Here is a 72,089-nt window from a genome sequence, read left to right as displayed (position 1 = left end):
GCCGCGATACTAACTGAAAAACCTAAGTGAAATAAATTGTTGCGGCAGTTCGTTACAATATAACTTGCCCATCTAGAGTATGCAATCAGCAGCCTCAATCAAAGCTACTCACACCGGAAGGCAAACTTGAACTTAGCCTTACCAAAAAAAAACAGAAAACATGCATTTTGAAACCTAGCGCTCATCACGTGACGCGTTCAATAAAACTTGCACTGAAAACACAAATGGACACTGGCAAAAAACAGCACATTTTGCTAGGCTACACACTGCATGTTCGTAGCTGTCTGCATACATTAATAGCCGTGCTAGATGCCAAGGCTGGCCGGTTTGAGAAATTAAACGAGCAAGAAATGGTAAACACAATGAGTACTTACGACCATGGTGTTGAGCGCATAGTACCCTTTCCGGGTCATGAAGCTCTGGGTCTCCCCTGGGTTGAGCCCTCTCGGTTGTTGGATGGCGATCAGCGTACCATCCACGCAGGCGACAACACCCGGAATTCGCCCTCTGCTAGCGAACGTCGCCTTGGCGCTGGCTTTGGCAGCCGAGGTCGTAGGAAAGCTGACCCATCCTTTCTGCTGGCCAACGACAGTGATAGCACGAGCAACTTCGTGAATCGTGTCGCTTACAGAGGACTGGGCCATCCCGATGAACACTTCGGCACCCACACACTTCTGGAAGCTGCCGGTGGCAAGAAAACGGAGCGCACAGAGGACTTTCCTCTCTGTGGAGAAGCCGCTAGATCGGTGGCACCCTACAGTCTCCTCCAGTTCGTCGCACAGCCATCGGACGGTCCGCTTCGAAAGACGATAGTGACGCCGAAACTACTCCTCTGTGAGCTCTGAAAACGCGTCTCGCACCTCCAGTCGTTGGCGGGACCGGGAGAGCAACCCGAGGCAAAGGACGAGAGGCGCCGCCATGTTTGACATACGTTAGAGATCAACGCGCGCGCGCGCACCGCCCGCGCGTCCCCGAGGAGGCATGGCCGGCGCGCGCGGCCAGAGTCGCAAGCTAACAGCCAAGCCACACAAAGCGGACCCCAAAGCGGACTACCTCTTCGCCGGTTCCTACGACCGGTTCGCTTTGAAAATGATTGACAGATGCGTGACGTAGCCATAAATTGCAGTACCGCCCCGCTGCCTCTGACGACCTGTGACGTAATCAAAATTTTGGCCAATCAGGTGAGGCCAAAAAAACGGTTCCCCAAGCGAACCGTTATAAGATTCGGCCCCTGGCTCCGTTGGCGTTCGTCATTCTAGCGTTGAATTTCGTTTCTGTTTTGTCGTCGTAATGGAGAGGCCGCGTTAACTTTTTTTTATTTACGGTAGTATAAACCATTGCTTAAGGAGGTATGAGCGATTCATTGTCTTACGCGACGGACGCATCTAATAACAGAGTTTATACGAGACTGTGTGCATACCCATCGTCACGATGACCACGGATAAGGACATTAATTCGTACCTTTGTTCAATATTCTGGGTCACCTCTGTGTCCTGTGCTAAACAGCTTCGCTGGTCATCCACCTTCACAGAGTGGAATGGCTCACAATTTTTGTCTTCGCGATACCAAATATCATTAGCGAAAAATTTACAGAATCCGCCTACGCGCGTAACGCATGCATCTTAACCACCGCAGTAGTAGAGGAACTTGCTGGCTACTCCTCCTCAAAGGTTCTAGCTTCAAGCTTGTACGGGCATTCTGACGTCAGCCTGTCGCTACGTGACGGCTTGGACGCCACTATAGACTGCCACTATAGACGCGCTCAAAAGCGGAATTTCCTCAAGGCCGGCGGACGGACTAGTCAGCAACGTTCGCACATTCGAAACTCTACTCATAAAGAGGGGCCACTGTTGCGATCACTAGCGCTTGTTGCGACACATGCCTTTTGAGCGCGTCTCTTGTGGCAAATTAACGAAGCAGTCACGCTTCGTGCATCCGTTACGCCGACACAGATAACGCAAGGTGCACGTGCTAGCTGACGTGCCTTAGAAAAAGACAGACTGCCGGCAGAAAAAGAAAGCGCTTTCCCTGTGTTATGTACTTTGTAGAATATGTAACAGAAGACTACAACAAATAAACATACCATAGTTACACGCTAGAGTCTATATAGTCACATGCAGAAATATCTTCTTGGATCGGTTGCTATAAATGATTCTTCGCTAATAGATGCCTATTATGACTCATGAGGTGCTTATTCCGTCAGCATCCCTTCGCGTTTGAAGTCGGCCTTCAATACCCAATCAAGCGCATATGAGGCTCCTGACAAGAAGTCAGACCAAATGCCTCGGGCGTTTCATAGCCCGGGCGTTGCTCAGCAGAAGAATTCTGTGAAATGTGCAAAACCTCAAATTAAGGCTATGCGAATAATGCAGATTCCCAGCCGAATTAAATATTTCACCATTTCTAAGGAAACTGAAATGGGCAGTTTGCGTCATTGTCTTAAGCCAATGCAAGCATGCATGTTGTGGCTGGTCGAATAAGAAATCGTGACAACATCGCATATATGCTGCCTAAAAGCGAGTGATTGTTATTAACTAAAATTATCGAGCGCAAGTTGTCTGACCCATGAAATCGTCCTGCAACTGACGCTTTTAAAGCGCAGATCATGGTCACCCGTTCCTGGGTTCAGCGTGGGCGTCCCTCGGCGTGACCACGTGAACGTGCTCGAGCTCGCGGTGTTGGTCGTCGTTTCCTTCCACAGCTGGCTTCGATGCCGCTCATCGTGGCAGTGTTGCCATACTTCCCCTCCCTCTGCGAAGACGCTGACGGCACTGGCCCACTGCTAGTCGGTGCCATGATTTAGGCCTCAAGTTCATTGCATAAATATACGGCGAAATGAAAACACGTATCGAGCTGCGCTCAAATTTTCCATCAGGGAGTGTTAGAATCTCATAATCATTTTTTTCTATTTCTTCTTGTTATTATTGAGATGTAGAAGCATGAGGAAGTGGTGTATACTCGAATCAAGCGCAACTATGGTGCCACTGACCCATTCGCAACAGCAATCCCATCGTTGTCGTTCTTCTCGAAACTCCAACGAGCGTTAGTTAAACATTATATTCAAATAACAATTACGGTCGAGCCGCTCTACAACGAATGCATCTACCCCGAAATGACCTGTATAACGAATGAGTAATTCGGTCCCGCCTGTATCGTGAGCCTTTACAACGAAGAGTCCTGCATACTGAATGATTTCGGAAGCCTCAAGTACTTCGTTAGAAACGCGTTCAACCGTATTTGATAAATAGAATAGTGTACTCTCAATTGAAATAGCACAAACAATTTGATTTGTACTAACAATCTCGAAAATTCATACAACACTACCCAAAATGGTACACTAAGTGTAGCGCAAGACCATTCAGGAATACCGTCAGAAGCTCCAAAGGCCAAACAAACGCCTTCGCCCACTTCCATGTACTATCTGTACTATTAGTTGTTTCCTAAACATCCGTGCTGTTGTTGTTGTTGTTGCCTTCTGGCCTCAAGTCTCCCAAACCCTATAGGACCTCGCTCTCTGCACTGAAGATGAGACAGAAGGGTAGTATAGCCCTCGCCTCAGCTCGCGCTTAGAGGGCCCCTCACCAGGCCACTAGCAAATCTTGGTGATACGCTGGAGGTTGTTACGTGCCCTATAGCAAGCGTTCTACCAAAATAACTTTTCAAATTGGTCGATTATTAGAGGAAATAGACATCGTTTAGTACCGCGAACCCATGATTTCAGGAGGCGAGCGTCACCGCCAAAATAGACGCTCTCTGCACTTGCTCCCCGTCTAGCCTCCGCCAGCGAAAATCCTTCCCGCCGTTCTCCCATACAGGAGCTGGGTGATCACGTGACGCATACTTCACGGACCCCGCCTCCTTTCTATTTTTCTCTGGCTCTTTTGCTGCGTGCGGCACTTCCGCTGACAGTCTCGCGCGCGAGCTGTTGCGTTTGTCTCGTTTCGGGCAGCGCACGATTTCGCGCAGTGTGCACGAGAACACCTGACTAGCGGTACAAATTAGTGCTACACTAACACTGAGGCAGACACAAGCAGATCACAGAGCACGATTGCGCGCTGGAACACGTTAGAAAAAAATGACATAGTTTCGTTCTCTTCGCTCGATACTACACGATATGGGAACAAGCAGGCGAAAAGGAAGTACCTCCCTCTTTCTTCGGTACGAAGTAAAACAAAGACCCGCGGACATTTGGTCTTTAGGTTTTATTAAAGCGAAGCTTGCTTGCCTCTTCCTTCGACTTCCTTACTACTGCAGCTGGTGCCGCGGCTGCTGCTGTCCGGCACGCTGCTAACGCCGGCCACGTCAGGACGTAGTTAAGAGGCGCGCCACCAACTCCGGCCGCGTGGGGACGTGGTCGAGACGCGGCCATGTCACAAGAACATAAAAGGCACGCGCCACCGGTGTTTTGTTTCATGACGTGTGTTCATTAGCTGACATTCTCAAAATTCCGAGGAATAACTTTGTAAAGAATGTAAGACAAGGTATGCGCCACGTGGAGTGCCTGCGCGGTTGTGGTTCAGAATGCTTACGACACCGCGGCGTCGATGCAGCATTTTCGGCAACACGGCGCCTTTAACGTTATTTCTTTAGTGCATGACAGGATGTGGCACAAAGGAAACACGACGACAGATGTTCGCATCAAGATTTACGCCGCGTCGCATTTGCACAATGCCCACTGGGCGCCTAACTAAACGCGAACCTCAGAAGTGCTGTGCAGGAGCTGCCGTACTTGTCTCCGTGCTCGCCCGCAACAGCAACGACAGTACAGGGAGGAGGTGGGGTGAATGTTAGCGAGGTAATAGAGTGACAGAGGAGGCAGTTTTGTGAGCTTAACGCTACAACCCAGAATGGCGCGATTTCACATCCCGTCACGACTGTCATAAACCGTCAATACATCACCGCCAAATAACGTCAATGAACCCAGAGGCAGACAAAGCTTCGCTTACAGCGATTCTGACAGGGCGTGGGATGTGCATATTTTATTCCACTAAACTTTAATTGGTCTATTCAAGCAATAAATTACAACAAATAATTGATGTTGCCTTCAATAATTCTTGAAGTCACGTGTCGCTGTCAGCGACGTCACGTCACTGCCATGTACGTAGGCGCACTTGCGCGATGTACGTCGACTCTTCGGCTGGGAGCGCGGCACCCGCGAGGAGGAGGGCCAACCGCGTTTGGTTTCAAATTTATTCTATTTATGCGGCGCGTAGCGGTGCAATAATTTGCAGGCGTTATCGTTAGCGCGCATTCCATGCAGTGTGCTTGTCAGTTCGTAATGGCGAGGGGCGTTTGAAGCGAAATACCTCTTGACTCAACGAGTGAATGCGCCTTACAAACCCGCCTCCTCTCCCCTCCCATGTCTGACGCTGGAGCCTGCTTATCCTACAGTAGCATTATCCTGACGCTGGCCAATCGGCGAGTGCAGTGACGACCAACCAGTGGGTGACCTTTCCACCGACCTCAGGTGGTCACGCGTCCCCCTTTCCCTCTTACAAGCTACCTCGACGCCGGAGCCCAACCTAGCTAAACGGTAGCGAAAGGGAGCTATTCGTTTTGAAACACGCAGTAGCAAATAATGGCTACGAGACGGGAACCTGTGTAGGATTTAGGGAATATCCCTAGACGGCTTGGTAAATTTTAATGGTATGTGAAAATAATCAGCCAGCAAGAAGTATACAGAACGTCCACCTTCGCCAAGAGCGGGGATTCAAAGCCGATGGGAGCGTTAGCTGGTTAGCGGTGCATGAAGATGCGCAGATAGAGAGAAAAAAGAAGAAGAGAAAGCCGGGATGTTAACTAGAAGAGCATACGGTTAGCCGCCCTTTCGCAGTAGAAGGGAACAGGCGAATAGAAAGGAAAAAGCGAGGAAGACGCTTGCTTAGTGTGGCCACGTCAGCGGACAGCACACCGCAATCAAAGGCGCTCGCACAAGCAGCACAAGAAACTGTTAGAGCAATGCCGAAAAAAAAAACTCAGAGAAGAGCTGGGGACTGAATCGTCACAGGTGTTGGTATGCATTGGCTAACTTAGAATGATAGATTAGGACATGGTAACACACAAGGAGATCGAACCGCCTATAGGTGACTACAACTATGAATATACGTTTGCCTTCGCTTTTGTAGCAGGCACATATTTTTCGTGACGTGCAAAGAAAGTTGATGAATTACCATCATTCTTGTAGGTGTTTATGCATGGAAAGTTGCAGCAATTCGAGGAGGTTAAAAGAAAGACCTACTGGTATTTTGAGCGAAACTAAAGGTTTTTAGCTGTGCAAAGGGACAATGCTGCTATAAATGTGCCTAATACCACTCACGAGCGACTGAACAGATTCTTTTACCTTGTTTGAATTGTGTGGTTAGGGTCCTTTAGCGTTACATGTGTAATTTTTCATGCAGTCACTTTTTGTATACGTTGCACTCATTTCACATCACCCTTTGTTCCTCTCAGCCATTGTCGATTTCTTCCCTGCTTCATTTCGTGCGACATCTGCCTACAATTCGTCGGAGCACCTAAGTCGCGGACGCAACGAGTGTAGAGTGACATGCGCTTACGCGCCCCGGGCCCTACTCAGAATGATCTAAAAGTCAGGATCGCAAGTGCTACACGAGCGCGAGGACGGCACGTGCTTGTACTTAATGAGGAGCGACAACTAGCGTGGGAATACGCACAGGCGCACGAACCACACTGTCGCAACCACTCGTGCGCACGGCATGTGTGTAGAAACGGCCCGTGTACCGACGGCGCAGCGCGCGACCTTGCGCGAAAAAGCCTCGATCGTCCGTCCTCGGGTGCTGTTCGGTGGACAGTCGGATCGGGCACGTTCGCTGAGTGTTCGGCCAACGGGCCGGCGCCGTCAGTGTAGCCGCCGGGCGAGTGGCCCCGATTCGGCTTTGAGCGACGCGCCGGGCCCGGCCGCCTTCGTCGAAACAAAAGCGAGCACGGCGACGTCGTCCCACGTCCACGGTCGCTGGCCGTGGGCGAGAAAGAGCGCCGGCCTTGAGACGCCGATGTCGCCTGCGGAGTGCCGTTCGCTCGGCCACGCGCTCGCAGGGCTCGATCGGCTGTGGCACGAGTTTTTTCGCCAACGTTTTCCCGCTGGCTCTACCAGCACCCACGGGGCCCATTCTGGACTACCTCTCGCCGAATCTGGGCCTCGCCGCTGTGTTCGGTTTGTCTTCCCTCGTGCTCGCTGCGAGAGAACAAGGTTTTGGTGCCGTGACAAACGAAACGTTAACCATCCGGTTCCTATCATGCCAATAGCATAAACGTCACAGCGTTACTTATATTGAATCATCTGGCTGTTGAATTAACCCCGTTAGCAGTTAGGCGGGGAACCTCATGACTCAGTCTGATTGACAAGTTTCGACTTTTATCATCTGCATATCATACAGCCATTCGGGATGTCTCGAGCTACTCGTCGCCTGTCTAGCTCGAGCAGCATTTAGCGTCTTCATGGCACAACGCTTGCCTTCACTAATCATTCCTCCCTACAGCCACTGAAAAAATAGAAGCGCTCCCGAAAGTGCTGTTCATGAGATGCACCCAGAAAATTTTAAGGGCTTCGTTACTAGGCACTTTTCGTTCCATCCTGTAGACAAACTATTTATTGTCCTGACCTTGCACGTTCTCTGTTCAATTTTTGCTGCAACTGTTGCAGAAGTAGGCATTTGCCGGTGAAAATGACTACTAAAATTTTGTTCCTTAGGTTTTGCATTTCATTGCGTGGCTTACCGTTAATCTGCCAATTGCATTTCGTCCTCTAATATGAAATGTTTGGTCCTTGCACTTCCCACTACTGCTAATATTATGCACAAATTTGGTCACGTGCATGAACGATATAAATATTGTTCTTTTGTTCTACTCGCTTTGCACTTAATTAATTAGTGAATGCATTTTACCATATGTCTTTCTTGTTGACGGGCAGCTATTTCCAGGCATTGTGGACGAATTCATCGGCTGTTTACGCAAGAGAAAAAAAAACGCTAATGCTTTGGTGTTAGTAACTGTAGTATTAGTCGCAATATTATTATTAATTCTTTCATTTCCTTCAAACAGAAAATGTTGCTTACCATACACACAAACTGGCAGCAGACTGCAGTCTGCCATTGAAAGCACACATGTTGAGTGATTATTGACTTACTGACCGGGGGAACGAAATTGACCTTCCGACGTGCTGGCAGGCCTAAAGTAAGCCCCCTGCTTCCCGAACGCATAACGGGGTGGAATTCCTCTGGCATTCCGTTGTTTACCCACACCCATCGTCAGTAATCAGCGGCAACGTCACTTTGACCCCGTACGTGAGCGAGTGTCACCTGATGGGAAGGACTCGTACCTTGCCTGGTGCAGCTTAGCCCTTTCGAAATCTATTCGCAACAGGAACGCCGCTGGCGCCTGTTGGTTTTTCTCAGCAGAGTATTCGGCGATGCGGCAGCTATGATTAAAGCAGACTGTGGATTGACGTTGTGATGTGCACTATTGATTGTCGTGAGCTGCGTGATATGTAGCTATGCTCTATGTGGATAGCCTATGTACGTTGACGCTTTTATATATTGATGTGTAGTTGCTTACGTATAGGTAGTGTGTATGTACGGGATGTTTTTTTTTCACCATACAGAATCTATAAAAATCCTCTGCGGCAGATAGAGTAATTGCAGTCTTTTAAGTGGAATACTCGAAGCAGTGGGATTTACTGGCACGATAAATAAAAATGCGTAATCGACTAATTAACAAAATTTTACTTGGGAACTTTCAGTTAACTATTTTACGGCCCGTAATCAAATTTGCAATTTGAAGCCGGTGCGCTTGCAGCGCATATTCACTTGGAACAGATGCTAATGATCGCACGGCTTTCAAGATACGCACCGTTAAAATTAGGATAAAAATGCAAAATTCCTCAGCTAACTTTTTTTTATCAAACCACTGTTGTATGTATTCGAGCACAAAAGTAACTGGAACGCCCATGTCGCGCGTTATGGGAATAAATATCTCGAATATGGTGTCACCCTGAAAATTTATTTGCAATTGCATACACATTGGGAACTCATCGGTTGCACTTCCAAAATTTCAATATGTACCGTAAAGTTAATGCTTAAAAAGTTAATTAGTGACTTGTTTGTGAATTACCCGAATAAGCATTTTGATTACTTGCGCAAGTAATGTGAGCGTCTTTGGTTGGTTCTAAATTATTCTATCTGCAGGAGGCGATCTGAGAAAAACGAAAGTTATGTGTGGTCTAAAGAAAAACAAAACCGGCATAACGCATGGTGTGTGCCTTCTCGCACACTTGTCAGAAACACTGACCAAGTTAGACTGATAGGAGTGTAGGTGCTAATATCATAGTATTTTTCCATCATCTCTCCTCATTCACTTCTTCTTTCCTGCGTTCTGCCCTTCTTTTTTACCCCAGTCAGGAGTAGTAGTACAGAGACAAGCTGCTGTAGCCAATCTCTTCACTTTTCCTCTCATTCATGAAACTCTCTCTCTTTCTCTGATCGAATAGAAAAAAAATGCAATTTTCATCGTTCCGGTGCAGCGTTACACACAAGTAGACGACGGACATCCTGTTGGGCGGGTCAGACCGCAGCCGGCCTCTCTGGTCAACGGCTTTCCGTTACGCCTTGTCCAACATTCTACGACCAAGCTCTCCACAGTGCCAACAAGGACGTCGCCACTCTACCATATCGAATGTTTAATGGAACCCGTCAAAAATGCGACACGGCAGTAATAGGATTTGAAGACCATCGAATACATAGTGCTTCGCACGGCCGCACTTCTGCGAATAAATGAGCGTGCATCCGGAACGAGCAGCAATGTCACGCGGCGCTACGTAAATTCGTGGTTGTGTTAGCTAGACAAATTTTATCCAAGTGTGGAAAGCAAATGAAGTACACTGGTAGCCGTAAGCTGAGAAGGCTTGAAGGAAATGCTATAGGGAAAGTATATGAATCAGTTTGTGCTCGTAATGTTGTTATTCTTGTTGTTTTTGTTGTTCCTCTGCACAAGTGGCATATAACGACCATGGGGGATAGGCCAAGAATTGAGCGAGTTGCAGAAAATGAATGAAAGATGCTTAGAAAAAATATACTAGGGAAAAACGTTTTCTGCTCAGTGTTCAAAGTGGAAAAGTCATCGTGCTAAAGCGAATAGAAAAATAGGAAAGCATTTATCATAATTTACTATTTGAGGTCGGCTACCAATTGATATCAACAACAATATCTTTCATCGCTGTGCAAGCATTCTGGTTCCTGTACTCTACGTGCAAGCTCCAAACAAAAGCAGGACGGGGACGTTCGCGCTGAGGTCATGTTTGTTTACGAGGACTTCAAGCAACCTTCTTGATGAGGAAAATCGTCAGCACTTCAGTAGAAAGTGGTCGATTTTCGTCCAGTTTCCTGCACTTTATACACAAAGGAGATGCCATCAAACCAGCCCTACGTATACAGAAATTTAGTGTCGGGATGTGGCATCGTTAGTATAAGCTATAATTGGCGCGAGGCAGAATTTACCGTGGCAGGGGTATAGCAGGTGCTGGTAGTCAGAATGCGACGCCAGACAGCTCGTTCATCACTGTTAATCTCGGAAACCTAGCAGCAGGGATATAGTCTAATGAGCTAATAGTCTATAGTGATAATAGTCTGTAGTCTAATACGCTAATGAGACGGAGCCAATATTATAGCCCTTGCAAAATTTCTGAGTCGCTACTCGTTGTAAGCGATAAACATAGAGCGTGAATCGGTCGTTATAGCTATAGTGATGAAAGGGGTTCAATCTGCGCAGTGTTAAAATTACGACTACGAACTTTGCCAGGCAGATCGGAGTAAAATCAGGAAATCTGATCGAATATGAGCGATCTAGTGAATCAGAAAAAATTCCTACGCCGGTCTTTTCGTTGTTGTGTTGTGATTTGCCATTATAGCGTTGGTCTCAATATACCTCAAGTGATCATCCTGCAAGTAATTGAGAATACGTGAAGATAAAAATGTTGCATTATTTAGGTAAATGTCATCGAAAATAATTTCTAAAATGCCGGTAGTAGAATTTGCTGGCGCTATCTCGTAGAGTTTGACGTTCAAGGGCTCGAGTAGTGCCTGCGCAAGAACCAGATGTGGCATGTGAAAATGGGGCAAATATTCATTAAACAAAATGAAGCTGGTTGACTAATAAACAGTCTCTTGTTTTCTCAGACGCAACTTGTGAAGTCGCGGAAAGGCTTGGCCTGTGAGTAGTCGAAACCTAGCTACTTACGAAGACACTTGGGCTTCCAGGTACATTAGAGCGATCGCTTCGAATGTTGGGGAGCCAAGGCCAAGGAGGCGCGCATTCCGTTCTATTATAAAATGGGGACGACTTTTGTAAGCGGTACCTCCAGAGAACAGAACACACCCCAAATCTAATATTGGACTGACATACATGCTGTATGTCATTAACAGTATGTCTCTTCGGATTCGCGACCAATTGCTGCCAAGCCATCGTAATATTCCGAGGGCACGGTCCCCTTTTGTAGCAACATACTCAGTATATGATAGTCAATTGAGGTTATTGTCATAAATCACCGCAAGATACTTGGTTTGTTCAACTTGGGCGATGAAATCGTTTTGATAACAGAGAGACTTATACACTTGACTTAGTGGAAAGATCATCTCAGCACTCTGTTTAGGTTTTAGAGATATGTGAATTCCTTCCAGCAATTGTTCACATGTGGGGAGATAAGCTTGCAATGTTCTGTTAAAAGACTGAATGTCGGCTGCAGAAGCAAAAAATGCATTATCATCTGCGTAAACGTATGTGTTTACCTCTGCGTGACAATGGATGCCACTAAGTAATATATTGAAAAACAGTGGAGAGAAAGCGCTCCCTTGAGGTACACCTCGGTTTTGTCTAAACCTTCAAGAAACGATACCATTCCTAACACAGAAGAATTCTCTCCCCTTCAAGGACTCGGCTGTCCGTATTATAAAGTACTCTGAAAGATCTAGTGCATTCATTCTGTACAACAGTGTTGAATGCTCCACACTGTCATAAGCTTTCGTGACATCTAGCGTCACCAGCGCAGCACATTGCCTGTGGCACTTTGCAAGGTGAATCCGACTCTCCATATCTGCGGGTGCATACCAGGTGGACAAGCCCGGTACAAAACCAATTTGAATAAATTTTGACAGTTCTCTGATGTTCAGGAACATCATTATTTGGACAGTTAATATTCTGTCTATTAGCTTAACAAGGTTTGACGTTAACGAAATAGGCCGTATGTTCTCCAGTGTATATCCGCTACCTTGATCTTTGAGTAATAATACTTCCTCAGCGAGTTTCCACTGAAGAAGTATCCAAACATTCTATAAGAATGATTAACAAGAGCTTCTAAGTCATCAGGATACTACTTACACAATTTTTTTATCATTGAGGTTCTAACACTCGGGCCAACAGCAGGCCTACTCACGACCACTAGGGACAACTCCACTAGTGTCACTTCCTCGAAATCGCCCACAGCCTTAAAGGCGCACAAGGAAGAAAAAATGAAAAGCGGTTCTCTAGCCTTTTGTGAATTTGAGCTAGAAATTAAGCAAATTTCTTCGGCTGGGAACAAGTGAGTGAGCATTTATTAATGGTTGAATCATCTTCCGTGATCTCAGCAAGCGGAACTATGCCCCTGTGTTGCGTGTTTGAAATTGGAAATGAAAAATGTAACGCTATACGCGTCCTTCACTTTAGAAGGCGTACGTTTAAAGGTGACCGCTATTTATTTGTAATTGTTCCAATTTGTCTTACAATGGCTGTGTAGAAGTTTTTTCCGCGCAACTTTCCTCCTCCTATATTCCCTGACAGAGTCACCGTTCCACCGTTTGCTAGGGGCTATTGCTTTTACTCGAACGCACCACACATTCAGATCTTTTTCGAGAATCCACAAATACCGAGCATAAACTACCAGCCTTTTGATTGAGACTCATATGTCTTATTGAACGAAACGCTGCTCCCATCATCATCATCCTATTTTGTCAAACATCATTCAACTTCCGCCTCCAAATTTCCCAATTGCATAACCCACCTAGATTTTTTCTGTCGTGTACTGCACTTCCCTTCTCTTGGCAACCATTCTGCCACTCTAATGGTCCACCAGTTATCCACCCTACGCATTATATGGCCTGCCCAGCTCCATTTTCTTCTCCTAATGTCAACTGGAACATCGGCAATCCCAGTTTGCTCTCTGATCCACACGACTCTCTTCCTACCTCTTAACGCTCCACCTAACATTTTTCGTTGCATCCTTCTTTGCGTGGCCCTCGACTTGTTCCCGAGCTTCATTTTTAACCTCCAAGTTTCTGCCATATGTTAGCAGCGGTAGAATGCTATTATTCTTTCAAACGGCAGGGGTAAGCTCCCAGTCAAGATTTGGTAGTGTCTGCATTATGCACTCCAACCCATTTTTATTCTTCTGTAAATTTCCTTCTCATGAACAGGGTCCCCTGCGAGTAATTGACCTAGTTAAACCTACTACTGCACGGAATCTACAGGCTCATTGGCGATCCTCAATTCTTCTTCTGTTGCCAAGCAACTAAACATTATCTGATACTCTCAAATACAGAGCCTCGGAAACAGCACTTAAAACGAGCACAACTATTAAACTTCTCTCGTGAAGCTCCAGAGACGTTAGCGGGCCTACCACTTCGAAAATAAAGAGGAGTGGCCGTTGATCGTGGCGCAATCCATCGTTGACCAGATAACACGGCAAAATTTGTTCCAGAGAACCTGAGCTATAAAACAGAGCGAGACTGTCCTCGGAGAAACGTCACTGCTCCAGTACACATGCAAGAGAGCCCATTATTTGCGGTCCATGCCCACAGTCGCTTACCACACTATAATGTTCTCTTTAAACGAAGTAAAAGCTTATTATTATTTTTCATTGCCGAAGTCTTAGCACTGGCATCACGTTGATCTCACAGATATCCAAGTTTCTTTTGCCTCTGAGCAAGTTTCTATAAACTTCTGTGTCAGAACAGTCTAAGTTGAATGGCTTGTTTGTTTATGTTAGGGCAGTCTTTTTTTTATTCTAACCTAAAGAAAGTGAGAGAAACCCTCTACAAGCACCATCACAACGCACGTCATCATTATCCAAATTATTCGAGTCAACCCTGCACTGAATAACTTCATCTTCTATTTCAAATGCTACTCAGCAGCATAGCTTCACATCGGGACGCTCCACAACTACCAACCTCGTTAGCTTCATGAAGCATGCCCGTCAAGCAGTGTATAAGAAAGGAAAACTGGGTGTCATCTATTTTGACCTCAGTAAGGCGTTTGATGTTGTGTGCCACAAGATACGCCTTCCAAAGTTCAATGACCTCGATCTGCGCCACTCTATCACAGTGCTAATGAGAAGCTACCTGCGCGACCGGTACTGTTGCGTTAGCGTAAGTGAGCCGTCGTCAGAACTTTATGCGGTTACAAGAGGAGTTCCTCAAAGGTATGTGCTGAGCCCTCTTCTCGCTGTTTCTTTCGGCAGTAATTCAAAACTGTTCAGTTATGTTATGTGCTGATGACGCGAAACTTCCCAAAGTGTTGAAAAATGTTAATGTTTGCGCCGTTCTTCAGAAGGACATTGGGAATTTTGCGTCATGGTGCGCTCGAAACAAGTCAACGCATCAAAAACGAAAATTGTTAGCTTCAAACGGAAGGCTAACATAACCTTGTTTCACTGCAGCGTTAAATACGTTATCCTGCCAAAAGCTCAGGGAACGAAGGACCTCGTTGTGTATTTCGATAGCTCTCTGAGTTACCCCACGCTCAACAGACGAAGCAGCGTGTATTTCGAACGCTCGGTCTAGTATGTCGGGTGACGAGATACTTCGAACAACCTGGGCCATTTGTAACTTTATATAACAGCGTAAGTCTTCAAGTTTGAGTACGCTTCCGTCGTTTGGGGAGGCACTTGTAGGCGAAATTGGGAACTTCTCGAAAGTGTTCAAAAAGAAGTTCACATAAATATTTAAACGTCGATCCTTTCAAAAGCCTTCCATATCCATGGAGCTAACAAAGACTCTCACATACGTACCCTCACCTGTACAAGCAATAAATTGGGTGTCTTTTTCTACACAAATTATTACATGGAAAAATCAGCTGCTCGCACTTGCTTTCTAATGTACGCTTCTAATGTACAGGTCCCGAGCCATCACCAAGCCGCTTTTATTGCGATAGCAATTATATGGACACTCCAGGCGTATTTCTGCTGTCGCTGTTGCCGTGAGGTTCCGTATGAGTGACAGAGTGTAAGGGTGAGCCGGCGAACGCAGTTCAATCTCGCGTGCGCGAGCGAAGAACGCGGCCCGGATGCGTGCCCTCTCCTGTCGCGCGCGAGGCAGGGGGTCAGGCGAAGGAGGAGGGGCGTTCTCCTCCAGCGGCTGCTACGGGGCTTCGTTGTCCTCCTCGCCCGCCACTCCGTACGTGGTGGAGCCAACCACGGCGACTACTACGGCGTTGGCCACGCGAATCGCGGACGCCGTAGTAGAGGCTTTGGCGGACGCCGTAGGGACGCGTTGCCGGCGCTCGTGTGTGTTGAAAGCGGTCTGCGACATGGCCGCAGTCCGTGCCCGCGCGGGCCTCATCTTCAAAGCGATCTGCGATGTTTGCAAAGTGCGCGTAGTGCCAGTAGCTTCGTATGCACTGTGGTTTCGACGTTTCGTTCGCGCTGAAGCGAGACATGCATGAAGGTCAATACGCTTGCTGCTACCGTGATTCCTCACTCCAGCATTTTGACAGCGATTTTCCGTGCTCATAGTGCGAGATGTGTTCATCTTTACCTGTGCGCACGCGACACCTTCCTGGTTAACGAATTTAAAACACGTTGACAGGCTAGTTGGCTTGAATCCATGATAGAATGCGTAAGCGCGACTGAGCAAGGACGTAAAAAGCAACAGACACACAAAGAAAGTGCTGTCTCGATGTGTCATGCTTACATATTCTATCATTGTTAATTCAATTAGTAAGCGAATGTTTACAAGTTTATAGGGCCGATAAAGTTACAATCCTTACTTCGTACAGCTAACTACTAATTTGCTATTGCAATCGGTGCTTCGCCTTTCGGGTGGAACTGTAAATTCTTTCTTTCACGTTTTCTTTTTCTATGTTCCGAGGTTTCAATCCTTGCCAAGCGCCCTCTTATCTATTACGAAAGGTAATACATGAACAAAGCTTTGTGTTGATTAATATATGAGTGTATGAATATAAACTTAACTTAAGTTAGAGGATAATGATTGTTGCACAGATGTTATGTTATTTTTTCTACAATGCACGAATTCAATTGTTTTTCTTTGTGTGCGATATCCATTCATTTATTCGGTCTTTTTGACTGGTATTCTGACTAAATTTATTCGAATTAGAATTCGAAGGAAAGAATTCAGCACAGTCTATGCGCACTTGCCTTTATCTCTGACACTAAGGGTAATGATGAGGTCGAATTCCTAGCTACAGAGAAATCAGTCCTTTGAAATAATACCTTAATTCCCCCTCCCTTTTCCCCTACAGTAATATTAACTGCGTAATAATAACGAAAACGACCTTTAAAAAATAGAAAGTTTCACGCAAAAGACATCAGAAACTGGGAGGACGCTTAAGCTTCGCCTTTAAAAGCGCAACGCAATAACATTCCAAGATCCCTTACTGCTTCTCGCGGTTCCTGGGAAATGCAGATTTAATACAGGGAAACGCTGGCAGGGAACGAAGACGAGCTCTCTGGTAGAATGGCAAAAATGTGGCTTCTTGAGTAGGCCCTCTCGGAGGTATACCGCAGAGCCGCGCCAAAAGAAAATATATAATTTTCAGGTTTCTGTTGTTGCTTCACTCTTTTAATATTAAGTCCGAGATGGTTTAACATAAAAGTTATGCGCTGTTAGCGTTTCGTTTCATGCCGCCGTCCTCTCCGGAGACGTACCCTTGGTATCACGCGTTAGGCGATGCCGAAAGTCTGGTAATTCCATAGGGGACAGAAAAATTACCCCAGGTTTGTCCACACGCACTTCAACAAAAACTTGCAAATAGTCGAGATTTTTTGTTGTTTTCGAGCTTTTGCATTGTTTAGTAAGGAGAAGAAGCCATTAATTCCGTTTGGCGATTAAGTCCTCTCGGTATTTTCATTCTTTATAACCGTGGAATCTCCTAGATGTTGGGGTAAGAAGCCCACCCATTTCCGAAATGTGAATATGAAGGTGAAGAAGAAGAAGAAGTGACGCGTTCCTGCTCGCCTCACGCGAGGAGGCGTGAAGCTCAAGGTGTGTTGCGACGAATGCAGCGGAGAATGGCAAGCGTATCGGAGGCGCCTTCAACGAGTGGATCAGAAAGGCGGGTGAGTTTGTGCGTGCTGCGGCCAGTTGAGGCCAGCGTAAGCTAGCCACTTGCAACATGGATGTTCGACACCGAGGACGCGGAGGTGGCTAATTCAAGTTTGCTTGGAAGAGACCAGCTTACTATTCGGCGTTTTTAAAACAGCGATTCCTGAACGTGGCAGTCATGCATCTTACGGGTGAACGCCACGAATTGGTACCGCGCGTTCACTGACATTGGGCACGCGGTGGTAATACAGATCACGAATGAGCAGAGCTTATACGAATACGGAACAGTAAGGATCCGGCACAGAATGGAACATACCTCCGTTCTCATGTGTAATTCTGGAATCTCCAGCGTGATGATTATTGGGTGTGCGAATACTGCCTCGTGTTACTGGTTCCAACGTAGGTCACGACGTCGCTACGGAAGGTTAATCGTACGTTTTCATGAGCTGGAAATGCTACTCACAAAATGGGCTCGCGTGTCGCTCCCGCTGTTCTTTTAAGCATAGCTCAGGCGAAGGCTGAGCAGGCTTGCCGAACTAGCGGGAACAAAAAAAAAAAAAAAACAATTACCCGTCGATTCTCGTGCCACTTCCTGACCTCCACCTGCGACCCAATATGTACGACCGAACCTTAAATAAACGAGCATGCCGGTCAACTTTGGTACGGAATCGCGCCATGTGATCACAGGGGAGCAAGCCTGAAATCAGTAAGATTGTTTAATGTTCGTGGATATGAGATTTATAAAATACAGAAATTCAGATTGGATCATGTACAGAATCCACACCGTCCGATGATGTTATTGCGCGGTAGGGTTCCAACTGCATTCCTTCATATTGGGCGGTGACCTCTCAAGAACGACGAATTCTAGGGTATTGTGCACGTGGTTTTCGGTCTACCAACGCTTCATTGGTGCCATCTACCAGTGAAAACATTCCATTGCCTCCTATCTGTGTTGTATGCGTGCCGTTTCGGCAACTGTGGCAAGTATAAGGTGGCGTCACTAGCCTGTCGCACAATGTGGGGTACTGTATTCCATACCGCAGCAGCCGCAGCCGACAGGCTTGGGACCCGTGGTGGCCTCGTGCTTGGGCGTGCTGATGACCCTGGGCGCCATCACCATCGCCCTGTCGGTGCTCAGCTACCGCAACGGCGGAGGCTTCTTCGGCATGGCGCGCAACACGTGGAACACCTGCCACTCCAAGATCTGCCTCATGCACTTCCGCAGGCTCGAAGGTACGGTGCCGGCATCTGATCTTGCACTTAAGCTCAGCGCAGGTGCGCGTCACAGTATACTAATGAAGGCCAATGACGCATGACGTAGATTACGTCATGCTCTCCCTGATCACTGAGTGTTTGTTACCTGTTGGAAAGACCTCGATGTATTTTATTCCTTTGTAACATTCGCAGCACATTAGCGGTTTCCCTTATACGCTATAGAAAAGAATCTTTAAGTCCCTCCCACAAGCGGCATCTCAATAAACGCGTCAATGCAGAGAAATGAAAATAGGTTTGCGAGAATAAAATTTCCGTTACTCTACACCTACTAGTTCTAAGCCACATAACTTACTTCAACACGGCAATGGATAATTCATTCCACACGTCTTTTTACCTCTATTATTAGTAACATCAATACTTACGTGAGGGCTGCCTCACTGTGCGAGTGCCAGTACCATTCCTAGCGGAGAATTGAGAAATACCCAGAGTGCATGGTTGCTACTGCCTTGATCGCGCATAGTTCACTCGTAAGGGGTGGGGGGCGCGTAGGAATTTTAACACTATCCGCAACTGAAGATGCAGCCTGATGACACATCTGACCAAACCAGTGATTTCGCGCAAGCTCTTGGGCCAGTTGGTGCATGATGAACTTGAAAAAAGGGGGTACCAGCGAAACACAAAGGACGCGCACACAAGGAAAAGGCGTTAGACACGGAGGGACGCTGGAACGGACGCTGGTCACCGCGTCCGTCCGTGTCTAACGCCTGTTCCTTGTGTGCGCGTCCTTTGTGTTTTCGCTGGTACTCCCTTTTTTCAAGTTCAAAATTAGTGATGTTGCATCCACAACGTCCGGAGTAACTACATGTGACTGTAAATCATGAAGATGATTAACAAAGATGGTGTAGACGAAAGAGAAGACGCAGATGGCTCTGGTGTCAATCACACCAGAACACGGAGTCATGCAACAACTTTAATTTTCCCGTATAAGCGCCTGTTTCGTGACGCCGCTTTACGTCGTTGCCCAACAGGCGACAAAATGTGACGAGATATCTCGGTCACTTTTCCTGCTTTGTCATTTCCTTGTGTGCTCGCTGCTTTCGTCGGTTTGCATCTGTGCTTTCACTTACGGTGCTAAAAAGCTGTAATTCGCATAGACTAATGCTACGCCTTTCAGTGCTTCAGTTTATTGATCAGCAACAAGATGAAACAAATTAAGTGAAGATGGCAGTAAAATATAAAAGGCGGGAATGAGAGAATGGGACAAAGTAGTGTCTGTCCACAGAATGACTGCGGTGCTCCACCTCCAAAATAAACGAGGCGTTGTTATCGGCAGTAAATTCCTCGGCCTGCACCAGCGAATGTTTATTCCAACCGATATTGCATAAAACACCCCAGGACTTACTGCGTATAATATTTCGCCGGTCCCGACGATATAGACCAGAAAGAACGTGAGCCTGAACACGGGCGTTCATTGAAACCTCCTTTCCATAGAACGAAAGTGGCCTGAAGAACTGTGACTGGCTGACGATTTGCAGCTGACCTATAAAATAACACCGAGATGAAACAACTTAAACGAAGCCAGTGGTAAAAAGTGGAACGCCGGCTAGGAAACAAAGGGAAAAGCTCCCTTTACACTTCACTACCGGGGACACCATGTACATGAAGTAGCAGGTTGACACTGATAGCGTACTGTGACCAATATGGCGAGCTCTAACAAACATTTAGCGCAAACCACTGCGAAATACACTTATGGCTTTTCACTTTCTTTCTCGAGAACCCTTATTTCACCATTGTGTATGTTTCGAGCGAAATACCCTTCTAGCGCACTGAAATTAATGCTGCTATTGAAAGCACTCATTTTCCGAAATGCCACTTAAGGTAAAGGTGCAAAAAGCTCGTTTGCACATCGAATCCACCCTTGAGGGTGTAATTTTCTTGAGTGTCTGCGGCCCAGATCAACAACAGTACTGTGTTGTTTGAAGGAGTGAAACGTAATTCTCACGAGCGTTATTTGCTTTAAAGATATAGAAATATGGTGATACGTATTGTCTAAAAAAATAAATTGCTTTGCATTAGCAAGACAAGAAATTCATGTACACGCCACTTAAAAGCGAACCGTTCTATTTGAATTACCATTAAGGGGTACGATCGAGTTATCTGCTCTGTGCGTACGTTCAGGAACTGGTGCCTCTGCGCAAGAACAGCGGCTTTTCTGTACCAGAATCATTAACAAAGCTTTTCATTTGAATGTGTCGGCGTTTGTTGTTTGATAATACAATACGTTCAGTTATCCGCTATTTTCAGAAAAGCACGAATATTGGACAATTTCGAATAGTGAATTCTCGAATCGAATGCAAGTCGAAAGCCAAGCCCGTTGGATTCCTATTACAAATTGGAACGTTCGCGCACGTCTAATATATTTACTTATCCTTTACGTAAGCAAAATGACAACGCGACAGGAAGGCAAAGGAGCCACAGAGGGACCAAGAGACAGTTTGAAGTGAGGGTCATATTATATTTTATCACGACAGCAATTATGCTGACACTCCAAGCGAATTTTAGCCGTCGCCGTATTCGTCGCCGAGAAGTTCCGTATATATGTAGGTATATGTACAGTCGCCCAAATCTTTAGCTGGTGTGCGGGAGCGGCGACTTTTCCGGGCGTCAGCGCCGTATGACGCGGCAAGGCTGGAAACAGCCTAGTAGACGATGGGCCCAGCTGAGCGCGCTTTGTCCGCATGCGCTTAGCCTCAGACTGTTTCCAGCCTCGCCCCGTCAAACGGCGCTGACGCACGGAAAAGTCGTCGCTCCCGCACACCAGTTAAAGATTTGGGCGACTGTACGTATGCTACATACGCCACACCTGGTTATATAGCGTGACGTATATACGGGTTATACTGCCACATCATTCTATCGATAAAGTTGCTCACACGAGGTCTTACATTCCCGACAAACCTATTCCTCAGAGTTTTGAGAATGACAGCCCACGGCCAAATGTCCTGAAATAAAATACCTACAGTACATGCTTTTATTTTAAAACATCTCAATGTGAAACAAAGAAACCGAGAAACAGCAACATAGCTCAAACCAGAAAATGATGCAATTTTATTGGCGCGGCTCTGCATTACCTCCGGAATCGGCGCAGGAAAGAGGTTTCAACATACCTGATACAGATAAGTGGTGGTGAAGTCGCTAAGAATGAGGTTGGCTTTAATAAACAGGAATGAAACTGCCCGATGGCCGAATTCGAAGAGAGCACCCCTAGGACAACAGCTCGCTTCTAATTAGTCAGCTTATGTTTACTTCAATTCAAACTGCCTCGGCAGCTACGAGTCTTACACTTCGTGCAATATTCTAACACGTTGCTCTCGCATGCATTGCTTCGCCCTTATGGCGAAACTGCGATATTTTTTTTTAATATGGTAGCCGATTGAGGCCACAACGCGGGCTGCTCGAGGCATTTTCCATAGGACAGCCAGGGCTCGCGCGGACAGGGCTTAGCCACGCTGTGCCTCGCCACAAGCGAACTCGACGTTCGTGGGCGACGCAGACTCCCTGAAGAAGAGCAGTTCCCCGTGCGGTGACTTCTACCAGTTCGCGTGTGGCTCGTGGCGCCCTCGCGTGGCCGGGGCTCAGACCGCTCTGCGGGACCTGCTGGCCGTGTCGCAGATGGACGCCATTCGATTCCTCGGTGCAGCGCACAACCTCAACATGACGTTGCCCATGGGAGGAATCATCGCCAAGGTTTGCGTGCATTGTCTATTGCGAGAGAGCCCACCGTATAGTGGCTATCTGGTTATGCAGCTGAGCAAATGGTCACGCGCTCGATTGCCAGCCACTGGTAGTCATACTTTGCTGGGTGGGGGATGGGGAAGGGGGGAGGAGACGGAAGGAAGAAATAGAGCACGGGTGCGGCGCTTCGGGTGTAGGTTAAGGGAACCCAGGATGTCATAATTAATCCAGAGCTGCACCGGAGCAACGCATTCCTTATAAATCAATGTGCATATTTCGAGACGATAAAGCTTATAACCTAATTGCCAATTTACTAGTCTTGAGCTTATGCTGTCCATGTAAGATGGAGTTACGAGGAGCGAGTATGGGAGCTTCAAATCCTAGTGTTTCGTCTTTTTGCGTCTTTTCCCGCCTGCGAAAACTCAGCTCATACTAAACCTAACGTCTGCGATATTCCAGACGTTTATCTTGCCGATACAGCATCGATTCCTTAATGTTCTTTAAAGCGTCATTACGGTGGATGTCACGTCAGGGGTAGATGATGGCAGTGATATACACGAAACTATGTTCGACCACTTGAGAGAGTAAGTTTCATCGGACGGCCATTATGCGGCCACCAACTCCAATGATGACAATATGAGAGTTGTGTTTGTGAGACCCATTTTCCACTTCTGGTAGCACGGCGTCAAGTAAACAACCAATGGAATAACAGGTGACACAGAACATACATGATCACTGCCTCGCATGTGAAAGCCAGAGAGAGATCATCAGAACCGTTATTCGATAAGAGTTGCGTTCTCAAGCAAACCGTAGAGCATTGTTATGTTACACAACACCATGCAGCGCCTAAAGTCTGAGATTACAATGGTCGCAAATACCACCAGCATTTATCAAAATTTCCAGAACATGAAAATTATCTCAAGAGATGCCCCTTCGCCGTTAGCATGTTCATAACTATAGCGAGCTTTATCCATGTTCTTTCAGTTGGAGTAGTCTTATCCTAATGGCTATGTGTAGCTACGCATAATTTAGTCATAGGAGCGTTTGATTTTTCAGCATAGTGTCACATCTACGAGTGTAGAAGAGGCGGTCTTTTACAGTGATTATGCTAGCAAAAGGCGCGCCCATGAGGTTTTACGAGGTCAAGTCAGCTGCGGACACATTTGGTCTGCATGGTTGATAATGCCACCAAGTTTCTCCCCTCACCAAATTTACTGAACCTTGTGCTCAGTGATTCATCGCGAGACTACATGGTGATTCATCACGAGACTGGGACTGGTGACTAAAACATGGCGCAGGAACCGACCCCGCTGCCGCGCAACCGCGCCGAGCGCGCGTACCGCGTCTGCCTGTACAGCCAGTCGGGAGACGTGTCCCTGCTGCACCAGTTCCTGGCCAACCGGTCGCTGTCGTGGCCGGAGAAAACCATGGCGCCCGCGGAGCCTCTCGACGTGCTCCTCGACGTGGACATCAACTGGAACCTCGGTGCGCTCATGCATGCGACCTAGAAGCAACGTGTAGATGGGTTGGTAGTCGACATTAGGGAAAGGGGAAGCTGGATGTGTGTCAACTCATGGGAAGCACAGTTCAGGAAGCCTGAGGATTAGACGGAGGGATGGTGCTTAAATGGCGTTGATTGACGCCCGATGTAAAAGCTACAAATATCTGACATAACCGTTCGCCGCAAAGTCTACTTAAAACCACGTTAATGCTGCAGCTCATGATGACAAAGGACGGGATGATAACGCAGACAATGGCCTCCTTTCTTTTGTTCATTCAGAAATTCTGCACTCTCAAATTGAGAAATAGCAGGAGTGGTTGTGTACACAAAGAAGGGAGTTCCTTAACGAAACGCTTCTTGTGGCAGTTCCCGTAGACGAGCGCGCCCCACATTTCAATGGTTCATGATAAGAACGAAAATTTGAAACTAAAGGAAACAATATTCAGAGCATGGGTTGTTCTGGTTATACGGGCCGAACAGCTTTTAAATGTCAGATGTATGATGGAAACAAGCGGATTCTGGTGCAATCCTTGCTGATGATGGTGAATAACCCGGTCGTGAGCTGTTATACACATATGGCCTGGCCGCTCCCTACTTCGGGAGATCATTGGCGTGGGTCGGGACAGCCAGTGATCTGGATGCAAACGTACTCAGCAACATCCCGCGTAAAATTCCATAGAAAGTGTTGAAAGGTGCCCAAGAGCTCGTCTTCGAGCTTTCCTCTCCGATTTCGCACGCACTGCAGGCCTGTGGTTTTCCGTGCGGGTTTCGCCGTTGCCGGGCCACAACCGACGGCAGGTGCGCATCGGGCCGGGCCTCGTGTCCAGCTCCTGGAAGAAGGCCCTGGACGCCCTGGTGCTGCGCGGGGTGTACAACGCCCGAGCGCGCCGCTTTTTCGACCTGATGCGCACTACCAGCTTTGTGCCCATCAGCGACAAGTAAACTAATTTGCCGCTCGTAATAACTGCCATGTGGCCACTGAGTAGTATTAGTCATGACTTTCACCGATGGGCCCATGCAGCTTGGAAACATTCCGGAAAACAATGCTACTGGAGGAGCTGCCGTGTGTGTGTTATGACGTCACTAAATTGTCCTCGCTGGGCACAGTATACGTGCTTGGCACCACTATTCAACATGTAATAGAATGTCGGCAAACGTAAATTTATTAAACGGAACTGTAGCTAAAGCGGAATAGCCTGATAACTGGTTGGTTTGGCACTAAGGCTTTGCCAAAGAAAAAAAAAATGTTTTTTACACGAAACCACATTTTTTTTTCTATTTCCGGGGGAACGGAACTAAAGATACTACCCAAATTGAAACTGAGCGGCTAATCTCGGCGACATCGAACAGGTATCACTATTTGCGACTATCTTTTACTGGTTTTCTCACTAGTTCTACAAGCTTTTCTTGTATGTAAGCAAAGGCAGCTCTTGCTGGCTTTTGTTGTTACCGTGGTACATAGTATCCTCCAATAATTACTATAGGAAACGGTAGTTAGTACATGGATTTGTATGATGTTCCTGCTTGTGCCTTCCGACGTCCTTGTGAATTCCTTTGATGCGCTTTAGCTGTCTTCATTGGCCTAAATAATTGTTGCGATGGTTGACGGGTGGAGGCAACGCCCCTCCCGTAGTGAACGAGACAGTCGTTCCAGCCGAAGAACGGCGGGTTTATTCACGCTCGGAAATATGGAGAAAAGATAAGGGGAGAGGGAAGGTGTGACAGAGAGAGTGCGCCCATGCGCACTGAAGGAAATAGCTTGCTTGTCATGTTCATGGGTTACCGCAATAATAAAGGAATCCATACTTTCCTTAATGTAGCAGGCAATAAGGCTTCGAACATGCATAATCGCTGCTAATTGCAGTGGTCCCGCTTGTCCATGCATCAGTGGCATAATGCTTTCAGTAACGGGCTTCCGCGCTCGATGTCCTGTGTTCGAATCTTGCTTTTGGAAAATTTTAATAATGTTTATTGAATAATGTATAACGCAGTGCTTTCTTTACAACAATCGGTTTCCAGAGTCACGAACCAATTTTTAAAAGCGAGAAAGACGAAGTTTACGTAGTAACCATCAAGCCCGTGTTGGCCCTGCTTGAAGCTCTCGTAGACACTGGCGCCACAGTTCCCTTTAGTAATCGTGTAAGAATTCTAGAGCGTGGTGAGTGTGCCGGTACCATGGTCATGGCTTGCTGTGATCTCTTTGTGCTGGCAACGTAGTTGAGCTCTTGGTTTGCTCAGCGTTTCCGATGGCCGCAAAAAAAAAAAAAAAATGTCCGCGCGCTGCGCTCAGGCCTGTGCGGAAGATCAAACTTATTGATGTTGTCAAGAGTGGTTGCTTCACTAAAATGGCCATTCTTTCTTACCAGATGACTCGTTTTCTCTTGTAATTACGCTGTGTGCTCTTGTCTCTAGTCAGCGGCTGCGCGCAAGGAGAGACTTCGTAACAAGAAGCTTTGTAAAGAGATCTACTATACCTATTTTATGCTATCGATTATAAATTATCTGCCATTTTAAGAAGAGCATCTTGTGTAGTGGTGCGCTCTGTCTCTCAGTAAATTCAACTCTTGATAAAGGTAACTCATTTGCCTCGTCCCTTGAGGTTTTGTTTGAATAAATTGCGCTCTATATGAAACGAAATAGCCTTGCCCCAAGTAGTACAACGCACCGTTCGGTCTCAGGCACTGGAAATTAGGAGCATCCTGTTCAGATGACCTGTGTAATGGCTTCAACCGCGAACGAGCTCCTTTTTATGCTAATGTAGGAGGCGCGTAGCGCAGGGATTCGTGTAAGGGATTGTTTTGATGAAAATAGGCTCAAGGCACTCTACTGCATACGGGGAGTTTTCCTTCATTTCCATTTACTTATTAACATCCTCACAGCATGACACAAGCAAAGTTAACACCGGAAAAAACAAATCAAGAAAGTAGTCGTTATAATGTGCAGCTCTAGAAGCGCATAAATGTAATAATTTTATTTAAGTGCTATTCTTTTTCAGGCTTGGTCAGTGGTCTAAGGGCTCTCCAACTTTTTGATCTCTGGGGTATGCCGGTTTTCAAGAATGAATGATGACGAATGATGAAGTCGAACAAAGGGAATACGCGCATTGTACTTGCCCAGAGACCACTTCAGAATTGTCTCCATTGTGATTTTTGTTAGGGATACATTGGGACGTCTCCGATTCCGGCCTTTCCCACAGGGATCTGGAGACTCTGCGTCACGATGAATACGCGGTCGCTGGTGCACTGTCCGAAGCAGCGAACCGTGGCCAAGGCGAGTTGGCCTTCCAATTAAAGCAGATACAGAAGATGGCCACACCCCGAAGAACCGCCGCCCAGTGGGCCACGTCGCTCAATCGCCACCTCAAGTTGGCACATAGGTAAAAACTATCAGCGCGAAGTGCAAGGTATCCGAAATGCACTTAAGGAAAGGAATCTTGGCGATTAAATCCTGCTCAGTAGAACACACTTCCAGATTGGCTACAATTGCAGGAAAACTTGCAGGCCTAACAAGAAAGAATCGCTTCGAAATTTTAGAATGCCACAAAAAATACATTCAGAAAAGAAATACCATTGGCGTTTAGCCGCGTTTGCAGCCGATGAACACAAAAATCTACTCTGCCCGAAGGGTGTGTGATAAATATGTGGCACACACAGCTGGTGTACCATCCACGCTAGTTACTGTCAACATTGTATTAGGCCGAAATATAGGAATCGGATTTTCTAGTGGTTATCGTCAGACAGCTGCAGTAACCCGCCTACAGTGTAAGTCCACTGCACGGCCGAAAGCTGTCTAGGTGATCACCACACACTCCTGTGTTCCATCAGGCAGATGCATTTTGTGCCTGTGAACTTCCTAAATTTATTAATCTGTCTAGTTCTCGGCCGTCCGCGGCAGCGTTTCCCGTGCCTTTACGCCAGTGCTGTCAAATACAGCTCTCTCATCTTGATTTGTTCCGTTTAATCTCGATTCGGCCGTCAGTCACCCACGTTGATCCTCCAATGCACTTTAACGTCCTCTTGTCTCTTAACGTTACGCCTATCTTTCCTCCGTATCGCCGCTGATCATGTAGTCCCCAGCTTGCTTTTAAGTACTTTGCCATGCTACGTTTGTTACATGCTCGTGTGGTTTCGCATTGTATTTGGCGCAGAGTGACCGACGCCGACCGCGTGCTGGCGACCAACGTGAAGGTCCTGCAAGCGGTCGACGAGCTCCTCGGGTCGCTGCCGGCCGAGACTGTGCTCTACCAGCTGGGCTGGACGCTGGTGCAGCTGCTGGGCTGGATGGCCGATCCCACCCTCCCTGCAAGGCCAACGGCCGTGCGTCTTGTCGAGGCCCGGCACGCCGACTGCTTCTGGGCAGCGAACAGGGCCTTCGGATTGCTTTTCCTCTCCAGGTGCATGAGCGCGATTTCTGAAGGCAATTTCAGGCGCTATCACTGCACCAAAATTCACGATGCTATTCCAGGGAAACGAGAGAGGGCCGTAGTGGGGGAAGGGCTGTTATAAGTTATTAGTTGTATTTGACAATACCCTGCCGTTTTTTCTAAAGTTTTTCTAACCCCAGAGATATGAACAACAAATTGTATACTTCAGCAAGCCACTCTGTAGAAAATCTAAACATGCAAATCTATAAATCTGGACGACGCATATTCAAAACGTTCATATGCGGACGACTCATGTCTACATGCTTCCGTCCGTATATCCAGCTTTCTCGTAACAATTGTCTTTGCGTTGGGTAGCACTCGTTGTTGAAACATGACAACACGATCGCAGACAACTCATCTGCATTAAACTGATATGCGAGCCTGTTATGCGCACTAGCACCAGTTCGAAGTGGATGCGACGGATTTACTTGGGGGTGAGAAGGGTCCCAGTGTAATATTGAACACCCTGGGCTCTTACCCATCTAAATCGAATTAAGCACGCAGGTATTATCAGCTCTAATTGAAATGCTCTGTGAAAGGCTGAAAATTCAAAGTTTAGGGCTGTCTAGGTTATCCCAGCTTTTCTTCATTTCTTCTCGCAAGGAACATCCTTTTTCATCACTTTACGACATTATTTTGGCGCAGTTTGCTGTAGAGTAACTTTCGCCCCAACTTTGAAATCAACTGACGCGCCTTTATTATTTTATTATCTTTCGTTCGCTTTATTTCATTACTGCTGGCATGACGACATTATGCTAATCAACCTGCAGTTGTTAAAGCCCGAAGCATTAATACTTCCCACTGCAAAAGGCGGGATACTTATCGGCAGTTCCGATATGGGTAAAAGTACAAGTATTTTAGGACAGTAGCAAGACGCTTCCGTCCTACAGAAAGCGTTACGGATAAAAAGAATGCTGCAGTATTGCTTCTGTGGTATAAACTTTTTTAAAACAGGGTTGAAGTACCTCAGACAGGCTGGCCAACGTTTCGATAGGTGGACCTATCTTCGTCAAAGGCGGCCTCGTCATCCTCGGCGTGTTAGTTTTAAAGGGTTAGTGCAGTGACGTCACGTGCGGGTGTTGTCGCTGGCGGCTGGTTTTAAAGAGAGAGATTACAAGAGGGAACAGGCGCTGCCGTCCGACGTCTGTGAGCCTCATTCTCAAGACGAAGGGACAAGAGCCTGAGAGTGGGCACGCGGGGAGGAAAGAAAAGAAATAGAAGCAGAAAAAAGGGGAAAAGAAGGGAAAAAAAAGCAGGGGGGTGCCAGGGCCGTACCAAGACACAACAAAGGGGGGGGGGGTGAAAGAAAAAGAAAGAGAAAAATGAAATCTTTAAGAAATACGGGGGCTTGGGAGCGTGTTGGGGATGCGAAGGGTTGAACCCTGTTTTAAAAAAGTTTATACCACAGTGTGCCATTCCATCTGCCAGCCCCTTTCTTGTTTTTGGACTTCCATGACAGCTGACGATGACGGAACAGGGTAAGTGCCCCTTGTTATCCTTTGCCCATGTAGCAATCCTTGGAGATAGCCAGTACAGATACCTGAAGGAACATTTTCCACCAGGCCCACACGCGCCATACATAAAACACCTTAGTGGGGCACAAACATCAGATATTCTACCGCTAGTATGTGATGCGCCAATTGACACCACACACTTTATTATCAATGTAGGCACAAACAACCTGAGAACACAAAGCGCCGCGGACACGATAGAGTCCATGAGCGACGTAATAAGAACCATTCAAGCCGCTCGCCCGAACGCACACATAACCATAACGACTGTCGCTCCCCGCCTACAAAACAAACACCGCCCACTATTCTACCAAACTAATGCACTCATGAAACACAATGAGGAGATTAACAAGCTAAACTCACTAATTTTCAACTTAGAAAACGTCCATAACAATGTTGACACCATGCACCACGCGGAAATACACGAAGCACCACACGAACACCTAGCTTGGGATGGCTTCCACTTGAACCGCAGTGGAATAGAGCTAGTTTCCCAATACATCAAGTCCTTTATTAAGGACAAGTACAGAAAAACTCTTTTAAATTCCACCTCAAATACCACCTCCACCAACTCTGCGGAACGTGCAACCGCGAACAACACGACTGTGACAGTCACTTCGAGGACACAGGGAATACAGACAGTGGAATGTGAAGCAAGCCACTGCACAAGTGAAACAGTCAACACAAGAACAGTTGGAACACAGACAGTGGAATGTGAAAAGAACCAGAAGGCACACACACCACCAAAAATGACATCAACCACCATGCAAACAGACACAATGGCAACAGACAACAGAAAACCCACCACCGAAGTCTACACACAGACCCCCACACGCCTGCCTGCACACACACAAACTCAAACAGAGACCGAGATCGAATTAAGCCAGGCATACGATAATAAACCGGCCGAACGGAAAAACACCCCACGCAAATCTGCCCGCAAGAAGACAAGTAAATGACAGACATCGCAAATCAATAATTCCTCAATGCCACGAAGCACCGAATTCCTACAGGCTAGAAAACTTACCAAAAAACATGTGAGCTACACCTCCCATCTGAAAACCTACACAAGCTGCACCGAGAAAAATATAATTCCTAAGGGCCTAGCACTCAAGGCTGTACCAGCTCTAGGAACACTCCCACCACACCATCGCGCAAACTGGCAAACAACATTACATAATGCCTCACTTTCACTTTTGAATATCCTCAAAGAACACTGCGAAGAGCAAATCGAAACTTTTAACCACAGACTTAGGAACATAACCCTGACACCAGATGAGAAGAGAGATTTAGAACATTACGGCGAAAACCAATCTAGAAAATTGGTTCAAAAACAAAGGAAAAAAGCAAATTTTAATCAAAAAACAACCTTCCAGCCAAACAGCCACCACACCCAGACAAGAGGGACCTCGAGCTTAGAAGGACCAGACAGAAAGGAAATTTCCACAGAACTAAACCGCTCCAATGTTATAGACATTTCTAAAACATTAAGTCAAAAAGAAATAGCCGTACTCAGCAAGGGCTTAAACTTTTGCCCCACGAACAACACTATAAATGAATTCGAGCTTCACAAGGACCTCTCAGAATTCTCCCGACGAATGCGTATCCGACACTTTTTTGCAGACACACCAGACACCGGGACGACACCACTTAGAGCCCAATCCACTTGGACTCCCGAACCAGAACAAGCCATAGAACTTGACATATACCTTAAAACTATCACTAAAGAAATCATAAGCCAATCCAAGACATCTAAGCGACCTAAAAACATAACTGCGTCGGAGAGTCATATCATTTCAAATCTGAGCTGCCGGAATGACATTGTTATTAAGGAAGCAGATAAGGGTGGAAGTATAGTTATTTGGCCAATAGAAAAATACAAGCACGAGGCTTACAGACAACTAAACAACCCAGAACATTACCGCAAACTAGATAACGATCCGACATTGTCCTATACAGCGACAATTACCAACAGGCTGAAATCACTTTTGGCTGATGAATTGATAACACCATCAGAATACAAATTTCTTAAACCAAGCAACAAAACTGCCGGACGTTTTTACCTCCTTCCGAAAATTCATAAAATTCCATCCGCTGAACTATACACTGCTATTATCCCAGGCCGTCCGATAGTATCAAACAACAACACCCCGACAGAGAACATCTCCACATTCCTTAACCACTACCTTGGTAACTTGCCGAAAACACTTCCGTCATTTGTACAAGATACGCCCCACCTGCTGAGAATTATAGAAGACATTAATACTAAAGGCACACTACCCCACAACACAATTCTCGCAACACTAGACGTCACGGCGCTGTACACCAACATTCCAATCCCTGATGGTTTATCTTCAATAAAACAAACGCTGTCTAAACACAGTGCACAACACTCTACTGAAGTTTACCTGTCTCTCCTTGAATTAGTTCTCACACATAACTACTTCGAATTTGAAGAGAGTTACTACCTACAGATACATGGTACAAGCATGGGTACGCCTTTTGCACCAACCTACGCGAACATATTTATGGGGATTCTAGAAACAGATTTCCTATCGCGCTGCACTACCAAGCCCCACACATAGGTACGATACATAGACGACATACTCATAATCTGGGGACAGGGCCAAGACAGTCTAGATAAATATGTATCCTTTCTAAATTCTGTTCACCCAACAATAAAATTCACATCAGAATCCTCAACTGAGCGCATAAACTTTCTGGACACAACAATATACATTGACAATGGTGAACTAAAGACAACGCTGTATAGGAAACCTTTCGACAAACAACAGTACCTAGAATATACCAGCCACCATCCCAGACATTGCAAACAAGGCATCTTTAAAGGCCAAGCCACACGACTACGTCGCATTTGCGTTGAAAACCAAGACTACATAGATAGACTCGATCACCTTAAAGAAACGCTATCAAACAGGAACCACCCAAACAGTGACCTTCAAACAGCTTACATCGCTGCAACCAAACTTGATCGAGCCGAGGTCCTCAAGCCCCGCCCGAAGATCACAAGAACAACAACGCCTCTTCTTACTACTAAATTCTCAAACGCACTCCCAAACGTGAATAACATCCTAAGCAAATACTACCCGATTCTCACCAGCAACCAGAAACTTAAGAAGATTTTTCCCGACCCTCCCAGAGTAGCCTACAGACGCAACACTAATTTTAAAGATGTTCTTGTGCACGCCAAACTACAGAAAAAGAAGAAGTTGGGAACCAATCCCTGTGGTCGCCCCAGGTGCTCTACATGCAAACACATTCAATCCACTACTACAGTAAAAAGTACAGCGTCGAATTACACACACAAAGTAACTTCGGCTTTCACCTGCACATCAAGCAATGTAGTCTACTGTCTAGAATGCGCCGCTTGTAGCAAACAATACATAGGTGAGACCGGACAACAAATCAATACAAGACTCAATGGTCACCGCGCGGACACAAAACACAATTTACCCAAAGCAGTAGCCAGCCACTTTAATGAACATGGACATATGTTTGACAAAGCAAGGCTCTATATACTACAAACAAATTTCCGTTCCCCTCGCGAAAGGAAGTACACGGAATCATACCTCATACACAAGTTTAATTGCCTACACCCGACAGGAATTAATTTGGCACGCGGCAACTTAGAATCTTTAAAAGCTGTAACTTAAATCTGAAACTCTCATATCATCAACCAATACACAAAACACATTAGGCCACCAGCCAACTTTAATTCTTAACCTCACCTACTCTTTCATTTCGGAGGAAAAAGGGGGAGAGGGGGAGAGAGGAGGAAGGGAAAAAGGAAAAAAAAATTCCTGCCTACTACTCAATTTAATGTACCTTTTCAGGATTTTACGTCTATACCAAGTGTACTACGATCCCCTTCTTCCATGTACACTTGCCCGCGCCCGCTTCTGCACGCGTCGCCCTCCTGTTTGCTATACCGATTTCGCCCCCCCCTTCCCCCTTACCCCTTTTTTAGTCTTTTTTTTTGAAACCCCCTCGACAACACATTCCGAAGTCAATATGCCTTCTTCGGCGCCTCAACCATCGCCTTCTGGATGCCGCCGTAACGACACCTACGTTAAGCGCGTGGGGCAGTGCCCCTTGAAAGACCATGCCGCTGCCTTTCAGTCAACCCACCATTGCACCGCAGACTCCCCGTCGCCACCTTAACTATTTCAAAATTACTCGACCTATTGCTTGACCGGCCGTTCTAATGCCTCAAAAACATGCCGCCAACGACTCCCCCGGATTACCTCCTAACCCTTCGCATCCCCAACACGCTCCCAAGCCCCCGTATTTCTTAAAGATTTCATTTTTCTCTTTCTTTTTCTTTCACCCCCCCCCCCTTTGTTGTGTCTTGGTACGGCCCTGGCACCCCCCTGCTTTTTTTTTCCCTTCTTTTCCCCTTTTTTCTGCTTCTATTTCTTTTCTTTCCTCCCCGCGTGCCCACTCTCACGCTCTTGTCCCTTCGTCTTGAGAATGAGGCTCACAGACGTCGGACGGCAGCGCCTGTTCCCTCTTGTAATCTCTCTCTTTAAAACCAGCCGCCAGCGACAACACCCGCACGTGACGTCACTGCACTAACCCTTTAAAACTAACACGCCGAGGATGACGAGGCCGCCTTTGACGAAGATAGGTCCACCTATCGAAACGTTGGCCAGCCTGTCTGAGGTACTTCAACCCTGTTTTAAAAAAGTTTATACCACAGTGTGCCATTCCATCTGCCAGCCCCTTTCTTGTTTTTGGACAGTATTGCTTCTGTAATTTATATTACGCGTTTACGCGTGGCGTTGCTGGTGCGGGCTTCATTTGCGTTGAATGTTCCGCCCGCTAGAAATGTTTCCCACAAACCACTCGCAGCTACATCAGCACCAAGCATACGCCGCGCGTCCGGTCGGAGGTAGACGACATCCTCATGGGCGTCACGCAGGCGGCCATCAGCCTCTTCGTGACGTCACCCTGGATCGACGGCGACACGCGCGACACGGCGGTGGAGAAGCTGCGAGCTGTGAACACCTCGCTGTGGCCCGCGGACGCTTTTCTGAACGCCTCCGAGACGGACGCCCTGCTCGAGCACTTTCCGGAGCCCAGGGACGACGTCTTTCGCTACTGGCTGGACGCCCTGGAGGCTCGTAGGTCGCTGATGAGGAGAAAGGGCCTGGAACGAGCTCTGCAGACCGAGGATGTGCAGGCGCAGCGGACTCTTTTCCGGTGGCTGAGCGGATTGCTTTTCCTTATTATTTGCAGTAACAGCTAGTAAAAGGCAGTGGAGGGCTAGCGGTGACAGACTTTACCAGGACACAAAAGGGACACTACAGGAATATATTAAGCCGAGCTAGATCCAAAGGTTAGGCTTCTGTAATGGCAAATCGGTCATTCATATAAAGAACAGCGAGAAGATAGCGAAAAAAAAAACATTGCGTGGAAAATCCTCTGGTAGTTGGCTAAGTATGCGTAATCAATGGCCCACTTGCTCAACTCCATGCAGCCCGGTGTCATCATCAATTCTATGGAACTAGATCCGACCAGCATAAACCTTTATCAACCACCATCGGTCGTTATCAACCTTACCGAACATTCGCTTGTTTAAGACTAGTTTAATTACGCTAGAGTTCATTGCAGCACTCAAACCCACTACCATTGCTGTTAAGGTGAAGTTAATTAGGCGCAGTTATTTAGATAGAGCTAATTAAGGTACTGGAACCTGCGACCTTTGGTGTTAAGCTGAATTAAGGTTAATTCGGTGAAGGTGTTGCAAAACAACCAGTACATTTGCTGAGCGGCGTATGCATTGCTTTATCAATGGTTCGGATGCTTGTTTTGAGCTTGTTCTTTATTGAAACGTATGCAGTTCTGTATGTTGCATGGGTGATTTCAGTGACTCACAACTCATACTCACTACTCACAACTGGACGTTGCGAGTACAAAATATGACGTTCAACGGGGATTATTCTCATAAACTGACGTGACAATGGTTTTCCCTAAAGCAATGGATGCACTATGGCTAACGAAAAGAACTCGCAGTTTGACCAGAAAGGCGAAGCATCGATTGTGGTAGAAAATTAGTGGACAGCTACACGAAGTAAGGATAGGAGTTTTATCGGCTATATAAACTTGTAAACATAGTCACACTATGTAAATTAACAAGCATGCTGGTACGCGCGCACAAGCAAACATGAACACTCCTCACTCAATGACCGCGGAAACTCACTGTGGACACGCTGGAGCGAGGAAGCGCGGCAGCGGCAGCGAGCGAATTGACCTTCGTGCTTTGTCTCGCGTCACCGCGAACTAAGCCACGAAAACAGCGCGCGGCCGGACTGTGTCCCCATCGCAAATGGCTTTTAAGATATAGCAGCCTGGCCGGGCCTCTCGGCCGCATGGGCCGCCTGGAGTAGAACGCGGCGCTACTCCTAACACTACCTCGGGATGCTTGCGCGCGACGGAAGACGGCGCGCTTTCTCCCCGCTTCCCTGGCTTGTGTGCGTGCGATTGAGCCGCGATAGCCGGCTGACCCTGGCACCGTTGCAATCGGCAAAGAATTTATCGCACTCGGGCTTTATACGGAACCTCACGCTGACGCCGACGGGGGAAATGCGCCTGGAGTGTCCATATAATTGTTATCGCAATAAAACGCAGATTTCGTTGCGATAGCAAGTAATGACCACTAAATGCGCGTTTGCACCACCGTCGGCGACGCCACCACGTACGTAATTTACCCGTTGCTGCCAACTTAGCTGTTTCAAGTAACGTTGGATGTTACGGCGCAAGCGCAGCCCGCGAGCGGAGTGTTAGAACTAGCGTTATCTGCTGCATGTGCAGGGTGATACAACATGGCTGTTGTCATGTTGACGTCATTATGTGCACTAACATTCCGTGGGGACACTGTTAGAAGTCACGTGAACCTCTGAGTTTTCGGATGAGCTGCACAGAGAAATTGTAGAGGGAACCGCATCACCGAAGGTTCGCTGTGAACGACCAGGCGCGTGTGTTAGCTCGTGTTGTTAGTGCCGATGTTAACCTTAGCGCACCATTGTTGAGACCGCGAGTGCTCGCGCTCATCAAGTGAACTCATCAAGTCTTCCGACCCGTGATGCCGCACTCATTTAGCTAGTCCGAATATTCAATAAAATGTATACTGCTCCAAAAAAAGCAAGAGCTTTACTTACTGTAAGATGCTAATACTTTGTCATTGCTGTTCGCCCTTTAGGCAAACCTGTTACATTTTCTGTACCTGTTCTGCTACCCCAACCCGCTTGCCTCTATCTATGGCAGGTACCACTACTACACCAACGAGCTGTCCGTCTCGCTGCAAGCCCTGACCAGCCCTCTGTTCGTGGAAGGGGCCGGCCGTGTCGTAAACATGGCCGGACTAGGCGCGCAGTACGCGGCGGCTCTGGCGCGGGCTTTCGACCCGCGTGGTGTTCTGTTCGAGGGCCGCGGCGGCATCTCGTCGGGCCTCTGGTGGGGCAGGGCCTCTTACCACGAGTACGAGCGTAGGACTGGAGCCTGCGCGGCCGCAGCCCACGAAGCAGCCGCCTCTGTTGCCGCCGGGGACCTGGAGCCCTTCGAAGGCGTCGCTGCAGTAGAGATAGGTGTGCAACACTGTCTGTGAATGCCAATACCTAGGTGTAGAGCGAAATGCAGGACCAACCTAGTTATTGTTGGGAAAAACACCTCTTTTCTCTAGCCCTCCCAGCCGCACAGAGTTCGTTAATACTCATTTCGCTATCAAATAATCCTAGCTATCAAATGGGTGACATCCTTACGCACGTAGAAATGGCTAGTGGTCGCTATGACTGTCTCAGCAGGAGGAAAAATATGAAAGAGCAGAGACAAGCTCGCACTTTAGCTCTGGAATCTGGAAGAGAGAGAGAGACAACTTCATGTAGTCGCCTGCAGAACGACACCAAGACAAAATGGCACCGTGACGCGGGCCTTGACGTCTTCTCAGCGGGTGGTCTATACTAAACTCCAGTGCGTGTTACTCCCGCGGTCGGTCGGCCTGAGGGGCAACGTTCCGTCGGTTTCGCTCGGCCTTTGTCTTTCAAGAGCCGCCGAGACCTGGTGGACGGCCCACGTTTGGCTTTCGCGGTCGTAGCATTCCGCCGCAGCCGCGAGGCGCGGCGGAATCACTGCACTTGTCGAAGCCTCATTGGGGAACTTGGTGCTATCCCATAGGATGTGCGTCAGGGTGGCCCTCTCCCGCTGACACACGCGGCACACATCACTCACATATAATTTAGGGTATAGATGAGTCATTAACACTGGGGTGGGTAAAGAAACAGTTTGAAATTGTCGGAACAGCACCGCCTCCGCTGGGCTCAGCCCCGGGTGCAGGGGTGGGAAAGTCCTTCGAGCCAGGCGGTGGAACTGTGTAAGTTCGTTGAACGACGTCATGCGGTTCTTGGCACTACACCACGTTGCACGGTCGGTTGTAGCAGCGCGGTTGGTTAGCGCTCGCGCCACTGCGTGTGCCGTCTCGTTGTGGTTATCGTGCTTCTCGGACGCATCGTTGCCCGCGTGCGCCGGGAACCACTTGATTCTAACATACCGATTCTCTCGTTGCAGGTCAGCCGAGCACAGAACGCGCACAGCCTCACCGCACACTTTGCACTTTGCATAATTCCGCACTGCACTTCGCGAATCGCACAACACCGTCTGGCACCCGAGGTCGGCAATGGCCAGAGCAATGGCCACCTCCTCCGCCTGACACGCCTCGCGGACCTGTAAGCTCGCCGCTGCCCTCGTCGCGCCGGACGACGCCTCGATGACGGTAGCTACGAACGCCGCGCAGTCTCCCTGGTATTCTGCCGCATCCACGAACCTTGCGTGCTCGTCCTTGGCGTGAAAGTCGATGAGGGCCTTGGCCCTCGCCTCTCTTCTCTCCTTGTTATACTCCGGGTTCATGTTTCTCAGGATGAGGTCCACCCGAATCCGGCGCCGGGTTCCGTCCGGGACAGAAACGTCGCTACTCGCCGCTTTCGCTCCGGGCGTGAAGCCCAAGTATTGAAGTATGCGCCTGCCGGCTTCGGTCATAGAGAGCCGCTCCAGCTGGGCGGTCCGTTGCGCTTCCGCAATTTCCTCAAGGGAATTGTGTACCCCCAGGCTCAGGAGCTTGTTGGTGTTCGTACACTCGAAAAGTCCGAGCGCCGCCTTGTAAGCTCGGCGTATCAGGGCGTTGATTTTATTCCTTTCACATTGCATCCAGTTGTGGAAGGCTGCAACGTAGGTGACGTGGCTGATTACGAAGGAGTGCACAAGCCGAATCAAGCTTTCCTCCTTCATCCCGGCCTTGCGGTTAGCAACCCGTCTGATGAGACGTACTGCGTTGATAATCTTGGCTGTAAGGCGGGAAATAGTCTCGCCATTGCCCCGTCGCTTGTCTATAATCATGCCGAGCACTCGGACTTTGTCGACCTCCGGGATCACGTGGCCGTTCCTCGTCACGATCTTGATGGCCTTGTAATCTCTCGCTTCGCTCTTCTTACGTCTGACGTACTTCGGTGGTAACACCAGCAGTTCTGACTTGCTCGGTGAGCAGATCAAACCGGAACCGTTCAGCTGGTCTTCGATCGCGCCGACGGCTTCTCGCAGCATGCTCTCAATGTGACCATCGCTGCCTCGCGGAATCCACAGCGTGATGTCATCGGCGTAGATGGGGTGCCGTACGCCTTCGAACGCGAGAGAGTCGCTTGGCCACCCCGATCATAACGAGGTTGAATAACAACGGCGAGATGACCGAGCCTTGGGCGGTCCCGACACTGCCGAGCCTCTTCTCTTGGAGCCGTAGATCGCCGGCGCAGAGCTCGGTAGTCCGCCCCGTCAGAAAGTCCTTGATGTAATTGTACGTTCTTGCGCCCATGTTGAGTCTGGACACCTAGGCTTGGATCGCAGAGTGCTTCACCTTGTCGAAGGCGCTCTGCAGGTCCAGCCCCAGAATGGCCTTGTTGTCTTTCGTTAGGGTGTCATCGTCAATGATATCTTTCTTCAACAGAATCATCGCGTCTTGGGTGCCGAGGGAACGCCGAAACCCGATGATCGTGGTGGGGTATAGTCCTGACTCCTCCAGGTAATCCTGCCACCTACACATGAGGACGTGCTCCAACACCTTGCCCACGCAGGACGTGAGCGAGATGGGCCGGAGGTTGTCCGTGTTCGGCGGCTTACCTGGTTTGGGGATGAGTATGGGTTTGGCAGTCTTCTACTGCTGGGGCAGTGACCCCGCACTCCAGCACTTGTTGTAGTAACCGGTGAGGTTTTCGATGGCCCCATCGCTGAGGTTCTTGAGCGCTTTGTTCGAGATGTGATCCGGGCCGGCCGCCGACTTGCTGTTTAGTTCGTGCAGGGCCGCTCGCACCTCCTCGACGCTGATGTCGCGGTCAAGCTTCTCGTTGGCTTGACCGCCGTGCTCAGGATGTCTTTCCGTGGGTGTAACCGGAAGGTACTTGCTGTTTATGCGTCTGATTACTTCAGTTTCCCCGTTTTCCTTGATTGCTCTGTGAATGATCTTTGTGAGGCGTTCGCGTTGGTGGGATTTTGTTTTAGCCTCGTCGAGCAGATGCCGCATCAAGTTCCAGGTTTTGCGGCAACGCATCTGCCCGTCCGAAGCATTACATATTTCATTCCATTGTTGCGTGCAGAGCAGCCGACATTGAACTTCGATGGCGCGATTCAGCTCCGCCACCTTCTTCCTTAGGCGCCGATTTAGTCGTTAATTCTTCCACCTGTTTAGGATAGATTGCTTTGCTTCGAATAAGTGCGCGAGGCGGCTGTCAACCTTGTCGACCTGCTCATCCATTTCTATGATCTTGGTCGCCTCCTTGACCTTCCCCGCGATGTGGGCTGACCATTCTTCTATGTTATCGATTTCCTCCATCTCCGTTGGTAACAGGTTACGGAAGGCATCCCAATCCGTAAAATTATGTTTTGTGGTGTCCTCCGAGGCCTTGACCTCTTCCGGTATGATGACCTCTACGATGTAGTGGTCGCTGCCGAGCTCTGACCCTGTGTTGCGCCAGGAGATATTCCCCTTCTCGTCGTTCTTCACGAACGTGAGGTCCGGCGTCGTATCCCTGGACACAGAGTTCCCAATACTTGTAGGATCAGTCGGGTCTGTGATGAGTGTGAAGCCCAGGTCTAATGTGTCTTGGAACAGGTCTCGCCCCTTGGCCAATTGCTTGTTATATCCCCATGCCGGGTGTGCCGCGTTGAAGTCCCCGCAGGCGACGAGCCTGTGAGTCTCCGCCACGGTGCTGGCACTGTGAAGGAGCGTCTTGAATTTTTGCTTCCAGTGGGAAGGGCTACTGTAGACGTTAAGCAGAAAGGTGCTGTTCTTTTGTTTCTTGCCCGTAACGACCTCGATGAGAGTGTATTCAATTTTACTATTGTGCAACTCGTGCTCAATGAAGATGAGTCCCTTGCGAACCAATGTGCATATCCCTCTACCGCCGCGGACCTTTGGAGACTTGGCGTATACCCGATAACCGGGTAGCGACACTGCATCAGTGCGAGTTTCTTGCATCATGATTATATCAGGCTTGCTTGCTACTTGTGTTATGTGTTGCTGCAAGACTGCCTTCTTGCTAGCGAAACCGTTACAGTTCCAGTGCCAGGTCACGAGACCCTTCACAGCTGTAGTTGTTGCTGTTGCTGGAGCGGCCATGATTGTGGCTGATGTCAGAATCTGGAAGGAAATCCTAGAGCTGAAGCGTAAGGAAAACGGAAAACGCGCGTTTGTGTGTGTGTGTGTGCACAGGTCACATTTCTCTCTTTCTTTAAATTTGGCGCCAAACCGTTCTGCCCAGCACGTGAGCTGGACGTCACGAGTTTCAAGGGATATGGTAAATCAGTTCTGCTAAAGCGCCGGAAATGGAGGCAGGTTCATTAGGAGGAAAGTTGTCGTCCACCCGACTGTAGCACAAAGCTACGATAAAAAACCACCCTTGTTACGGGTTTCTCAGGAACAAAATTTCATAGTTAAATGAAATTTTTCCCTGGTCCTCAGGATCAAATAGTGCATCAATGTCTCGCTCAAGCGGTCACTCTACCTTCCACTACGCGGACGACCGTCCTGTACCGTCCTTTGTTGGGGCGCTTGCTCTACCTTTGTGCTACTGTCGGTAGGGCGATAAGTTTTCCTTTCTGTGATTTCACGGTATCTCGGCATATTGTGGCCATTGCTACACAAGCGTTGGGGCTTTTCAAGAACTGTCAGGTTTAGCCTATGCTGATCTTAAATGACATTGTAATCGTTCGTTTGATACGTGCAACCAACGTCGTGTACACATAATAGAAATGGATGACGTTGCCAAGGAGTACCTACGAGAACATGACATAACGACACCACTTCTACTTCGTTTTCGCGTCCCTTCTGGAATCCTTTGCTTCTGTTCACACGTGCTTATTTTATATTCAACAAGTGCAGTCAACAAATCCAGTACACCTTAACGAGACACTACTGAGAAGAATGAATATAAGCTACACCAGCAATTACACAGTGTACAAAGCAGGTTGCAAGGTATTTCTCCGCTGTTACCGAGCGTTACCGGTTATAGTTACCGAGTTACCGAGCGTTACCGGGCATAGTTACCGAGTCAGCGATGGTATCTCGGTAACTGGAATTCTATTGCAGAGCAAGGGGTCGCGGGTTCGATTTGCAGCTGCGGTGGTCGGAAACCAATGGGGGCTGCATGCGAAAATTTCTAAGCGTATTCCATGTGCATGTTTATTTATTTATTTATTTATTTATTTATTTATTTATTTATTTATTTAAGGATACCTTACAGGCCCCCAGAGGCATTGTGTAAGGGGGAAGAGTGCACTCAAAGGTTATACAATAATTATAATACATATGTGAATACATATACAAGAAAGACAGAGTAAGAAATGCGCTGACACGCAGTAATGTAGTGTTAAAAATTGTGCAAAAGACAAACCGAATGCTTTAGAACGCAAGAGGTCAGCGAACAAGAAATTTTCACAAAGCAAAATATAACCAATAGAATTACAGAGCAAGCGGTACACCATTTGGCTATAATAAAACAACAGTATTTAAGGGGTAGTAGCACAATAACAGGAAACTCAAGAAAAAAATAACGCGTTAGGTTATGTAGAGTTTGAAAAATGCGTTGCTAGAAGATGCCGGAATTTTTCCTGGTCACTCTCATAAGCGATGGCGTTAGGAAGATTATTCCAAAGGCGAATGGCTCTTGGAAGAGCGGAATAGTTAAATGAATTAGTCTTTCCGTAGATACGCATGAAATTGAACTGATTATACAGCCAGTGTGACCTGTAATGAGGAGGTTCAAGAGGCAGGACTGATGGTGCTGTATTACGGACATATTCATGAAATAATGATAGCAGGGTTATATCACGACGATCATGCAAGGGCTGTAGTGAGAGGTCCAGTTTAATTTATGTTATGCGTTTGTTATAGTCATAACAACGTGAAATAAAACGCGCAGCCCTATTCTGGATAGATTCGAGTGTTTCGATCAAGTATCTCTGACAGGGAGACCAGACGGATGCGGCGTATTCAAGCTGAGGTCGAACAAATCTTAGATAAGCTAGTTTATGAATGCCTTTAGTAGAATTATGCAACTTGCGTCTTATGTACCTTAATGATCTTGAAGCATGGGTGCATATGTGTGCAATGTACGATGACCACAAAAGAGTTACGGATCGGGTGTTACGGATCGAAACTGGTAAAACTTAACCCGGAACTATCCATTACTGCACCTGTCGTATCCACTATGTCATAAGGCGCTTGATACAATCGATGCGATTGTATTATATAGCAGATATTCTTGTTGACATTAGGAGAAAGAAATCGAGCTGGGCAGGCTATGTAATGCGCAGGACAGATAAGCGGTGGACAATGAGAGCTACCGAATGGGTGCTAAAGGAAAGGAAGCGCAGTCCAGGGTGGCAGAAAATTAGGCGGGGTGATCAACCTAGGAAATTTGCAGGCGCAAGGTGGAATCATCTGGCTAAAAGCAGGGGTAATTTTTGGAGATCGCTGGGAGAGGCCTTTGTCCGCTCCTGCTGCTGCTGGGCCGCTATTTTGTAGCGATGCCTTATGCCTTATTCTATGCTATTTTTATCATCCACCACACACGGCCGCCTGATAACGTGGGCAGGCCGTCGCTCTGGCCAGTGGCCAAGCGCGAAAAGCCTGAAAAAGCATAGAATCGGAAAAGGCATTGCTACAAAATACCGGCCCTGCCGCTGCCGCCGCCGCTGCCGCCGCCGCCGCCGCCGCCGCCGCCGCCGCTGCTGCTGCTGCTGCTGCTTTCTGCCGCCCTCTGCTACGCGTCCCTTCCATTGGAATCCAGTCCGTAATTTAATGACCGTCGGTTATCTTCCCTCCTCAACATGTCCTGCCCATGCCCATTTATTTTTCTTGATTTCAACTAAAATGTCATTAACTCGCGTTTGTTCCCTTAACTCGCGTTTGTTCCCACAACCAACCTGCTCTTTTCTTATCCCTTAAAGTTACACCCATCATCCTTCTTTCCATAGCTCGTTGCGCCGTCCTCAATTTGAGTAGAACCCTTTTCGTAAGCCTCCAGGTTTCTGCTCCGTAGGTGTGTACTGGTATGACACAGCTATTATAAACTTTTCTCTTGAGGGATAATGGCAACCTGCTGTTCATGATCTGAGAATGCCTGCCAAACGCACACCAGGCCATTCTTATTCTTCTGATTATTTCCGTCTGATGATCCAGATCCGCCGTCACTACCTGCCCTAAGTAGATGTCTTTTTTTTTCAATGTGAAAAGAAATAAAAACATCATTCATTCATTCATTCATTCATTCATTCATTCATTCCCTTACCACTTCCAGTGCCTCGCCACCTATCGTAAACTGCTGTTCTCTTCCGAGACTGTTAAACATTACTTTAGTTTTCTGCAGATTAATTTTTAGACCTACCCTTCTGCTTTGCCTCTCCAGGTCAATGAGCATGCATTGCAATTGGTGGCCTGAGTTACTAAGCCAGGCAATATCATCAGCGAATCGCAAGTTACCAAAGTATTCTCCATTAACTCTTATCCCCAATTCTTCCCAATCCAGGTCTCTGAATACCTCCTGTAAACACGCTGTGAATAGCATTGGAGAGATCGTATCTCGCGGCCCGACGCCTTTCTCTATTGGTTTTTTTTTTTTGTTGCTCACTTTACAGAGGACTACGGTGGCTGTGGAGCCGCTATAGATATTTCAGTATTTTTACATATGGCTCGCCTACACCCTGATTCCGTAATGCCTCCATGATTGCTGAGGTTTCGACCGAATCAAACGCTTTCTCGTAATCAATGAAAGCTATATATAAGGGTTGGTTATATTCCGCACATTTCTCTATCACCTGATTGATAGTGTGAATATGGTGTATTGTTGAGTAGCCTTTACGGAATCCTGCCTGGTCCTTTGGTTGACAGAAGTCTAAGGTGTCCCTGATTCTATTTGCGATTACCTTAGTAAATACTTTGTAGGCAACGGACACGGGTTATTCGTCTTTTTGTTTGTGAATGATTCGAAACTCGTAGAGATCCCTCTTGGCAACAACAGATGCTTGATGGCCTAGAAAAGAAGCTGGAAGAAAAATCGGATGGCGATGTCTTACCGTGGTATATTTCCACATCAGCATCCTCTGACGCCGTGATTTTAACAGTAGCTGCTAAGAGAGTGTTAATTATTGAGAAAAAAAAACATGCATATCGCACGCGCTGTAGCAATCGTTCTTATGCGATCGCATGAGAATGGTGACGCCTGCGCCATCAGTCGTTTCGCACTTTACAGTCATTTTCACCACGCCACCGTATTCGTCATGCCATTGCCGCCATGCCATTGTAGTTATACCGTCGCTGTGGTCATGCCATCGTTACATGGATAGACGGATTTGTGCTATGTCAGTGTCCGTGTCGCCGGGCTACGTGCACGCGGCATAAAAGCACTGATAGCACAGCGCTCTCCTCTTCCTCTTCCTTCATCCGTGTTCCAGGTTGCGCGCCTACATATTTACTCAATATGCACCAACAAGCCCAGTTAGAAGTACTGCTATATAAAGAACAAGGTTGGCTTTCGCTTTCTCGGCTAATATTAAATATTCATCGGTCACAGAAACGAATGTGTAGGTTTGAACGAAGACGGATAGTTTCTATTTTCTTTTGTGTGTGTGTGTGTGTGTGTGTCTTTCGTACAGCGTGTCCCGCTAACTTAATCCAAGCTGTAAAAAAAAAATGATTAAAAGAAAGACGGAGCAAGACACGTTTTTATGACCCGCTCTCAATCACCAGGTCTCTAACCACCGGACACTTAGGTCTTATAGTTGTCTTTTGCCTGCTGTTCTTTAAATCTTTGTTGTTGTTTTTTACACGAACAGCTTGGCTAAGGTCCGCCAGAACACGCCGCATACAGAAAACTGCAGGTATGAGCGAAGAAAATCCCGATCCGGCGCGTAAGCTTATTCGTCACATTTGCATGCACGCCGCATAAAAAGACAGATTTTGACAACGCAGGTAACTGCACGACAGCGGCGATACGATATTTTAGGACTTCGGTATGACGGAAATGACGTTCACAATCACTTCGGCATGACTACGGCTACTATTGTTGACGAGCCTATAAGACAGCGATCGCGGAGAATTTTCATTGTGAAGTGAGAGTCCAAACGGTGTCAGTGGCTTAGAACTGCTACTCACAATCGTTCGGTTTAGGGAACCGAGCAGTCGCTGCAATCTGAATTTTGCAGAGGATCTGCTAAGAGGATGCCCGGAGCAACTTTGGCGCTGGCGGCGTGGTCGGTGTCAATTGTCAAAGAACAGCTAACAATGCAGACTGCGTCGGGAATTCGGATTTGCTTTGAAGCGTAACTTTGAGAAGTTATGAAAGCTATAGAATAAGATTTACCTTGCCTGTACGTTTGCGCTGTTTTACTTTTCTTTCTTTGGCGAGGAATCTGTATTCTTTTTCCTACGTCACAGTTTCATTGCTCCAGGTTGCAGATTAGCTATAGAGAGGCAAAAATAGAATATTTTGTACGTATGGCGTCTGGGACTTTACGGTATGATCGTTTTTACTAGTATGTTCGTGCCGTATACAGTTTCTGCTTTTATTTGAAACATAAAGGGAAGTCTGCGCAACGTTCGAATATATAATGAAGCATATGGAAACTCCGGCACCACCAACTTCTCCATCTCTGACACGTATCTTGCGTTTACAGAGGTTATGAAATACGCATATTTTCCAAGAACGATTACCGACTGGAACTCTGCCGTACTCAATTGTTAGTGCAGCTCATTGACATATATTAAATTATTCTTCATGTGTACCCGCCGTGATGGGGCAGTGCCTTCGGCGTTGCCCTGCTAAGTGCGAGGACGCGGGATGGAATCGCGACCGCGGGGGCCGCGTTTCGACGGGGGCGAAATGCAGAAACATAAGTGGACTGCGCATGCGGTGCACGTTAAAGAACACCGGCTGGTTGAAATTAATCCGTCGTCCCCCACTATGGAGTGCCTCATAATCGCTTCGCGGTTTGGTTGGGTAAAACCGCATATTTTAATTCAATGAACGTATCATGTGCCTTGTAATGCCGTTTGTATCATCCCTGCTTTGGCACACGTATATCGCCCCCCTCCCCCTAAAATAAGTGATTTTAGCAAACAAATCGGGTGTAGCGACGGAATTGAACCGAGCAATGCCGCTTCGGTGTCTTTCGATGACCGAGTGCCTAGGATTCGCGTACATCTGCGAGCGTTTTTTTGCTCCTTACTCTTCTCTCCTTTAAGCCTGCCGTTAACGCGATTGCTGGCGCGCCGTCTCCTTGGCAGCGTATGCGGCCTTCAACGCCACCCGGTGGATGGGCGACCGCGGCTGGCACGAGCGGCGCAGCTTCCTGGGCCTGAGCGAGGAGCAGGCCTTCTTCGTCTCCTTCTGCCAGGCCCACTGCGCCCGCGAACCCACCGAGTGGCAGCGGCTGTCGTGCACGCTGCCGCTGAAGAACTTCCGCGCCTTCGCCGCAGCCTTCGCGTGCCCCGCCGCGTCGCCGATGAACCCGGCGAAGCGGTGCGGCTTCTTCGACGGCGACCGGCCGTCCAAAGCCGCGGCCGGAGCCCTCACGACGGAGCTGGCGACGCGCGGACGAAACGCGTCCGGAGACCCGGTGTCGCTGGCGTCGACGCCGTTTGGCAGGAACCTGTTCTGACGCCAGAGCGCGATTGCAGCGCGTCTTGCGCCAACGAAGCACCGCGAGCGCTCGAGCGTTCTCGTGCTTCAGCGCGTTAGTATAACGCGGCATTTGCAACTGAAAAGGTCTGTTTATGCGTAAATGCGTTTCTCGTTCTCCGTTTCTTCACTTTCTTTACGTTTGTTACTCACTAAGGCGTAGCAATGCACAGAAGAAGCGCGGCATCTGTGTTTTTTTTTCGTGAGTAAATGAATGCGAGGGGCCAGAAATGTATACGAGCCCGATAAGTTTTATTAATTCTATTTGGCAGATGTTTCATTTTCATGTGATATTACTAGCAATATACATCAGTTGTGAGCTAAATAAATAAATTACACTACCACAAAGCTTTATTACCAAATTATGCTCGGTGCCCAGCGTATTCGACTCCTCTCATACTTTCTGGCTCTGTCTGACACATGAGAAACGTAACTACAAAGCATTTCTGCGCTACACCTCTTTATCAGTCTTCAGTTTCTTCACGACACTCTGAAGCTGTAACATTAGGCACCAGTATAGCTCTTGTATACAGGCACTCTTCCGGCGTTAGTAGGGCGAGACGTGGTAGAAGCGTCGATGTCTTCTGCCGAGCCTTGAAATGGCGATTAGGTTTTCTCCTTCCCTGCCTCTTTGTGGTATTTGTGATAACACGCGCACTGCAATTCACCCGGCTAACAACTTCTGCGCGCCAGAAAGCAGTGTGAAGAGGCAGACACGATGAAATATTTAAAATTCAGTTTTGACGCCGTGGTTCGGTGCTCGTTAATATCGGCTTAGTAATGTGCCCGGCAGCGTAATTATGCTTCGGGAGACCGGAGCTCAATGAACGCAAATGGATCAGAGGATGGAGGTTGTCATGGACAAAGGTGCCCGGATATGGCTCTGAAGGCGTAAAAACATCGACGCTTCTGCTTTCCGCGTCGACAGACAAAAGTAAAAACAAGTGAACACGGGGTTGCGCTTTAACAGAATACAAAGTGACCGAGCTCGCAGAAGATTAATCACACTTACTCAATCAAAGGCACAAGAGGTATGTAAGTTTCGGCATGAGTACATTGTTGTTACAAAAAGGCCTACATTGACGCACATTTTCACTTATAGCAACAAATTTTATTTGCATTTGGTTACTCCGTGGCGGGTTCACCAAAATAGTCATGATCATTTTTTTTTTACTATTCTGTGTGTTATCTTTAAATATAGGCAATGCAAACCGGTAAGTGGACGGGAATGAAGGCGTTACAATGAGTTTGCATAGCAGACCTTGGCTGATCCCTTTGCTGGGCTTGGGTCATTTATTAAACCTTACAAGAAGAAATTTAATGAGGTTCAGCTAGAACTTGAACCGATGAACATAGCATACATGGTGTCTCAGTGGTCATGAACAAAGTTAAATAGGAAAGAACCGAACTATTATATGCAGGTGAAATAAGCCGAATGCTGTTATAGCAACAATATGAAATGGCGTCAAATATTTTCTCTTGTTTCTCATAAGATTTTAGTGAATAAACGGTAATTAGATAACTATTACACTTGAGGCAGATATGCCAACGATAAGTTTTAGAAAGCATTCTAAATCATCGCTTTCAAGTATATGCGGCGCACTATCTCTGAAAATAATATTTTTCTCGGTCGATTGGTAATCGATACTTCGCGAAGCCTCTGTTGCGCTCGTGGTGTTCAGTCTTGTCCAGTGTGTGTCTGCTTTTTTTGCTCTATCTCCAACGTGGCTTTATTTTTTTCTTGTTTAAGGGAAATCCACCTAAATATAAACTGGCTTGCAGCTTCTCGACGTACATGAATACGTGCACTCAGTACGTATCACTTCCGAATCAAAGAACGAGCAAACCTTGACATGACTGCGAGATGATGCTGACTCGGACTGGTTGGCACGCGATTCTGAGTAGTGTAATAGCGCATAGTGCACTGAAGGTGTAAGAAACGGACGAAGCACTGTGCCTCTTCCTTCCGTTTCTCCTGTCTTATGCACTGTTACCGTATTGCACTTCATATATATTTGTTCACAAACCCCACGCGCTCGCCTTCGATCACATTCGGGCCACCTGTGGGTTGTCTTCGATACTGTAAGATGACAGCAACAAATAAAATACAGTGACAGTTAGTAAATGGAACTATCAGCATCGCCTATTTTCTCTGTAGGCCCGGAAAAGAGCTTTCGTGTCTACATATGGGACACCTTTGGCAACGCGCCGTTCTCAGAAAACGATGTCCACTCAGCACCCCGACATAGAACTGGCGGTGAATTGCAGAAAACTGACAAAGTCTAGTACCCTTTGATACATTAATAGAGAAGGTTCAGCGATTCATTTTAACTTGGCGGATCAAATGCCGACCTTGATCACCAGGCGTAACTCACCTGTTGCTACAACCCATCATAACCTCTATCACCCCCACGATTGAGTTAAATGTTCCAAAGCTACACACGACATGCAATAGAGTGTTCGTGTTGAACTTTGACCTCTTGGGGTACTGCAACGTACGCACAAGCATTGGCAAACGAGCCTTTATTCATTACGTATCCACCGGGACATGGGCGCCATGACAGGAAGTCGAACCCCCAACCTTTTGCATAGTAAGAGAGTGCCATAGTCACTGGGTGGGGGGGGGTAGGGAGAGGGGTATAATTGGAAAAAATTGTTGCTCTGATGTGATTGCTTGCATTGTGAAAAAAATATGTATTAATTAGCAAAGCAATGTGCATGGAATTCTGAAAAAAAAATTATGCATGGCTTCGCGACATGTATGCCCGCTATAAACGCACGGAAGTAGTCGATGTCGTTCAGAAGCATTTCCTGACAAGAATAATCACACTTGGCACCCAGTACGCTAATTTCGCATTCAGACGTGGACAACCTGTCGCAAAGAATACCAAAAGTGATTGATCTAGAATTGAATTTTGGGGTGTTACGTGCCAAAAAGCACAATCTAATTATGAGGCATACCGTAGAGAGGGGCTCCGCATTAGTTTTGACCACCTGGGGATCTTTAACGTGCACCCAATGCCTGGAACACGGGTGTTCTTGCTTTTCGCCCCCATCGAAATGCGGCCTCCGCGGCAAGGATATCCTCCCATTACCTCGTGCGCAGCAGAGCAACAACATAGCCGCTAAGGCACACCGGCGGATCGCTCGAGAATATCGCTTCTAAATAAGACTTATCTTTGCTTTGAAACGTAATGGTCATAGAGCGTCATACAATTGCCAAAGGGAACAGTGGCGCTAATGTCTACAGTTGCTGCAAGTAGAGACAGCATGAGAATGCAGGGTATAGTACATGGGTTTGCCTACCCTTCGTCCTTCTGTCTGTAAATGGCCTTGTGACTCGGCAAAGTGCTTATTTTTAAGAAAGTACTGCTTTACAAATAAGTAAACACAACGAAATTGTCCAGAGGCAGGATACGAACAGAGGACCTCTAACTTAGAAGCCTGATATCAAAGTCAGCATGCTACGAATGCATGGATAAGTGGAACCACTGCATTAGCAGTAATTAGGCGTGCTTTCAGGGTCTTATTACCTACTTCATTAAAAAATAGTAAAATTGCTGCCATATTTAGGCCAATTTATGCCCAGCTAAGGAATAATAAACGGAGCCACAAGAACGTCTGAAGCCTCAAGCACGAAGGTCAGACAAATCCTTGTACTATCCATCATCCCATCATAATGGAAAATACTTTAGTAACTTCCGATTCGTGGATGATATTGCCTTGCTTAGTAACTCAGAGGACCAATTGCAATGCATGCTCACTAATCTGGTGAGGCAAAGCAGAAGGGTGGGTCTGAAAATTAATCTCCAGAAAACTAAAGGAATGTTTAACAGTCTCGGTAGAGAACAACAGTTTACGATAGGCAGCGAGGCACTGGAAGTAGTAAGGGAATACATCTACCTAGGGCAGGTAGTAAACGCGGATCGGGACCATGAGACTGAAATAATCAGAATAAGATTGAGGTGGGGTGCGTTTGGCAGACATTCTCAGATCATGAACAGCAGGTTGCCATTATCCCTCAAGAGAAATGTGTATAACAGCTGTGTCTTACCAGTACTCACTTACGGGGCAGAAACCTTGAGGCTTACGAAAGGGGTTCCACTTAAATTGAGAACGACGCAACGAGCTATGGAAAGAAGAATGATGGGTGTAACGTTAAGGGATAAGAAAAGAGCAGATTGGGTGAGGGAATAACTGCAAGTTAATGACATCTTGGGCCCTATAACGTAAAACTATTCCAATATGTTTCTATTCCAATTTCCTGACGTCAAATTTGCGTAACCACCGACGCAAGCACCGGGCGGTCACCCATAGGGTCGTCTGAACAGACCAATCAAACGGTCTCCTCGTTCATAGGAGGTCCCTTTTGTTTGCTTGAAAAACGAATAACATTGCCTACACTGAGCGGCTTGTTGTATCTAATTGGCTGACAAGAGGCGAGGAGAACGCTCAAGTGGAGAGGGACTCACTAGGGCAGAGCCAGTGCACTGAAAACCGATAACCGGATGAAGAGGGTGGTGCCGGCGTCTGCGATTGGTCGGCTTTCCGTTGCTTAGCATGTGGTGGCTGGTCGAAAATCGCGGCGGCATGCAATGGAAGTTTAAGAATGACGCTAAAATTGACCCTCAGCAAAGAAGAGTTGGCAGAATGAGGTAGTAAACGTGTCGAAAGTGCTTAAAAACGTTACACGTTCACGCAAGAAGTTTTATAATACGCAAATACACTCATGCTCTCCGGTAGGTGCGAGTTGCCAGCGTCTCAGCGACCGGCGGCAGATATCTTTTATTCCTTTCGGAACGGGGCAGCCTGCGGCTATTCCGAAAAAAATTCCGTTTTGTTCGGCATATTAATGCATCTTTATCGCGTACACGTCACTATGACGCGGTAAGTTCATGCGGTTTTGTGACGTCGCGTGACAGGCAGGTGAAGTGGGTGCAGCCCGAAAACTTTTTACCAATAGCCGAGGGCTAATGGCGAAAAGGGGTCGAATCAGAAATAACTGTTTTTCTTTTTTCTGTCAAATCATGCATAATCAGTGTGCACACATCATATCAGATGGGGAGGTATTGCGGTTTTTGTAACGTCGCGTGACAGACAGGTGAAATGGGGGTGGTCGAAAAAAGTTTTCGACCAATTGCGGAGGGCTGACAGCAGAATTGGAATAGAAAAGTTTGGAATAGTTTTACGTTATAGCGCCCCTTAGCTGAAATCAAGAAAAAGAAATGGGCATGGGCAGGACTTGTGATGAGGAGGGAAGACAACCAATGGTGAGTAAGGGTTACCGACTGGATCCCAAGGGAAGGGAAGCGTAGCAGGGGGCGGCAGAAAGTTAGGTGGGCGGATGAGATTAAGAAGTTTGCAGGGACGACATGGCCAAAATTAGTACATGACCGGATGGATGGATGGATGTGTGTGTGTTGTTTAGTGGCGCAAGGGCCAGGTATGGCCAAAGAGCGCCATGACTGATAATGTTGTGTTAAGCGCTGATTTGTGAGTGGCGATGGTGGGATGTAACATGGCTGTAAAGTGGCCTAAAATCAATCAGTGTCATGGAAGCGTAGAATAGTATATAGCATAAAATTATGATAGTGATACATGTAGTGGTCTGTGGATATAGTACGCGTGACAAGTGGACATGGAGCTAAAACGCAAGAATATGTAAATAGCACTTATGCCTCCGAGGGGCCTTTGAGCCCAAAGGCTGGGAGGCAGGTGCTTTCTTTATTGCACCTACCACAGCAGAAACCTCTGTTAGAGGCTATACTACGGATTTCCTGGGGCTATAATATGGAAACTATGTAGTACATGACCGGGGTTGTTGGAGAAATATGGGAGAGGCCTTTGCCCTGCAGTGGGCGTAACCAGGCTGATGACGATGACGACCCATCATCCCCATGGTGCCTTAACGATAGCAGCGCCATAGTTACCTCTAGTAACCGTTCCAGGAGGAAACACCGAAGGCATGCCATTTCAGAAGCTGGGCGGAGCTGATAGCAACTGCGCTTCTGCTCTGGACTACAGAAACGAGACTGGATTCTCACTATCGATCGCGATCAGCTGCGTCACATACGTGCGTTGAGACTTCCGCCTGTGAATGCAGAATTGCAGGACTGAATGCCAATTTTAATTATGGCTGTCTTCGAACAGAAGCACTGTAGATGTGTAAAAAAATAGAGCTTCGGTCAAAGAGATAATATAAACGTATACCACAATCACGAAATACATATAATGAAAGACTTCTGTGCAGAAGTCTGTGTTACTTGAGAATTTTGCTACGTTATTCGTTCGGGAGAAATGTGTCCCATCCAAACCACACGTGAAAGTGGCACTGGCGTCGATGCCAGCGTTTTTTACTCAATTTACCTGCGGTATTAGATTGAAGGCTCTCCAGAACTTTAATTCAGCAAAAAATAATCCCTCTGACAAAAATAGCAGCATTGCAGGGTACGTTTCTTTCGTAATTTCCTTTCTCTTTTCGAGTGAGCTATAATGTGTTGTGAATAAGTCCGTTCAGTTATCACTGTTTTATTCACAATAAGGAACAAAGGGTGCTACCCGCCGTCGTTGCTCAGTGGCTATGGTGTTGGACTGCTAAGCACGAGGTCGCGGGATTGAATCCCGGCCACGGCGACCGCATCGCGATGAGGGCGAAATGCGAAAACACCCGTGTACTTAAATTTAGGAGCACGTTAAAAAGCCCCAGGTGGTCCAAATTTCCGGAGTCCCCCACTACAGCGTCCCTCATAATCACATCGTGGTGTTGGCGCATAAAACCCCATAGTCTAACCTTTAATTTAACAAAAGGCGCCGATGGCTTGAAGAGTTCCAGGAAATGGCAAAACGATTTTAGATTGAAACGACATGGTACCTGCGGCGCGTGCAGCCAGTAGGTATCTTCACTCATTCATACCGAAAAAGAGTCGCTAATTGAATTATCTTATTGCCAAATCTGTAATCATCGCTACTATAGACCACTTCCGCGAAGCGCTAGCCATCATTACGCATTGTGTGCCTAATTTCTCACACATGTTTTTTCTCACACAAACTTTTTGCGTTATATGCCGTAGTGCTTTATCTCACACAAATGTTTGCTGGATATTTTCTAAATGTTCAAATTTCTATTATCGCATTTCGTATTTGCTTTTCTTGTTTCTGCAGCTCACTTATGTCAATTTATGATGTTGTTTACACAGTTGCTAGACATGTTATCTTGTATGACCGCATTTTGAATTTCTACCTCAATTTTTCTTCCGCTCTCTTCTATAATGCTCCATAAGAAAGCTCTGACGGTAACTAAGTGAGTAAGCAAATAAATAAATAAATAAATAAATAAATAAATAGTACTTGGTTCCCACAGTCACGAAATTTGTATCACCTAATGGCGTAGCCATGTCAGGGACTGGCGTTCAGGCGCTTGTCACTTAAGATAGCGACATCCTTATTAGAGGGCCGATCACCGCGGTGAACGAAAATTGCGAAATATGCAAGAAACACGTTTAATGCAAATTCTTTATATAAACACGTCACGTAATGAACGGACCTAGATGCTCACGATAACGTTGTCACCTCCCTGGGCTCACTAATAAAGCATGTTAAAAAACAGCTGCTGGGCCCAATTAAGAACAATCTACTGTTCACTCGATCGTGCCGCGATCTAGGAGTTGTCACGTCACATTAGTTCTGATCGCTTGCAGTTGAGTTGCGACAGTTGACACTGCAACCACTACCGGGACACCCAGTGCACACTATTGTGGGCGACCATTTTTCCTAGCACATACAGAAACGCGTTCCCGCAATGAAGACATCCACCTATATTACGAATGTCTTAAGTGATAGCACGAAGTACTGGTCACGGAGGGGGGTCCAATTGAGATGATTGCCGCCGTTTATACAGGAGTCAAGCGAAGATGGATGAGCCGCGAAAGACCTTTCAATAGCGAGGCATAAGCGCCTGGAAAGGGGGAAGGCGCTACGCAGCAATTTCGGTGCCACGGTTTCACTGCCAAGAGGCACTCTGTACAGACAGCGAGCTAATAGAAAAGAATTCTTGGGAAGTGTTGGCAGCCGAATGATTCCGACAGCTGGCATGGAAGAGTTCCAGCGAGAGCGCAGGAAACCTTGGAGAATGCTTGGCCGCAACCTGGGCAATACGACGCGGTTACTCGCTACCGGAGCCGAAGAGCTGCCCTCCGCGTTAGGGGAAGAAATGCTCGGTGGCAGTGTTACACGTGATCCTGTTTCTTTTACTTAAATGCGCGACGGGAAAGCGATCGTCGGTAGATCGCTTACGCTGGTTGAGTCACGTTTCTGTGCCGCGCTTTAATTTTCGTAGCCGCTTCCTTGCTTGTTATTTTCGTATATGTCAGCCACTTTCATTCAGCGATAAGCTGGACAGAAATACTTTCCAGCTCTATTACCGCTACGTTGGTACTGTACGCATAACCATTCATTGAGTAGCTCGAAGAAAAAAAAAAGGAAATGCAAAAGACACGACTGATTATGACTGCTGGTGAATCAACTTTTGGAATCGAATACGCATATTCACGAAAAATCACCTCTGCATAACGACATGAATATATATATATATATATATATGACATCTCTTCAGCTTTATTCTAACTGAAAGAAATAGGAAGATGGGCTAGATTATTCATTTCGAGCAGACGCAATAAGAAATTCAGGTACCTGTAATTAATCACGCATACTTATGAGCGCTGCCCGTATATGACTGGTCCATTTTCAAGCTTGCCCGCTTTCCAAGATTCCTTCAGGAATTTTCACAACGTACGTAATTGATCGACGAACATCTCACTTTGTCATAAAAAAGCACTTAACATGACCCCGATTCTCCCCGAGTATAATTATGGTACAAGGTATAGTTATCTCGGGACATTATAGGAGGCATACATAATCGCACTTAAGCCAGTAAAATGGTCTAAATTCTGCGTGCTCATAGAACCCTCATAACGCCCCAGAGCGCTTGCACACGAAGTTTTTTGAAAAGGCCGAAATAAGCCCAACTGCGTTGAATTTTACCCCCACATCACCCACTTTATCTGGTCCTTACTTTGATCAAACATAAACAAGGTAACTCGTTGAGTTCAGCGAAAACACCAGGTTGACCTCGTATATCTCATGAAAATTCCGAACAAACGGGGGTTCCATAATCATTTGTAGCGTTTCTAACGAAAACAGAAACGCGAATATGTAATGACACATTGCGCTCAAAACTGGCGCGCACATACGCACCGGCTGCGCGACGTGATGCTGATCATCTTCAAGGGCTAGTAGGCGTTGGCACGAGAGAAGCGAGCGTTCGAATTTGGCCCAAGGGCTGGAGCGTTGGGCTCTTGTTCCGAGAGACCGAGGTATCATCGAACACGCCATTCTTTTCTCTTGAAAAAGGGACATATTCAGCAAGACAGAGCAGCAGCAGCAGCCGCGGTTACCAGAGGCCGGGAGAGTATGCAAGGTGTATCAGCTGGCTCAATTTAAAAGCCCTTCCCTTCGGAGTTCTAGCGTCGCGGCTTCCGGCTCTCCGGGTGCGCGAAAGAGTCTTCGGAGGCCGAAGAGCGCGCGTGTATGGGAGACCAGCGCTGCCCAGGGGGCGCTCGTGAAACGCGGCCCTCAGCTCCGTGGGTGAGAAAGTGCCGCAACATTTAGTCTCCCAAGGAAATCGCGGGCCAGCAGGCAGCACGTTGTTCTTACTTTTTACGAAACCGTTACCCTAGCGAGTTTGACATGTTTCTTTTTAGGCATTTATCTCAGTGCCAATGTTGAAAGCGGTGAAAACGCACCATCATTGATGATGAAATTACTTGTGAAAACGGGCTCGAAGCTCCTTGAGCAGAAGACTGGAGGCCACCAGCAGCTGCAAGCGTACAGCGCCGATAGTATTGCTGTACGGTTTCAAAATATGGGTCTCAATATAAGAGTTCTTTCAGGCAAGATAACCCTGAGAAGGGTGAGGATTACATAGAGCGAGTTGTTTTCTACGTTCAGAAAACGGCACTTTGCAAAGACATTTCAAGCTTTCATCGAAATACAACTGACGAGCGAAGAAGCTACAAACACCTTCGGAATTCAAGTAAACCATCGCTCGATTCATTTCTGCGTATTCTAAACGCGAACAGAGACAGTTCCTCCGTAAGCAGAGTGAAGTTGATTTCTTTTCAGCCACTTTTCATGCCCGTGGAATTAGAGGCGCGGAATTAAAGGCGCCTCCACGTTAGCGGGACGGCAACTCGCCGCACGCAATTTACCGTTCGCGGACCGCCGGTCGACAGCGGTCTTGCTGGCGAACGACGGGCTCTCCCTGCGGCACAGCGACATGGCCATTCAGCGACAGAGTTGTGGTCGCGGCTACGCTGTGGCATCGCCGGCAGCATCACCGGCGCCCATCGCTCGTCGCCGATATCTTCGCTAGGCGTCTTCCGCTTCACTTCGAAGCTGTAGCTAAGAACACTTTAGAATAAGCTGCCGACGCTTGCAAGGCGCAACACATTGTTACCATTGCGGCCGCTTTACACTCGCTTCATAATAATTTCACACCGAGAAGAAAACATGCTGATATTTACGGCGCCGCCGGCTATACAATGCGAGAATGGCCGAGTTGTGATTGGCTCTTAAGATTTGACAGTGGATGTCGCTTTCCATGAAACGAACATTACGCGCCCCTTTACTTTAGCGGTCATCATTTTGCCTCTAATAGTAGCATGCATTGCCAAAAAGCCCATGTTTGTGTCGCCAGTCGCGGCGACGCGCTGGTGCAGCGTCAATGCACTGTTTCTGCGGTAAACACGAAGTGTTCACCGTTTATGTTTACGACGTCATGGAAACCGCGAGAGCTTGCCATCTCATATGACGTGTACACGCTGAATATGCATAAATGGAGCGAATGAAAGAAAAATAACTATTTCTGATTCCCCGCCATTTTCGCCGTTAGCCCTCTGCTACTGGTAAAACATGTCGGGCTGCGCCCACATCGTCTGCCTGTCACGCGACGTCACAAAACAGCGGGAACTCGCCCCGTCAGAGTGACGTGTACGCGTTAAAGATGCGTTCATATGCAGAAAAAAAATGAATTTTTTTCTGAATAGCGGGAGACTGCCTCATTCCGAAACAAATAGAAGATGGCTGACCGCCAATAGGTCAGGTACTGGCTACTCGCACCTGGCGGAGAACACGAGTTTATTTGCCTACAATAAAACATTTTGCGTGGCCGTGCAACGTTTTCGAGCATTTTCGGCACGTTTGCGACTTCGCTCTGCCAACTCTTCTTTGCTGAGGATGCGTTTTAGCGGCATTCTTGACCCTCAATTGCACGCCGCCGCGATTTTCGACCAGCCAGGGCAAGCTGAGTATAAGAGGAAGCGGACCGATCGCAGATGCCGGCACCACCCTCCGAATCCCGTTATCTATTTTCATTTAGCTGCCTTGGCCCTACCGAAACCCTCTCCACTTGAACGTGCTCCTCGCCTCCTGCCAGCCAAACAGACAAGAAAAACCGCTCACTGTAGGCAATTTTATTCGTTTTTTTAAAGGAAACGACACTTACCCCTATTCACGAGGAGAGCGTTTCATTGGTCTGCTCAAAAAATGCCGCGGGTCACCGCCCGATACTTGCGTCGATGCTTACGTAAGTTTGACGTCAGGACATTTCAATAGAAACAGATTCGAATAGTTTTACGTTATGGGGCCCATGCTCTCGGTCATTCCAATTTTCGTTTTCAATAAAATCGAACGCCCACGGATATCTTGTCCAAGAAGCTGTAGAGGTAATAAATAAGACGGTGTGCGGTCGCACCTGCGTGAGTCAAACGTCGCTATCGCTCATGCTTGTAGTTTAAAAAAAATAATAGTACGATGCGGCTATATTGCGGCCTTTCCAGTTCTGGCAAATAACAACGCAGGAATAACTACGGCCTTAATGTTTTTCTTTTTTCTTTTCGCAGATTTTGCTCGACCGTCACCTTATCGATGCTGGGCAGTTTGTTCTGTTTATAAGAATAAACGATGCCTGCAGATGGCGCTGTTTGTGAGTTCGAAACCACAGTGCTGGTTCTTCACAGGCGATACCTCGAGCGGACTTCAATGAAATTTTCCGCTGAGCTTTGAATAGCGAGCGCGCCACTGCATTCGCTGAGACACCGGCACATCATTGGTCCATTCGATTCGCCTACACTTTTTTGAACCAGATCACAAGGCGCTGCATTTTGCGATTTGTTTCAATGGTTAAACACGGCGACATCTGCACGTCGCCATTCGTTTCACTCAGTGCAGGCTTCGTGCAGGACGAGTTCACAGCATTCCCTGTACTCGTTAGAAAAGCGCTGCAATGTATGTGCTTCTTCTGTAGGAGCAAGAACTGGCACTGAACTGGCGTGAACTGTACTTCACGAATGTAGGATGGATCGAACGGACCTCGTATGCCACCCTCGTTTCTCCTTGGCCTCGTCCCAGTGCGCGAGGCAGTCGAAAACCTTCAACGACGCGAAACAAAGTGCGATTGACGCTCTTTATTTTTCTATTACAACCTCAATTTAGTATACTTTCGTTGTTTATCAATTATTTTACACAATCTTTTTTTGGGGGGAGAATTGCATTTTCTATTTTCCTCTTGCTGTTCTTTGCTATCCCCTTCCGTCAGTGTCGGATTATGACGACTGTTCGTAATGCCTACAAGTAAAAAAAAAATTCTGTAATCACAGTGCAAACCTTGCGGAAAAAAATGTTGAGCCTGTGCCATAAACCAATGCCAGGCCAGTCGTCATAATCACAGAAAGCGATTACGCATGTTGGTCTCCTATAGATGTTGCGGTATGAAACGAAATGAACTGTGGTATTTTGTATAAGTAGATACGATGTTTGTTACTGAGTTGAAGGCGTTCTGGCGCAAGGAAAAGCAATACTTAACAAAAGTGATTCAGAGCAACACGTCTAACTTGTAACAAGACGTGGTGGTGCATTTCTTAATGTGCCACTGTTTTGCGTTACTCTGCGTAACTAAACTGACCATGTTATCATTCTCAGTTACAGAGGGTTACGTTTACATTCGGTGTTATCTTAAAATGATGTCATGGACACTAGTCGGTATACTTCAAATAAAGTTACACCTCCCTATGGAGACAAAGTAATTGAATGCGTTTTACGTATTACCTCATGATGCTTCTCTCCTAAACTGCATGGTGAGTACTTAAGCCCCTGTTGCAGCAGCCATAGCAGTTGCCGGGTTTCTGTGGTGTGCAGCTTATCGATAAAATTATTTATTTTATCTCTTTGCGGAGACCAACAACACAAACGTTTGCTTCGGTCCCAATTCTCAGCAACATTATATTCCTTATTGTGCTTGAGTACCTTGAACCACCACGCGTTGTACAGGCAAGCTTACATGCAACCTGTCTTATTTTCTCCTGCTTCTTTTTATTCTTGTCCGACTTCGTTAGTTTTGAGTGTTTCTCTCCAGTTTATATTTTTTAACCCTTAGAAAAGGAGGCGTCGCAGGACACTGCTTACAGTCAGGTCCGCATGCTTCCAAGGCCTTCACATTTGGCCCCGCTTCGCTCTCGAACTCTCTGTATACGCTTCGAGTATTCGAGCGACGATTAGCGAACAAAGGCGGACGTGGGTCATCGCCAATTCCACAGGTTTCTTACTTTACGATAAGCCGACAACGGGTTATTTTGCCAGGGGTAGAGACCACTGAAACGACGAAACGAGTTCCGGCACGTAGTCTCCTATTTTAGGTTCTTCCGCAGCGCCATGAATATGGACCAAGGGCACTAAGTAAAGGATCCAAAACGGAAATCCAACTTGTTATTTTGCTGTTGAACAGCTGGATGTAACACACGAGCGTTTGTTGAAGATCGCAAGGCAGGATGCGCACGCTGGTTGCCCATCGAGATAAGATGACGGGCGAGGAGGATGCTTGAGGGCCCTTTACGGTGAATGTGCGAAGCTGGCTAAGGAAAGAAAAGCAGCCCGGCGAAAAAACAAAACAAAAACACTCGTTCAACTGAGTGCGCCCGTATTAAGTAGGATTGGGCGTTTTCTGCTTAGTTTCTATTTTTTTTTATTTTTTCGTAAGTTTCTGCTTATCTTTTTTGATTTCATGTAACCGCATTGAGCGAAACTAGGCGACTCACGTCCTTCACAAGCATCTATCACTATCGGAGGCGAGCAGTGCGAGATGGGGCCGTATTGACGTTACATAATCAGTGTGGCGTTGCGTTGACGAAAACGTACAGAGCTGGCGCCAGATAGGATACGTTAGCGAACGTAACACCGTTGCAACGGAAAGTAGGAAGGTCGCGCATTGCGCACTGGCGCATCGAGCACACTGCGACGGTCGGTTCTCACGGCCCGGATAATGGCCGCCCCATCGCCTGTGGCGCGACGGCGCCTACAACGCCGATCGAGAAACGTGAAAAAACTCTTTACCGCCGGCGTACGATGCGAGAGTAATTGCAAGGTGCGCTCGCCTAAGGCGGGGGTGCTCTCTTATCTGCCAATTACGCCGAGGTGTGGGGGGTTGGGAAGGGGGGGGGGGGTGAGGGTGGCGAAACGGAACAAAGCCCGATTGTCTCGTCTGAGCGGGCTTCAGAAGCCGCCCGCTCCTCCCGATTCTTCTCCTCGCGATTATTGCACTGGAAACATTTCATATGCGTAAGCGGGCGAGCGTATTGCTTGTGCGTTGGTTGTTGTCAACGATGCCGTAGCGTCGCTCAAGGTGCCGAAAACTGACGGGACAGAGTGAAATGCAGAAAACCTTCTTGCACGCTGGGCGTTCTTCGCTTCCTCTTACGAAACGCCAAGATAGTTTTGTCTCGTTCTGAAGCGCGAAGCTCCATCCAGATAAGGGATTTAAAGGATCTGTCTAAGCTGGTACTTGCTTGCGCAGTTCCTCCCGGTGTGTACATGCCACGTGTCGATTGAAAGTGTATGTTCGGCTTCCTGATCGGTACCGTACACACAAGCAGAACTGCCTGCGCGAACACGTCCTAAATGCAGCTCCTTTATCTTATTCACCTTCCTCACTAGGCCTCAATTCGCGGCTGCTACCTAAACGTGAACTCCGCTGTAATAGTTCTGGATTGTGACAACCAGTACATCGTTTGTTGGGACAGAAAGTTACTCCGTATTGTCCTAGCACACATGGGTGAAGGTATGAAAATACATCAACTGATTAGGGAACTATATGAAAATAACAGAACGTTGACATAGCATCACTGGCGTCCGCTCCCGCCCCCCCCCCCCCCGAAACTCCGCGAAAAAAAAAAAGCGGGCGCTAAACTATGTAGAGTAACAAGGTGGGTTTGTTAGTTTGACATCTTAATCTCAGTTTTTTTTTAGCGCGAATAAGACTGGACAGAACACGACACACAAAACACACACAGTGCCGTGTGCGTCTTCTTGTGTCCAGTCTTAGCCGAGCTACAGAAAAAAAAAAACTCAGATCAATATGCTAAACTATGAAAGTGGGATATCTGCGAAATAGGTTTTCCTATGAAATATCTAAATTAAATATTGCGACACAATGAGGGTGCAAAGATGGACAAAGAAGACAGCGAGTACTATAAGAGTTGTAAACCTGCGATGGGCGCTCGTTAAGGCCTCTCTTCATGTCTTTAACGTGACACTCAGCTAAAAGCACGAGACAAAAGCAGAAAAAATACGGGGGAGGGGGGGTGGGGGGTGGAGACAGAGGCATGCATTTGTAATAGGCTCCCTAGTTACCGTAATAAAACACAGGAGCAAGGGCAGCGCCATCGAACATAGCACCTATTGAAAACTAGCGTTCAAGAAGTCGGAAACAACTCAAGCTGGCGAGGTCTACCTGGTCGCACAAAACGAGGGAAATCAACTTTTTAAGATATTGATGTGCTCAGAAAGGTCATTATACAGTATTTAAGTGCGTTTTACTGTACTTTTTGTTAAAGCATCGTGATGTTATGCAAATAAGGCCAAGGTATAGGTGATAAGTTTTTAAGACTCTTTAGTGCAAGGTCGTTGAATGACTGCACAGTCAACAACACCGTGATCAAGTTTCATAAGGGCATTATGTCAGCTTTTCTTCGTCGGCTGCTCAAAGGAACTGAGACAAACAAATTGGCATAGCGCGCCATGCACTAGTTCTTTGGACGATTTCTTGAATAAATAACGGTACTTTCTAATGGAAGAAAATTTAGCCGGGCCCGATTAGTGCAATCACTGCGGGACTGCCCGGTACGAGTCGAAAATGAGATGCGAACATCAAGAGTGGGGGTAAATTGTGATGGAAGGCATCCAATCTGCGAAAAATGTGAAGAAAAACAAAACAGAAATGAATTACAAACTTGGTGACCTACCTTATTAATTTGGTTTCTTGTTAAATTTACGCTTTTTTGTGTACTTTCTCTGAAAGTTGATGTCTTTTTTTTCCTGCCACTTTACAGAAAATAGTTGTTAAACAGTTTCCTTCGTTATGCGTGAGTCCGCGTTTCACTGCACGTTGTCATCGGGATCGAAATATTCAAATTCTATTACGCGACTGTAAGAGAACATACTGGTGAAGACAGGTGGACTACGCAGAATCTTGTCCCTGATGGAACATATTGAAAGCGAGAAAGCACCCGGCAGTGAGCGACATATCCGAGGATGACCCCTACCAGTATGAGGTATGGTCATAACGTGAGCTGCTTGACCATCTCGCTCAGCGCATGCATCTTCTTTCAGAAAGAAAAAAATAAGGCTAACCTGCCTGTTAAATCTATCTACCTACACTTACGTTACTGTTGAAGCTGCACGCAAATTTTATTACAGGGTATACGGGGTGTCCCTTGTGACTTGAGCCAAACTTTGAAAAAGTGTAAATGCCATGTAGCTGGGCCGAACCAAAGTGTTGTTTGCATGGCTTGGGAATACTCAGATTATTTGTTGAATTCTGCCTGACCAATAATTGCCCTAATTAAATATTCAGCTTCTTAATTAATTTAATTACATGCAAAATGTCGATGAAGAAATTGTAGAGCAACATGAAAAACTGCCGATATACTTTCCGTTGCTCAATGTATTTTTTCGAGCGTGAAAGAAGCCTCGAATACATGCGAAATTGCCCCGCAACTGGCCACTCGAGGTACTTTGCATGTACTTGCGGGCTTATTTCACGCACGGAGAGAGAGAGAGAGAGAGAGATAGAGGAAAGGCAGGGAGGTTAACCGGAGGCGGGTTTCTGGTTTGCTACCCTGCAGTGGTATGGGGATATTGTGGTTTTAAAGACGAGACAGAGTGAGAGGGAAAGAAACAAGAAAGAAAGAAGGAAAGGAAGAAAAAATAATTGACAGTGGCTTAGGTCGGCCTTGCCAGGATATACGAAGGGAAAGCTAAGGCTTGGTTAGCCTTCCTTAATCTTGATAGCAAGTGCAGGTAGTCTGGTTGTATAGCTATGTTGCGGTGTTTATTAGCCAGTCGTTCGGCGTGCTGTTCGTCTGTTTACTGGGCGATTCGTTTCCTCTTCATGTCGTTCCAATGGCGATTCCAGGCCTCCTCCCGCTTATCAGAATTGTCGCCGTCTATACTGCCACCTGTGCGCTGCAGTGACCACAGGATGGTAAGAACTCGAATTAGCCTAGACCTGAGGAGGGAACCGAAGAAACTGGTACATAAGAAGCCGAATAATGAGTTAGCGGTAAGAGGGAAAATAGAGGAACTCCAGATCAAGCTCCAGAACAGGTATTCGGCTTTAACTCATGAAGAGGACCTTAGTGTTGAAGCAATGAACGACAATCTTGTGGGCATCATTAAGGAGTGTGCAATGGAAGTCGGTAGTAACTCCGTTAGGCAGGATACCAGCAAACTATCGCAGGAGACGAAAGATCTGATCAAGAAACGCCAATGAATGAAAGCATCTAACCCTACATCTAGAATAGAACTGGCAGAACCTTCGAAGTTAATCAATAAGCGTATGACAGCTGACATAAGGAAGTATAATGCTATGTTCACACCATGGTCGTAACGCGCGTAACAGCTCTTTTGGCGTATCGAACGTAACGGCTGTAAAAAACGTTATGGCAGTTAAGCCGGCACCTTTGTTCACATTTACTGCTGCTTAAATTACGGCTTTGACAACAGGCCAATCAAATTTGGAGCTGCAGAATCGACGTCACCAGCGGTCCAATATGGCTCCTGCCAACATGCGAGCGCTGGGCGAGATCGAAGAAATTCACGCTCAAAACAAACTTATAGTCATGTATTCAATCGCCCAAAGACGACGAAGGCGACGCAGAAGGGTTTGGGTGCGGCAAGTATTTCTCGACAGGGCCACGGACGGCGATTTTCACAACCTTTTCGCCAAGCTCCGAGTTGGTGACGCTGCGATGTTTCATAACATCATGCGCATGTCGCCCCAGCTGTTCCGCTTCCTTGAAAACCTAATGAGACCACTCATCGAAGTTCGGAGCACGCATCTGCGGCCATCGATTTCCTCGGCGGATAAACCAGATGAACTGAAAACAGTCTCGCAAGGCGCACTGCAAAAATTTTCACGAACACAGCCAATCGTGCGCACGGAATGGCGGAATGGCACTTCCCGCGCCCGGAGCGTTCTGCAGACGGGAGGACGGAAGTGTCGTCACCGGTTGTTGAAAGCCGAAAGCTTATCGGTCATTGGCTGTGTCGCAACGGTCGTAACATAACAGTCGTAAATGTTGCCGACCCTTTAACACTCTCACCCACGATTTTTGCGAGAATTGCGCACGTTGGTACCTTTACGTTCGCAGTCTGAACTAGACGCATACGCTTGTTGCGCTTCCGCTTACGTATGTTACGAAAAATCGGCGCCTTACGAACGTAGTCTGAACATAGCATAATATGGATAGAATTGAACATGCTCTCAGGAACGGAGGAAGCCTAAAAGCAGTGAAGAAAAAGCTAGGAATTGGCAAGAATCAGATGTATGCGTTAAGAGACAAAGCCGGCAATATCATGACTAATATGGATGAGATAGTTAAAGTGGCTAAGGAGTTCTATAGAGATTTATACAGTGCCAGTGGCACCCACGACGATAATGGAAGAGAGAATAGTCTAGAGGCATTCGAAATCCCAAAGCTAACGCCGGAACAAGTAAAGAAAGCCTTGGGAGATATGCAAAGAGGGAAGGCAGCTGGGGAGGATCAGGTAACAGCAGATTTGTTGAAGGATGGTGGACAGATTGTTCTGGAGAAACTGGCCACCCTGTATGTGCAATGCCTCATGACCTCGAGCGTACCGGAATCTTGGAAGAACGCTAACATAATCCTAATCCAAGAGAAAGGGGACGCCAAAGACTTGAAAAATTATAGACCGATCAGCTTACTGTCCGTTGCCTACAAACTATTTACTAAGGTAATCGCAAATAGAAACAGGAACACCTTAGACTTCTGTCAAGCAAAGGGCCAGGCAGGATTCCGTAAAGGCTACTCAACAATAGGCCATATTCACACTATCAATCAGGTGATATAGAAATGCGCGGAATATAACCAACCCTTATATATAGCTTTCATTGATTACGAGAAAGCGTTTGATTCTGTCGAAACCTCAGCAGTCACGGAGGCATTACGAAATCAGGGTGTAGACGATCCGTATGTAAAAATACTGAAAGATATCTACAGCGGCTCCACAGCCACCGTAGTCCTCCACAAAGTAAGCAACAAAATCCCAGTAAGAAAAGGCGTCAGGCAGGGAGATACGATATCTCCAATGCTATTCACAGCGTGTTTACAGGAGGTATTCAGAGACCTGGATTGGGAAGAATTGGGGATAGAAGTTAATGGAGAATACCTTAGTAACTTGCGATTCGCTGATGATATTGCCTTGCTTAGTAACTCAGGGGACCAATTGCAATGCATGCTCACTGACCTGGAGAGGCAGAGCAGAAGAGTGGGTCTAAAAATTCATCTGCAGAAAACTAAAGTAATGCTTAACAATCTCGGAAGAGAACAGCAATTTACAATAGGCAGCGAGGCACTGGAAGTCGTAAGGGAATACATCTACTTAGGGCAGGTAGTGACGGCGGATCCGGATCACGAGACTGAAATAATCAGAAGAATAAGAATGGGCTGGGGTGCGTTTGGCAGGCATTCTCAGATTATGAAGAGCAGGTTGCCATTATCCCTCAAGAGAAAAGTATATAATAGCTGTGTCTTACCAGTACTCACCTACGGGGCAGAAACCTGGAGGCTTACGAAAAGGGTTCTACTCAAATTGAGGACGACACAACGAGCTATGGAAAGAAGAATGATAGGTGTAACGTTAAGGGGTAAGAAAAGAGCAGATTGGGTGAGGGAACAAACCCAAGTTAATGACATCTTAGTTGAAATCAAGAAAAAGAAATGGGCATGGGCAGGACATGTAATGAGGAGGGAAGATAACTGATGGTCATTAAGAGTTACAGAATGGATTCCAAGGGAAGAGAAGCGTAGCAGAGGGCGGAAGAAAGTTAGGTGGGCGGATGAGATTAAGAAGTTTGCAGGCACGGCATGGCCACAATTAGCACATGACCGGGGTTGTTGGAGAAGTATGGGAGAGGCCTTTGCCCTGCAGTTGGCGTAACCAGGTTGGTGATGATGGTGATACTGCCGCCTCAAGTGTGGTTGCGGCGTACGCGAGCTCTCCTTTTAAATCCTCCGACATCAGGCATGCGACACAGCTGGCGAAGCAAGCTGAGGCGAGCGCAACGACGAGGAACGCGATGTGACGTCATCGATGTGACGTCTTTAAAGCTTTCGCTTTAAAAAGAAACACAAGTAACATAAAAAGCACTCCGATCACAGGCGTTCGCTCAGGGCGGTCGATCTCAAGAAGCCTTCTGATGCGATGTTAAGTCGCGTCCATGTTTCAAAATTCTTTCTTCCGCCATAGGCTGGTCGTCCAACTGGTTCAGCACCACGGACAGCGATTGTCTCTGCACACTGTACTGTGAGAGCTGGCATAGAACATGACGAATTGTTTCCGCGTCGGCGTAATCCCCGCATGCTGCGGTGCCGGCCATTCTTCTGCGGAACCCGTAGGCATTTGTAGATGCGACGCCCAACGACAGCCTACACAAAAGCGCCGCGTCTGTCCGGGGAAGTCTTGGTGGAATTCGGAGGCTTATGGTTAGATCCAGGGTGTACAAACGGGCTTGCGTAAAATGCCGTTCATTCCGCTCCCTTGAAACATCACCTACAGCGCGTACATAGACAAGGGACCAAAAGAACGACGAAGACAAGCGCTTGTCTGTGTCGTTCTTTTGGTCCCTGTCTATGTAGGCGCTGTAGGTGATGTTTGCAATGAAATACCAACTAGCCCGTACCCAAACCCTGCTTCAGTACATTACACTCTGATGTAATGCATTCGCGGGTAAGTAGGCGAATCATCCTGCAGCATGTGTCCTAGGGCCCTATAACGTAAAACTATTCGAATATGTTTCTATTCCAATCTCCTGACGTCAAATTTGCGTAACCACCGACGCAAGCACCGGGCGGTCACCCGCAGGGTTGTCTGAACAGACCAATTAAACGCTCTCCTCGTTCATAGGAGGTCCCTTTTGTTTGCTTCAAAAACGAATAATATTGCCTACACTTAGCGGCTTGTCGTATCTAATTGGCTGACAAGAGGCGAGGGGAATGCTCAAGTGGAGAGGGATTTACTGGGGCAGAGCCAGTGCACTGAAAATCGATAACCGGATGAAGAGGGTATTGCCGGCGTCTGCGATTGGTCGGCTTTCCCTTACTTAGCTTGTGGTGGCTGGTCGAAAATCAGGGCGGCATGCAACGGAAGCTTAAGGATGGCGCTAAAACTGACACTCAGCAAAGAAGAATTGGCAGAATGAGGTGTAAACGTACCAAAAGGGCTCGAAAGCGTTAGACGGCCACGCAAGAAGCTTTATTATACGCAAATACACCCATGCTCTCCGGCAGGTGCGAGTAGCCAGCGTCTTAGCGATCGGCGGCAGCCATCTTTCATTCCTTTCGGAACGGGGCAGCCTGCAGCTATTCCGAAGAAAATTCAGTTTTGTTCGGCATATTAATGCATCTTTATCGCATACACGTCAGTTTGACACGGTGAGTTTGTGCGGTTTTGTGACGTCGCTTGACAGGCAGGTGAAGTGGGTGCAGCCCGAAAACTTTTTACCAATAGCCGAGTGCTAATGGTGAAAAGGGGTCGAATTAGAAATAACTGTTTTTGTTTTTTCTGTCAAATTATGCATAATCAGTGTGTACACATCATATCAGAAGGGGAGGTATCACGGCTTTCGTGACGTCACGTGACAGACAGGTGAAGTGGGCGTGGTCGAAAAATGTTTTTGACCAATCGTGGAGGGCTGATAGCAGAATTGGAATAGAAAAGTTTGGAATAGTTTTACGTTATAACGACCCTAGACAGCAGGATCTACAGGCGCTCGGAAAAACACTATGTAGCATGTATCGAGCAACAGAAAGCTGTATCGGGAGTTTTTCATGCTGCTCTGCAAATATTTCTATGACATTTTTTATGTAATCATAATAATTAGGAAGTCGATTAATCACTAAGACTAACTATATAATTAGGCGGAATGCAAAAAATAATCTGAGTATCCACAAGCCACGACAAATAACATCACCCTAGTTCGGTTCAAGCGGCATTTGCATTTTTTAAAAGTCTCGTTCATGTTACGTAGGACACGTTGCATATAGTACACGATTGAACAAAAATAATGTCGCTTTCAATATATACACGACAAAATTTTCACTTCATGCTACAACGCCAGTTTTGACAAAATGAAAAAAGAACTGTTTTCTTCCTGAACAGATAAAAAATATTTCTTGAATTAAGAACCTGGGCAGTTCAAATTGCAAGGAATTCAATGTAGCGGACGCGTAAATTGACACTTTTTTCCCACAGTTATTATATAGAGTGCAGTGAATTTCCTAAAAACGCAACTCGCTGTAGCTCTTTGATCATTCGCGTCAGGTTCCATTAATTCTTACTGATAACGTTTTATCGACCCAAAATAAGAATGGTTACATGCGCTACCAGTTCTCTTTTGCATGCTAGAGCTTTGAATCTTTATTAGTCTTTAAATGTCCAATAATTATATTTTATATCCGCAAGTTTTCAATCCTGTAAACTTGTCGGAAATTTATGTAATTCTCTGCACGCATATTCATTTAAAAATTTTGGAGGACGCTTCAGCTTCGCCTTTAAAAGTGGAACGCGATAGCATTCGAACATTTGAAGATCCCCGACTGCTTTTTACGCGTTCCGGCAATTGCAGCTTATGTAACCGTAATGTTTACCGGGAAACGCCTGGCGGCGAACGATATGCATGAAGGTGAGCTGTATGGTATAAACACGGCCTCTAGCGTGGGCCGATCCACAGCGCGCCAATAAATATATATATATATATATATATATATATATATATATATATATATATATATATATATACTATTTGCAGATTTCAGTCATTGATTCACAATTGCCATATTTCAGTCCGAGAATATTAAACACAAAAGACATGCAACGTCAGTATTTTGTTTCATGACATTTGTTTGTGGACAGTCATTTTCAAGCTTCTGAGGAATAGCCTTGTCAAGAATGTAAAAGACGCTATAAGCAACGTGAGTGATAGAACGGTGTGGCCATATTACCCGCATATACCGCATGTCGCATAGCAAGGTGTGGCATACGGGTATACCTAACTATGTCCGAGAATTTTCGATGACGAGGACGACGGACACTGACACCAGATTTTCTGTGACTGTGTTTTCTGTGATTTTTCTGTGGCCCCTAACGCTATTGCGTTGAAAGAGAAGCTTTTCTCTGCTGACCTCGGCAGATTTGGTAAGCGTGAGAGCTACAACCTGGCTGTTCCCTTCCCAAATAAGCCAACCAATCAGAGTGGAGCACGCAACGCATGCGGCGGGGTTCCTTGCAGCACCACAAGTTGGTGCTCGCTTCCGCGCATGCGCGGCAGCGGCGGCGCCAGCAGTGGGGAGGGGGAAGCAGAAAGAAAGAACCAGAAAGCTCGCATTCCCAGCTGTAGGTTGCTGAGGAAACAAATGCTTTTTGTGGATAGAATGGCATTAGAATTCTGCTACGCGCGTACGCCTATGCTGCCTCTGAAGCCATGACGCGTCCTGGACGTCCGTCGTACTTGCTAGTAGTCAG

At 47.0% G+C, this 72,089-nt stretch overlaps 1 protein-coding gene across 1 annotated transcript; it reads left to right on the top strand.

The window, feature by feature from the left end:
• Window positions 1-17,213: 17,213 nt before the first annotated feature.
• LOC135901807 (endothelin-converting enzyme 2-like) lies at window positions 17,214-48,057 on the top strand. The gene is made up of 10 exons (XM_065431648.1): window positions 17,214-17,335; window positions 18,365-18,554; window positions 22,087-22,280; window positions 23,567-23,753; window positions 24,515-24,707; window positions 26,966-27,145; window positions 27,917-28,162; window positions 34,576-34,926; window positions 36,991-37,310; window positions 47,546-48,057. The coding sequence occupies exons 1-10, from the start codon at window positions 17,276-17,278 to the stop codon at window positions 47,917-47,919; spliced, it is 2,295 nt and encodes a 764-aa protein (XP_065287720.1). The 5' UTR covers window positions 17,214-17,275; the 3' UTR covers window positions 47,920-48,057.
• The last annotated feature ends 24,032 nt before the right edge of the window (window positions 48,058-72,089 follow it).

The sequence above is a fragment of the Dermacentor albipictus genome, chromosome 2 (assembly GCF_038994185.2).
Source record: "Dermacentor albipictus isolate Rhodes 1998 colony chromosome 2, USDA_Dalb.pri_finalv2, whole genome shotgun sequence".
In the NCBI taxonomy this organism is placed as follows: Eukaryota; Metazoa; Arthropoda; class Arachnida; order Ixodida; family Ixodidae; genus Dermacentor; species Dermacentor albipictus.
The sequence above is the reverse complement of the archived record's forward strand: the minus strand, read 5'-3'. Positions and strand labels throughout refer to the sequence as shown.

Coding starts and splice junctions, on each gene's coding strand:
- LOC135901807 (XM_065431648.1), top strand. CDS start 17,276: ATGCAGCGGAGAATGGCAAGCGTATCGGAGGCGCCTTCAACGAGTGGA. Junction 34,927..36,990: donor GCGCAGCGGACTCTTTTCCG/GTGGCTGAGCGG, acceptor TATCTATGGCAG/GTACCACTACTACACCAACG. Junction 37,311..47,545: donor CGTCGCTGCAGTAGAGATAG/GTGTGCAACACT, acceptor TCTCCTTGGCAG/CGTATGCGGCCTTCAACGCC.